At 34.6% G+C, this 70,000-nt stretch overlaps 10 protein-coding genes and 1 pseudogene across 18 annotated transcripts in view; 6 read left to right on the top strand and 5 right to left on the bottom strand.

The window, feature by feature from the left end:
• The window catches only part of LOC120147798 (tRNase Z TRZ3, mitochondrial-like), a 9,955-nt gene extending 5,648 nt beyond the window's left edge, over window positions 1–4,307 (top strand). Inside the window, exon 3 of the mRNA XM_039161095.1 lies at window positions 3,820–4,307. Within this exon, the coding sequence (XP_039017026.1) occupies window positions 3,820–4,307 (488 nt within the window). The remainder of the gene's footprint in view (window positions 1–3,819) is intronic.
• A 2,034-nt stretch (window positions 4,308–6,341) lies between these two features.
• LOC120148044 (PAP-specific phosphatase HAL2-like) lies at window positions 6,342–6,781 on the bottom strand. The gene has a single exon (XM_039161243.1). It carries the CDS (start codon window positions 6,770–6,772, stop codon window positions 6,386–6,388), a length of 387 nt encoding a protein of 128 aa, XP_039017174.1. The 5' UTR covers window positions 6,773–6,781; the 3' UTR covers window positions 6,342–6,385.
• A 6-nt stretch (window positions 6,782–6,787) lies between these two features.
• On the bottom strand, window positions 6,788–7,540 carry LOC120147788 (PAP-specific phosphatase HAL2-like). Its single transcript, XM_039161087.1, has 3 exons — window positions 7,507–7,540; window positions 6,907–7,435; window positions 6,788–6,809 (listed from the first exon to the last, which is right to left on the bottom strand). Exons 1-3 carry the CDS (start codon window positions 7,538–7,540, stop codon window positions 6,788–6,790), a joined length of 585 nt encoding a protein of 194 aa, XP_039017018.1.
• Window positions 7,541–9,613: 2,073 nt separating this feature from the next.
• Window positions 9,614–9,897, top strand: LOC120148052. Its single transcript, XM_039161249.1, has one exon. The coding sequence runs from the start codon at window positions 9,658–9,660 to the stop codon at window positions 9,862–9,864; it is 207 nt and encodes a 68-aa protein (XP_039017180.1). The 5' UTR covers window positions 9,614–9,657; the 3' UTR covers window positions 9,865–9,897.
• Window positions 9,898–12,488: 2,591 nt separating this feature from the next.
• LOC120148147 (LRR receptor-like serine/threonine-protein kinase EFR) lies at window positions 12,489–16,527 on the top strand. Its single transcript, XM_039161334.1, has 4 exons — window positions 12,489–13,408; window positions 13,515–13,586; window positions 13,887–15,881; window positions 15,984–16,527. The coding sequence occupies exons 1-4, from the start codon at window positions 12,499–12,501 to the stop codon at window positions 16,220–16,222; spliced, it is 3,216 nt and encodes a 1,071-aa protein (XP_039017265.1). The 5' UTR covers window positions 12,489–12,498; the 3' UTR covers window positions 16,223–16,527.
• Window positions 16,528–24,344: 7,817 nt separating this feature from the next.
• LOC120147773 (probable leucine-rich repeat receptor-like protein kinase At2g33170) lies at window positions 24,345–27,021 on the top strand. Its single transcript, XM_039161082.1, has 4 exons — window positions 24,345–25,236; window positions 25,358–26,133; window positions 26,282–26,391; window positions 26,451–27,021. Exons 1-4 carry the CDS (start codon window positions 24,345–24,347, stop codon window positions 27,019–27,021), a joined length of 2,349 nt encoding a protein of 782 aa, XP_039017013.1.
• Window positions 27,022–30,869: 3,848 nt separating this feature from the next.
• Window positions 30,870–34,258, top strand: LOC120148158 (receptor-like protein kinase THESEUS 1). The gene has a single exon (XM_039161337.1). It carries the CDS (start codon window positions 31,467–31,469, stop codon window positions 33,990–33,992), a length of 2,526 nt encoding a protein of 841 aa, XP_039017268.1. The 5' UTR covers window positions 30,870–31,466; the 3' UTR covers window positions 33,993–34,258.
• Window positions 34,259–34,336: 78 nt separating this feature from the next.
• LOC120147764 lies at window positions 34,337–39,143 on the bottom strand (annotated as a pseudogene).
• A 41-nt stretch (window positions 39,144–39,184) lies between these two features.
• On the top strand, window positions 39,185–40,502 carry LOC120147753. Its single transcript, XM_039161065.1, has 3 exons — window positions 39,185–39,557; window positions 39,626–39,724; window positions 39,945–40,502. Exons 1-3 carry the CDS (start codon window positions 39,185–39,187, stop codon window positions 40,328–40,330), a joined length of 858 nt encoding a protein of 285 aa, XP_039016996.1. The 3' UTR covers window positions 40,331–40,502.
• Window positions 40,503–40,900: 398 nt separating this feature from the next.
• LOC120148111 (B3 domain-containing protein Os07g0563300-like) lies at window positions 40,901–47,135 on the bottom strand. Of its 8 annotated transcripts, none has more exons than XR_005518348.1 (9): window positions 47,050–47,135; window positions 46,453–46,723; window positions 46,145–46,244; window positions 45,504–45,678; window positions 45,065–45,144; window positions 44,405–44,520; window positions 42,419–42,443; window positions 42,289–42,385; window positions 40,901–41,876 (listed from the first exon to the last, which is right to left on the bottom strand). XR_005518348.1 is itself a non-coding variant. In XM_039161302.1 (8 exons), the coding sequence occupies exons 1-7, from the start codon at window positions 47,108–47,110 to the stop codon at window positions 42,324–42,326; spliced, it is 774 nt and encodes a 257-aa protein (XP_039017233.1). In that variant the 5' UTR covers window positions 47,111–47,135; the 3' UTR covers window positions 40,901–41,891; window positions 42,289–42,323. The 8 variants fall into 8 exon arrangements, 4 of the variants coding, with proteins under 4 accessions (XP_039017233.1, XP_039017238.1, XP_039017245.1 ...); XR_005518347.1 differs by having other exon boundaries at window positions 40,901–41,891; window positions 44,451–44,520; XR_005518345.1 differs by lacking the exon at window positions 44,405–44,520 and having other exon boundaries at window positions 40,901–41,709; window positions 41,779–41,891.
• A 6,434-nt stretch (window positions 47,136–53,569) lies between these two features.
• LOC120148027 lies at window positions 53,570–54,678 on the bottom strand. 2 transcript variants are annotated; one of them, XM_039161233.1, is made up of 3 exons: window positions 54,535–54,678; window positions 54,085–54,157; window positions 53,570–53,779 (listed from the first exon to the last, which is right to left on the bottom strand). In XM_039161233.1, exons 1-3 carry the CDS (start codon window positions 54,617–54,619, stop codon window positions 53,596–53,598), a joined length of 342 nt encoding a protein of 113 aa, XP_039017164.1. In that variant the 5' UTR covers window positions 54,620–54,678; the 3' UTR covers window positions 53,570–53,595. The 2 variants fall into 2 exon arrangements, with proteins under 2 accessions (XP_039017164.1, XP_039017169.1); XM_039161238.1 differs by having other exon boundaries at window positions 54,085–54,139.
• Window positions 54,679–70,000: the final 15,322 nt, after the last annotated feature.

The following is a 70,000-nucleotide window of genomic DNA, read 5'->3' as shown; positions in this document are numbered from 1 at the left end:
GATTTTGACGTCACGATAAACCTTCACGTCTTGGGGACCAAATAAGACATAATGACCTGATGATGTTAGTTGAGCCACAGATAGCAAATTTTTCTTCATTCCTGGGACATGGTAAACATCTTGGAGTTGCACCTGGTTAGTATTATATCGAGGAGTAACTATTGTCTTACCGATGTGAGTTAACGGTAACCTTGAGTTGTCAGCTGTCACCACCACACGACCTCCATTGTACTCAGACAGGTTTTGTAACTTCTGTTTGTCACCCGTCATATGATTTGAGCAGCCAGAATCTACGATCCAATCATTCTTGTAGTCAATCCGTTCTGGTGTTGTTACCGTGAGAGCTAATTCTTTTTCCTCCGTAGCAAATAACGCTTCAGCATCCCAACCATCTTCACTATTCTCCTTCGAACAAGAAGTAGCAGTATTACTTTCAACAGGCTTTTTCTTGATCCAACAGTCTTTTGCCATGTGGCCCAACTTACCACAATTGTAACACTTGCCATCGAACTTTCTACTATTACCGCGATTCTTGGAAGCTCCCCCTGAATGAGGGCCTCCCTTTCCTTGGTAATTTTTCACCTTGTCACCATCCTTTTTAGATCCATTGCCAGTATACCGCTGAAAAGTGCCTCTGCTTTTGCTGGTGTAGAGCGCTTCCTCTTCACCCTTCAGCGAGACTCATCCCATTTGCTTGGCCATGGCTTCTTGACCTGCAAGCAAATTTTCGAACTCAACAAGCGATGGTTGTGTTGGCCATCCCTGTACAGCGGCAACAAACCCTCGATATTCGGGTCTCAAACCATGAACAATTATTCTTTTTATCATGGCTTCCCCAATAGCAGCTGTCGGATCTAATTCTGAAATTTCACAGCATATCGACTTCACCTTGTGAAAGTATTGGGCAACCGCCATGTCGCGTTGCGCCATTGATAGAAGTTCATTCTCAAGAAGTTGCAATTTTGTATCGTTCCTCTTTGAAAAGAGTGTAACAAAAGTGTCCCATGCTTCCTTTGGTGTTTTAGCATCCCGAATGTGCTCCAACATTTCTTCTTCAATTGTGGTCTTTAAAGCAAACATTGCTTTGCCTGCTTTAATTTTCCACTTTCGCAAGATTCCATTGGCATCTTCTGTCGCCGGTTGTGTAACTTCACCACCACCGACAACCTCCCAAAGGTCCTGACCTTGTAAGTATAACTCCATACATGTTGCCCACGTGTTGTAGTTTTTGTTGTTGAGCTTCTTGATTCCCCCAACTACTTGAAGATCACCCATCTTAACGGCAAGGCTTTGACTACACCGAACAAGCTTGAGTAACAAACGTGCAGAGTACTAAATTACTCTAAACACAAAGAAGCTCCACAAGGTTTGTAATAACCTCGACAATAACTCAAGAAATATTTTCTGATGTGGAATATCAGTTAAAAACTGCAGCCACAGAGCATACTCAGAATTTCAAGAGATCTTTAAAACGTGGCTCTGATACCAATTGTAGAATCAAAATAGAGTAAAAACTCTAATTGATCGAGAAAAAAAAACTCTCTTTAGAATAATCTCACAAAATTGCTAAAGGGAAGAACTCTTAAGAAAGCTTTCAAATGCTTATAATTAAGCTTTGATTGTTGGATGATAAAACTCAAATACAAGTAGGGTATTTATAGGTTACAAGAAACAATCTAAACCACTCATTAAAATAAACACTAAATAATCTAAACCATTGAAATTAAAACATGAGAAAAATACTTAATTTTCACCTAACTAAATTGATGTAAGCAATGACATCAAAACTAAATTGATGTAAGTAATGACATCAAATTAATTTAGGTATGAACATATAGGCTAATATTGAATTTTCAACACTGAGTACTCGTTAAAATGAGATAAGACCGCATTGCTGTCTTGTAGCCTTCCCAAGCTGCAAGTTATGGCACACAATCAAATTATAAAAAAGACCTATAATAATACAGGAATAAAGATTGCTACTCAAATCTAAGCTACTATTTTTGCAATCAAAATCAAGGAAAAAGCATAACAGTATATATAAGATAGTTTGCACTACATTCAATTGTAATAAATCCATAATCGTTTTGGTAGAGTACACTATTCCTGTTTTTTGTCAGGACAAAAATTTATCCACAAAACAAACATGTAAAGTGGATTCAGCTTGATACGTGACTCTTCTAAGTCATATATACTATATATATATAAACTATATAATTTATATTAATAAACTATATAATTTATACAATATATATTATTTATAATTATACATAATATATAAATATAAATTGTATAGTTTATATATAATTCATATATAATTTATATATAAACTATGTAGTTTCTATATAGTTCAATAGTTCATATATAAACTATATAGTATTATAGTTTATACATGGTATATATAGTTTATACTTTATACATAATATATATATATATATAAACTATATAGTTTATATTATATATATATCTATATTAGTTGTTTTAATTTTTTTTTCTCAACTTATTACTTATTTCTATTTATTAATTGGATCATAACTTTTTAAATGAGTATAATTTAGTACATTTTTATATTAATTTAATCTCAAAATTTAAAATTATTTCGATTTGATCTCTTTTGTGTTGTTTAATATATTTAAATTTTTATTTATTATTTCATATTTATTCAATTTAATCCTCCAAATTTTATTTGCACCTGAAATTGACCCATACTTATTACTTATTTCTATTTTTAAATTGGCCCATAACTTTTTAAATTGGTATAATTTAGTACTTTTTGTATCAATTTCAACCTCAAAATTTAAAATTATTTTGATTTGATCCCTTTTGCGTTGTTTAATATATTTAAAGTTTTATTTGTAATTTAACATTTGTTCAATTTAGTCCTCCAAATTTTATTTGCATTTGAAATTGACCCATACTTATTACTTATTTCTATTTTTAAATTGGCCCATAACTTTTTAAATGGGTACAATTTAGTACTTTTTTGTATTAATTTCAACATCACAATTTAAAATTATTTTGATTTGATCCCTCATCAATGTGTGTTGTTTAATTTATTTAAATTTTTATTTGTAATTTCATATTTGTTCAATTTAGTCCTCCAAATTTTATTTGCATATGAAATTGATCCATACTTATTACTTAATTCTATTTTTTTAATTGTCCCATAACTTTTTAAATGGGTATAATTTAGTACTTTTTTTGTATTAATGTCAACCTCACAATTTAAAATTTTTTCGTTTTGATCTCTCATCAATGTGTGTTGTTTAATTTATTTAAATTTTTATTTGCAATTTCATATTTGTTCAATTTAATTCTTAAATTTGTATTTTTCATAAAATTGAACCATGATTATTTATATTCTTAGTAATTTACTCTAAATCATATACAATTATAAATTGCAATTCAACGTTCGCGAAAAACGAAAATAATTAATCCAAAAATAAAAATTAACCCGATTTGAACTCAATCCGTATCTGATAGAGATCCGACCTGAATTTTATCTGCCAATGATGTAACCCGATCTGAATGAGATCCGCCTGAAGTCCATCCGAACCTGAATTAACCTGCTTTTTAACTGCTTCGGACCTGATCTGTTTTGACCTGAACTGGCAACGATCCGAACTGAAAATGACCTGACCTGAACCCGATCTGGATCTGGTGCCAAATCGACCTGAAAATAACCCGAACTGATTTGACATGACCTGAACCCGATCTGGATCTGGTGTCAAATTTACCTGACTTGACCTGCATCCGATTTTACCCGACCTGCCAGGATCCGACTGAAACCTGAACGATTACCTGATTTTACAACCCTAGACAAAACAATTACGTCAACTTCATGTCTCGAAGAAAGTTGTTCGCAAGGCAGTTCGAAAAGATTGAAACTCAGTGTTCCGATTGACAATGTTGCAACTTCTGCTTTAGTAAACCGTCTGAAGAAAGTTCTCAACAAAGCAGGGCTTGAAAGGCTCATCAGTTTTCCTATCGTGCACTGCCCCGAGTCATTCGGTGTCATCCTGAAAGCTGCGGATAGAGTAAACAATGTTGGGAAAGTAATACTGGGTTGGAAAGTTGTGTACTCTGGCGACACTCGACCGTGCTCGAAAACGATAGAAGCAACTCAGGGAGATACCATTCTTATGCACGAGGCAACATTTGAGGATGGCATGGCCAGGGAGGCCATAGCAAAGAATCACAGTACAACAAAGGAAGCCATCGATGTCGGAAACTCGGCAGCTGCATATCAGATCGTTCTTACAAAAAAATTACGGCTAGGAGATGATATTTTAGTCATGCTTGTCTAATTTGGTCTGAATTTAAATTAAATATGATTATTTTAGATTATATTATTGAAGAAATAATCACGAACTTCAAAAGAATTGGTCCAATAATAAAAGATAATGCCATTATTCTTAGAGATTTCAAATTCGAACAGATATTTTTACATGGTGTGTGCATTATCAATAGCTAAGAAAGACTGAATATATATTATCTTGCAATCACCCCAGATTATCAGTAAAAAATAACCATCGACATTTATTACCCCTAGTCCTCTTCGATTCATCCTTGATCCAAATTAAGTAGTATAAAAATCTATTATAAAAAAAATATGATTTTATATGTTATAATAATAGAGAAAATTGAACAAAAATTTAGTTGAACTTATTTTTATTAGCACTTATTAAATAATTGGTTAAATATAATGTACTAATTAAACCTACACATGTTCAGATTTGAATATAAATCTCTTCATATATTATAAGTCACTTTCACTTGAAAAATACACCAACTTAATCTATTAGTAAAAGGGAAAACAGTCAAAAAATATCAAAGGCAATATAAGAGATGAAAAGCTCACTAATTAATTGTCAATTGAAGTTCAAAGAAATGGCCTTTTAACTTTTAAAATTCGAATTTGTTGAAAGATTACAAATGTTAAAATTTAAAAATTAATATTTTCCCTATGGATAAAATGTCTAAAATCCTTAAATAAATTTCGGAAAGACATGCATTGTGGTCCCAAAGACTAGTTCAGTTAATTCGATCGATTACCAAATTAGTTTAGTTGAAGAACTGTTAATATTTTTTCAATATTCGGTTAACAATTAATTAAGTGAATTAACCGAAATTATTAAATACTATATATATATATATATATATATATATATATATATATATATATATATATATATATATGTTTTAAGCTCAGACCCATTAATAACTAAGATACAATTATTTTTTAATCACACTAGACTCTTTAAATTATCATTACCTAATTAAATTTTAAACTAAATAAAAAATACTTCTATTATATTCAAATTAATCTAATTAAAATATTATTAAAAAATTTTGGTTAATTCGTTAACCGATTGAAATAATAGAACTTTATTTGGTTCGGTTAATTTTTCAAAAAATAAATTAATTCGGTTAACAATTAAAAAATTCGATTAATTCAGTTAAAAAAATTCGGTTCGCGATGACCGAATTAACCGTTTGAATACCCCTAACTATATAGCCGTACCAAACCCATGCACAATAAAATTCAAAGAATCAAACCTAACATTGACTTGTGTTTATAATAATGTGAAACTTCAACCTTCATTTTTTCAAAGTCTAAACATGGATTTCAGCACACTGTTTTGTCAACAAAAAGTTATTAAAATTCGAATTTATTTGTCCATGAAATTTAGAGTTTGGAAATTACTAACGAGGATGCTTCCGATTGTAGTTGGAACAGTTCATGATTTTAGCTGTCACCGGGGAAAATGTGATCAAAAGCATTGACTGACGAGGCAGCATTCATATGCTTTTCAGATTTTCCTGGAAAATGCAGTGACACCAACAAATACAAAGAAGAAAATGCAGAATATAAATGTTCCGAATTACTTGCGAAACGTCGAAGAAAAGATATATTTCTCGGAATCGAAAATCATATATGATTATGCAATCTAAAACTTATGTATGAGTTCAGTTCCCTAAGCTTAGCATAGTATAGAAGCATCAGTTAAGCTTTCTCGTATTAGAGACATCAAAACTTTCATTAGAAAAGCTATATAGTAAGGGCGCTATCGCTGACAAAAATCGAGCACTCCGCGACAGTAAGATCAGGACTGAAGGTGAAATCGATGATCAGACCTTGGGGGATTTTCGAGAATGTATTCCAGCAGAGACTTCTCCAGTCATTTGTTAGTGGTATCGGCAGCACCATCGACATCCTTCTCGGAATATGCTTGCCCTGACATAGTTTGATGAAGACACTACAAAGAAATGAGACGAAAACGTTAGGAAACTGCTCATTACAAGTGACTAGGGTCGTAGCTTACCGTCATAAAATTAACATATAATACTCCAGTATTACTGCATTGTCATGATATAGGATGTCTCATAGATTAGAAGAATCCCAGCTCGCATATACAGCCCCAATGATTTTATCATGCAGTATCGGCCCAGAGCAAGCAATAATCCCCCGGTCAAGACCTTCTAAGTACAATCCCCGACTGAAGTCCAAGGGGCAAACTCCTGCATCCGTTACAACCCCACCAGCCTCTTCTACGATGACAACACCAGCAGCGTGATCCCATATCTTCTCTTTATACCCAGATCTTGCAAACTTTATAAAAACCTCAGCGTTTCCCCGAGCTATTGCTGCATATTTTACCATGCTATGGACTCGCATAGGTTGGTTTCTGGCATTAGAATGTACGAAAAGATACATTAGGATCAAATAAGAAGGTTGCCTCATAAAAGCTATATAATTTCTAACCAACATTCTAATTTAGTCCTCTCAGATATTAACATTTTCCGAACTTCAGAAACAGAATGAATAAGGAAATTCAGTTCATTAATGTAATAGCGAGAATGAAATTTATAAATGAAGTGGGAGAGAAAATAAAAGTAACACACTTGAGACCCATGCTGTTAGCAAGACCCGCCGTAAACAAGTGGTTTGAATTTGTCTTTTCCACGGGTTCACAAAAAGTCGCCAGAGATGGGTCATCAACAGGAGAAGCCTGTACCAACGTAGCAGAATTTGGCCATTCAAATTGTGTATCCCCTTGGATCAATGGTTGCATCCATGCCCGACCACTTCCTCTCCGTGCATATATCACACATCCTTTTTTCCAGATATCAGAAGATGGTGGAGTCTTCGGTATAGTTTGGCCGTGCTGATGATTATAATTCGACAATTCCTTTTTCATAGGGTAATTAGGACACCCAAGAACTCCGAGAACTACCTTCCCATCCTCGATCAAGGCTAGCGCTACAGCATACTGGTCACCACGTACAAATCCCAGTGTCCCGTCAACTGGGTCCAGCACCCAATGTGTTCCAGTTGGGCCCCCAGTTGAGTTGCATCGATTGATAGCCTCAAGGATTTGTGAAGTCTCGAGAGCTTTCTTTGGACACTGAAGACCATACTTTGGTGCTTCAGCTAAGCATTCATTCACAGTGTTCACAACAGCTGCAAGTAAACTTGCTGCATCCGGCTTGGAGAGTGTTTACCCTCTGACCAAACCGTGGCTCGTCCACTGCCCATGACAGAGAAAAGTGATTCTATTTCCTTTTCTTAATGTAGCTTTATTTCACGTGGGGCTGTTATGGTTTAATTTCTTTCAATTTTGGTTTTTAATGATCTTCTGGAAAAAAAAATCCTTTTAACCAACCTTGATGTGCCACGTCAGAATGTGAAGGAATGAGGACCGTCCGATGTCATGTGAATATGATGGTGGGTGTAAAGTTTTGGTATAAAATAAATTATGGTCCCGAATTCTGGTGTTTATGATGATATGATACTGGTACACTCAAGGTGCCACATTACAGTTGTAGTATAGAGAGGTCGGACGTTCTAGTAGTTGTAAAGAAAGGCTTCTAGAAGGAGGGGTTTTTAACTAAAAGTTGTTAGGCATTTAGATCCGTTGAGAAATGATCACATAATATACTGTTAAAAAAAGTGTTATCGGTTTTATTATTATTTAAATAACAAAATCGCTAAAAAAATTATCGAAAACATTATTATTTCTTCCGGTTTTGTTATTATTGGGTGTTTTATCAGTTTTGGTAAAGCGTTACCAGTTTTGTTATTTTTTCTACCGGTTTTGTTATTTTTTCTACTGATTTTGTTATTATTGGACGCTTTACAGGAAATATTAAAAAAACATTGATATTTTAGATAAAAATAATAATATTTTAAATAAATTTTTACTGATTTTATTATTTAAATAATAATAAAATCGATGACGTCTTTTTTTAACCTTATATTAAGAGTGCCACAGTATATAACTTCCCTCGTTGGATAACTGCATGGTGTGTGTAGGTTAAATAGTGGTGTACTGCTACTCTTCAATATAGATTAGCTTTACAATAAAATAAGCTTTGCACATATACTTGTTTACTGTTCAATAATTACTAAAAGGAATAAAAGTAAAAATATTACTATCGAATTTAGATATTATTATAAAAATTAATTAAAGATTAAGTTAAAAAATTATTGAACTTAAATGTTTAAAACCATTTTATTACAAAAAGTTTAATTAAAAATAATGATATCTTTTAAAGTTTAGAGAATGTTACTAAAGGGACTCACTGATATGTTGGCAATTGATTACAATTATTTTTAATCATTTCTATTTAATTATTATGGAACATTATTTCCAATTTTAGTTGTTTCATTTATAATATTAGCGTTTAAATTTACAATTATCTTCTAAAGTTCAAGAATCAATGTGCAAAAAGATGGAAAAAGAAGAAGGGTAAACTACGTATTTAGTATCTAAACTATCAGTTTTGGTCTGTTTTAGTATCTAAACTTTCAATTTTTCAAAATCGTACTTAGTGTTTATTTTTGGTCGTCAAAAGCTTAACATGTCTAGTATCTAAACTATCAGTTTTGATCTGTTTTGGTACCTAAACTTTCACCTTTTTTTTCAAAACTTAATGTTACATTTTGAACGGGGTACTAAAACGAAACAAAAACTAAAATTTTTAACGATAGGTACTAAAATGAAACAAAAACTAAACTTTAGGTATAGTTTTGAAAAATTGAAAGTTTGGGTACTAAACTGAGAGTTTAGGTACTAAACGTCTAAATTAGTCTTTAAACTTTTAAACATTCCAATTTCATCTTCAAACTATGACCCTCGTTCTAAATTAGTTCACAAACTTTTGAATCATCAAATTTCATTCTCAAATTCATCCAAATATACAATTAATTTCAAACGTCTAATGATATAGTATGGCCTAACCTGATTTTTATTAGCATCATGTAGTTTGGTATGAAACGAAAGTAATAGATTGGTAGTTTGGAATCTAAAATTAATTAATATTGATAATATTGGTACAAGTTCATTAAAACGTGGAGACATTTTAAGGTTTTGCACCATCAAGATATCAACGTCGTGCCTGCAACTTAATTACAAGCCCCCAACCGTTTCCCCAAGTAAAATCATCAAACATTATTGCCAAATGGCCAAAGATCAACATCAACACACACTTTCAAGGATTTCGTTCGTCGACGTACGTGTCACGTATCTAACGGTTGTTGATGCCAGATTTGTTGACATTTAACGTTACATTTGGTCTATATAAACCCCACATACATCCTCGTTAATGTTTGAATTTAAAGGATGGTATGATCTTTCTTTGTGCGGCCTGAAAATGGCGTGCTTTTGTTTCCTGGTGGACCAGAGGCGGAAGCTGATGAGCAGCAAGCCGGTCGCCGGGATGTGCTCTCGGTGCGGCCGAGCGGCGAGCGTCGGGGACATGAAAACGGTCACCCGATTCTGTTATGTTCCGTTTTATTGGAGGTCTTGGAAAGCTATAATCTGCACATTTTGTGGAGCTGTTCTTAAATCTTATAGGTGAAGTTGAGAGCTCGTCTCTTTTTGCCTTTCCTTTTTCGATTGTGTACATCAGCTGATACGCTAACAACAGTGTTTTTTAATTCAATAAACGAGATTAAGAAACTGAATAAGATATTTTTTCGGGATTCAAAATCTTGTCATAAATTTTAGGTTGCTGTTGAGATATTTTCATTGCTTGTTGTTACGCATTTTTTAATGGCGGGGAGGTGGAGGAGGAGGAAGCGAATTATATATATTGATTTCATGTTGATCGGATGGTTGATAATATATATAAGAGTGGTTAGGTTTTATGAATTTTGGGTTTAGGGTCGAGTTTTATGACTTTTAAAGTGATCTTGGTAAAATCTAAAATGATAAAAGCGGTATGAGACAATGAGACGAGTTCGTCGATATATCTTAAGTGATAAGAAAAGAAACCAGAGAATGATAATTGTAAAACTTTCATCTTTAAAGGAATACGATAAAATCGAAAAGGGAGAAATGATGTGGATGACACATGGATTCAATGTCAATAAAAATAGTTCATATCAAAATATATGACTGTCATATCATCCTTCCATTTATGATTTAATGCCAATGTAATCAAAATACGAACGAATTGAAAGTGTAATAAAAACTTTTAACAGTTATTTATTGGAAGCAAATAACAAGTAAAGACTTGCACTCAACTTTCGTGGTATTATTATTATTATTATTCATTTTAACTCTGCTTTGCTTTGCCACCACACTGAAGGTCAAGGTGGAATATGGCAGCCGTTAGGATCTTTACAGCCAATTGGAGGAGGTTCACTTGGAGGATCTCCTGCAAAATTAAAAGTCATACAATTCCCATGTTATACATATATATATCAATGTAACTGGGTAATGATTTAAGGACGGATACATAATTTTATGTTAAGGAAACGAATATAAACTTATAAAATTTCAAAGAACGAATTTAAACTTATAAAATTTCATAATTTTATGGAGGAGGTTCCTTGGCATTGAACACAAAGCACCCAAGCTCATTTGATTGTAATTGGACGATGCGTGTGTATATATCGCTTATAATAATATAAAGGGTATATTATAAATTTCATCACTCAATTTTTTTCTCTCTTATTTTAGCCACTAAAATTTATTTTTTTTAATTTATTCATTGAACCTCCGATTGACTCTTTCGGCCAATCTTCTGTTAAATACTTAACAGATTCGTGACTAAATATTTTTCTTTTAAAAATTATGAAATTACTCCAAAATTTTCATTTTTCGTGAAAAAAAATCCTAGTTTCAAATTTTCTTTGATTTCTCGATATGAGGCATCTTCTTCCAAATTCCAATGGTGCAAAGGTGGAGGAGGAGGAACCGAGTTGTATATCTCCATTTCAAGTTGATTGGGTGGTGGATATTATAGATCAGAGTGGTTTGAGGTTTCATGAGTTTTTTGGTGTAGGGTTGAATTTTATAAGTTTTAAAGTGATTTAAGTAAAATCTAAACTGATAGAGTTATACGATACAATGAGACGAGTTTGTTGATATCTTGAGTGATCAGAGAAGACACTAGAGAATGATAATTACAGCATTGACATGATACATATATAAAATTATAAAACTTTCATCTTTAAAGGGGAAAAAAGATGAAATCAGAAAGGGAGAAAATGACATTGAAGACAAGTGGATTCTATGTCAATAAAAAGCAGTCTACATTAGAGAATGATAATTACAGCATTGACATGATACATATATAAAATTATAAAACTTTCATCTTTAAAGGGGAAAAAAGATGAAATCAGAAAGGGAGAAAATGACATTGAAGACAAGTGGATTCTATGTCAATAAAAAGCAGTCTACATTAGCACGTATCTTTCCATTTATGATTTAACACCCAAGTGATAAAAATAGGAGCAAATCGAAAGTGTAATGAGTCAATTAATTTTTTTTAAAACTTTAGTGAGCAAAATAGGAGTGAGAAGAAAGCTGAGTGATAGAATTTATATTTTACCCTAATCTAAAAAATGATTGGAAATTAACATAAAAGTTTAAATTTGATGATCTTACTTTTCTCGAGGCTTCCTCGAGCCATGATGAAAGTGGAGATAAAGATAATGGAAACGATGAGAATTCGCAGTATAACAAATGATGCCTTCATTTTGGATATTGTTGCTGATCAGCTGGTAGTTTGGTTTAACCAACCCTTCTCCACAGCTATTTATAGACCAATATTGAATGCAAACCATACTACTTTTCAAAGATAATTCATGCAAAACCAGCAAATTTGACAAAGGACGGGCTGAAGAAATTTCCCTGGAAATTGGATTGCAATGAATGCAGGACCAATTTTTCTACAAAAAAAAGAGGAGAAAAAATCGAAATGAACCATTTTTCTGTTAATTCTATTAATCAATAGTACTTTCCCTGGATAAAAAGTCTAAATTTTTCTTCGGTAAGAAGTCCAAGTTAAATGAACCATTTTTTACGCGGCATTTGTGGTAGTGTGCTGTTGAGAGGTACTGATAGGACCGGTGGAATCTTCAACCATATTGCTTGTTCTGTGAAATTTCATGGTTTACCTTTTTTTCTATGGTCCATTCTACTGGAATGGATTGTCTGGCTATTTCAGTTGAGCCTTTCTTGGTAACTCGACAGCCAAACTCAAATGGAGAACACTTTCCTCAGCTCAGTTCTTCTCATCATCTTCCATCTTTCCATGGCTACTTTCTCAATGAATTTAACCTCCATACTCACAGACCAATCGGCTCTTCTTGCACTGAAAGACTCTGTCGCCCACGATTCCAAAAATATATTGGCAACTAATTGGTCTGCCTCCACTCCTGTCTGCAATTGGTTCGGTGTCAGCTGTGGATCCAGGCACCACAGAGTCACAACTCTAAACCTTTCAGGATTAGAACTCACAGGCACCCTTCCACCCCACATGGGAAACCTATCATTCCTTTCCTTTCTTTCCATCAAAGATAATAGCATTCATGGCGGTTTACCGGTTCAATTATCGAATTTGCACCGGCTGAAACACATAGACTTTGGTAACAACAGCTTCACCGGAGAAATTCCGTCGTGGTTCGGATCATTAACTGAACTCCAAGAACTGTATCTGCACGTTAACAACTTCAGTGGTGTCATTCCATCTTCTTTAGGCTACTTGCCGAAGCTAGAGAAGTTGAGCTTGTATGAAAACCAGATTTCGGGTTCAATACCATCCTCCATCTTCAATATGTCTTCGTTGCAGGGTATTGATCTAAGCAATAATATGCTCTCCGGTCCCATACCCTTCATTAAACTGGATTTGGTTTCGCTGGAATTCATCAATTTCAACTACAACAATCTCACTGGCCTGTTTCCAAAGGATATGTTTGATCATCTTCCTAATCTGAAAACTCTATACTTGAGTGGTAACATGCTTTTTGGTAGAATTCCAAGCAGTTTATTCAACTGCAAAAAGTTACAAACGTTATTCCTGTCGACTAACCAATTGGAGGGGAGTCTACCGGCAGTAATTGAGAATTTGAGTATGCTTCAGTCCTTGGATATTAGTCATAATCACTTTGAAGGTAACTTACACTAACATTTCTTTATGCTTCAATTTTAAGATTTTTTTTACTGCAAAAAAAAGAGTAGGAGAATTTTGAATTTGATTTGTGAATTTTATCATTGCAGGTCAAATTCCAGAACAAATTGCAAATTTAACACTTCTTAGGGAGTTTGATGGTTCCCATAACAACTTCACAGGTGAATGAATAAAACATAACTAATTTACTTTTAAATTATTTTTTAATTTCTAGCTTTTTATGCTAAATTTCAATTATTGTGTTTTTAATCACAATCAAGATGCATTAGCAAAAAAAAAGATTTCCAAGCATCATAAAAGGCGTTTCAATTGAATCATGTTTAGAATGAAAACAGTGAAAACTGTATGTAAGTTGCAGAACTTTATATTATCATCAGTTCATCACGTTGAAGTCTCTTTTTTTTTTTTTCCTTCTTCTCGCATGTTGGTCTAATGTATTTGACTGATAAAATTTGTTGCAGGTACAATCCCACAACTGATTGGCAACCTAAAGAATCTAGAATTCTTGAGTTTGGGTGTTAACAATCTTGTTGGTCCCATTCCTCCAGAGATATTCAATTCATCATCTCTGCAAGTCATTTCTTTGCTATTAAATCAGCTCTCTGGTCGTCTTCCGTCAAACATGGGGCTTTGGCTTCCAAACCTGGAATATCTCCTTCTTGGGAGTAATCAACTCAGTGGTTCTTTCCCAATGTTTATTTCCAATGCCTCTCAGCTCATTTTTCTTGACATGCCGCATAATTACTTTTCAGACTCCATTCCCGACACTCTCGGCAATCTAAGAAACTTGAAAAAACTCAACCTGGAAGTTAATAATCTAACTTCCTCTGGGTTGAGCTTTCTCTCTTCTTTGACAAACTGTAGAGGCTTGGAAGTCGTGGATTTCGGAAACAACCCATCGATCAGCGGTAAACTTCCGGGTTTGGTAGGAAATCTTTCAAACACTCTTCTGAGATTCTTCGCTGCTAGGTGCAACATCAGTGGTAGCATACCGAGTCAGTTCGGTAACTTAAGTCGCTTGATAGCCATAAAGCTAGATGACAATAAATTGACAGGAACGGTTCCTACTGCAATTGGAGGATTAAAAGAGTTGCAGAGTCTCTCTCTTTCGGGCAATAAGTTGGAAGGACCGATCCCGTCCGAGTTATGTCGTCTAAACAAGTTGGCTTTCTTGTTCTTGACCAACAACAAGTTGTCCGCACCGGTACCTACTTGTTTGGGTGATCTTGTTTCTTTGCGGCAGCTCCTCCTTGGCTCCAATATGTTTTCTGGCTCAATACCTTCAACCTTGATGGGGCTTAATGATTTGCTGATCCTGAACTTGTCTTCAAATTATCTCACTGGTCCTCTTCCAATTGATATTGGAAAGTGGAAGGTTGTGAATAGTTTGGATTTGTCGAACAATCAGTTTTCGGGTGATATCCCGATTAGAATAGCCGATCTCAAAGACCTCACTTATTTTTCTTTATCCGATAATAGAATCACAGGTTCTATTCCTGAGTCATTTGGTGAATTGTTGAGCTTGGAATCCTTGGATTTGTCAAGAAATAATCTATCCGGAGAGATTCCCAAGTCCTTGGATAAACTTCATTATCTCAAATATTTCAATGTCTCTTTCAATAGACTGCAAGGAGAAATTCCTGATGGAGGACCATTCGGAAGCTACTCGATCGAATCATTTAAGGGGAACGATGCACTGTGTGGTGCAGACCGACTTCATGTTCCAAGATGCAAAACTAAACCCCTTGGAAATTCCAAGGCAAGAACTAAGCTCATAATATATGTAGCACTACCAATTGCCTCTATAATTTTGGTGGTTGCTCTAACCATCATTATCTTGCGAAGGTCGAAGAGGAAAGGAACATCGGAAACTCCACAAGACTTGTTACCTTTAGGAATGTGGAGACAATTTTCATACCAAGAGCTTCATCAAGCCACAGATGGATTTAGTAAGAGCAAATTGCTTGGCACTGGGAGTTATGGTTCAGTATATCGAGGCACTCTTCTAGATGGAATTACATTTGCGATAAAGGTCTTCAAGTTAGAGTTAAAAGGAGCCTTTAAGAGCTTTGACGTTGAATGTGAAGTTCTCCGCAACATCCGTCACCGGAATTTAACCAAAATCATCAGTATGTGCTCCAATAATCTCGATTTTGGAGCCTTGATACTCGAGTTAATGCCTAATGGGAGTCTTGACAAATGGTTGTATTCCAACAACCATTTTCTGGATATCCTACAAAGATTGAACATACTGATAGATGTTGCATCTGCTTTGGAACATCTCCATCATCATCATACAACACCAGTGGTTCATTGCGATCTAAAGCCCAGCAACATTCTACTAGACGAAAATATGGTTGCACATTTGAGTGATTTTGGAATCGCAAAACTCTTATGTGAAGAGGATTCAATGATCCAAACCATGACCCTTGCAACGATTGGATATATGGCACCAGGTGGTCATCCTAATTTTACTCCTCTAGTTTGTAACTTTTCTTTTCATTGTCACACAACATCATTGAACACTGATATCTATTTCTCGGTAAATTCATATGCAGAGTATGGATCAGAAGGAATTGTTTCTACAAAAGGTGATGTGTATAGCTTTGGCATTCTTACGATGGAAACGATCACGAGAAAGAAGCCTACAGATGAAATGTTTGCTGCAGAAATGAGCTTGAGGAGTTATGTGAAAGAGTCGTTACCATCTATGGTACATCAAGTTGGAGACACCGAATCGGGGAGGAAACATTTAGCAGACAACAATTGTGCATCATCAATTTGCAGGTTGCCTTAGAATGCTCAACAAATATACCGGATGAAAGGCTTGATATGAAACAAGTTGTCACAAAGCTGGAAATGATTAAAGTCAACTTCTTGAAGGATATTGAATTAGGTCGATAACAAGGCTTTTGTTTCCTGGTGGACCAGAGGCGGAAGCTGACGAGCAGCAAGCCGGTAGCCAGGAGCGAGCTTCGGGGACATGAAAACGGTCACCCAACTCTGTTATGTTCCATTTAATCGGAGGTCTTGGAAAGCTGTAATCTGCACATTTTGTGAAGCTGTTCTTAAATCTTACGGATGATGTTGAAAGCTTTTCTCTTTTCCATTTGCACTGTACACACTAGCTAAAATTAAAACCATACTACTTTTCAAACATAACTGATACCATACTTTTCCGTATTATGTTTGGGATTCAGAATTCAATTATTCAAATTCGTAAAACTTGTAAAATAGACAATGGGAGGTTTCTTGAAATTTCCATGGAAGGCAATCCATTTTTCTACACCCCACCAAAGAAAATGGAGAAGAAAACTAAGTATAGCTCTCGTCTCTTTCTTTACTTTCTTTTTCTTGGAAAAATTAAAATTAAGGGAGTAATTTTTTTTCTAATAGTACGAGGTGATTATAAGATAGTATATGTTCATAATTTTTTTTAGTCATCGTACACACCCTACAAAGACATCTATTCGAATATAAGATCTCAAAGGAAAACAATTCTCTTTTTAACCACTATGATCACTCAATAGGTTCAACCCATCAATTTTTCTTCAAATGCATATAATCGAACTAAGTTAAAAAATTCATGAGCATAATTCAATAAATATCAAAATTTTATATACGATTTAACCATATCAAAATTAATATATAACATTATACGTTGAGTTAAAGTTCATATATATAAATATATTTACGGAATGGCGCACGTTTGTGGTTTTCTCTGGGTGCATGTTAGCAGGGCTAATGGAATATGAGAATCTCGTCGTGTCTCCGATAGTTTCGTCTGCCCTAACTTCCGATAGTTAGTTCAGTTACTTTTCTTTCCTCTTTAGTGTTTAATCGATCGTCTGATGGATTGGAGAAAGTTGTTTGGGTGCTCATCAGGACAAGACCTAGAGTACTTTCCTCCAAAGCTTCGAAACGGGATTCCGACAATCCTTCCTCCTCCTGAGATCTTTGAAGTCGGAATCTCTGAATGGAAGTTATCTCTATTGGGGCAATTCCTTGGTGTAGCTCCTAATTTCTCCTCATTGCAAAGGACCGTTGACAACCTGTGGATTAAGGCATTGTCGGGTTCCCGAGTGCATGTGAGTTCGACTGGTAACAATCTCTTCATTTTTTTTCTTTTAACTCTGAATCTGCTAGAGATTTGGTATTAGAAAACGGTCCATAGTACATTCAAAACAAACCTCTGATTCATAGGAAATGGGAGCCAAACATGAAAAGACTCAATTTTAACTTGTCAAAAATTTCAGTTTGGGTTCATCTTTACAACATGCCTCTAGAACTCTTTTCCCGAGCTGGATTAATTTATATAGCTAGTTCCATAGGTGTTTCCCTTTCAATGGATACAATTACAGCTTCTAAATCTATACTTGAATATACTAAAAACTGTGTTGAAATTGTGGTGAACGATGAAATTCCCAAGTATGTTGATGTTGTTCTGAAAGATGGGTAAGCTACTTCGATTTATGTTGAAATACCATAGTTCCCACTGTATTGTAAAAAATGTAATGTTTTTGGGCATAATGAGAAAAAAATGTTTGCAGAAATCTATTTCAGCTCCGACTGTTTCTCAAGTATGGAAAAATAAGGGAGAAACAAAATCAAATACATTTCCCACAATAGTTGGAGGAATTGAAGCCTTGCAGGAACCGGAGAATCCTGGTCCTAAGACTAATGAAGAGCAAAATATGAATGTTGCTAAAGTGGATCTTGAACTAGATTGCATTGAGAATTTAACAGTTCATAAAGCTACTGAAGAACAGAGTGAGCAAACTGCTACTGATCCTTCAATATTAGTTCCTAATGACTATGCTTTTGAGAGTGATCATTCGCCTAAAGAACCTTCTGTTTCTATTGATAATGGTAAAGCAATTATTCAATCAACTGCCCTTAAACGGGGTAGAGGCAAGCCTGTTAAGGATACATCAAAAGCATCATTAGCAAGATCAAAAAATAGATTTGAAGTTATTTATTCGGTTGATGAGAATCCTCCAAACCCAGAAAGCCAACCAAGGAAAATTCGATCTGCTTCTTTGGGAGTTGCAGGATTGGTGAATGAGCTTAAATCGAAAAAGAATGATCATTTAGACAAAGCTAAAACTCAAACAGTAGGTGATAATGGGGGTACTTTGGGCTCACATTCTCAATAATTATAACCTTTTGGAATGTTAGAGGATTAAACAGTCCTTTAAAGAAAGATATAGTATTGCACAGAGCCAACAAAAACAAAATTAATGTTTTATGTTTATTGGAGACTAGAGTTAAAGTTGATAAGTCAGTGGGTATTTTCAAGACTAAATTTGTAAACTGAATGTATGCTCAAATTATGAAATAGCTTTAAATGGGATCTATCTTGGTGTTCCTCTGTTTATTACTACAATTTATGGTAGCAATTATGGCATTGTTCGAAGACAGCTATGGTAGTAGTTATGTGACTTGGATAGAAATATTGGCCAATTCCCGTGGATACTAGGAGGGGACTTTAATGTTATTCTGCATTCAAACGAAAGCTCGGACCATGAGTTTTTTGCTCATTACCTTACTTCTAATATGAAAGATTTTCAAGACATCACTCAGGAACTGGATCTTAAAGATCATCCCTATTTTAGGCCTTCCTTCACATGGAGCAACAAGCAGCACGAATCTTTTCTAGCAAGGAAACTTGACAGGGTTTTGATTAACCCCAAGTGGCCAAATTCTTTAAATCAATCTTTTGTTGAATTCCTTGCTCCATGAATCTCTTACCATTGCATGGCCCTTGTCTGGCTTTCCAAAGAGGTTCCAGCTAATAGATCTATGCCATTCAAATTCTTCAATTTCTGGACCCTTCACCCGAACTTCATGAATGAGGTGATGTAATCTTGGCTAAGTATTGTTCAAGGCAACCCAATGAAAGTTCTCTTTATTAAGTTAAAGCGACTCAAAGCCAGCCTAAAGAACTTAAATAAAATTAGTTATAATGATCTCTCAGCTCGGGTAAGGCAAAAGAGGAGTGAGTTGGAACAACAACAACTTCTTACCTCAAGAGGAGAGGATGGTATCGAAAAGGAGCTAAACTTACAAATGATTTAAAAATTATTGAAGATGCAGAGGCAATGTTCCTTAAACAAAAAGCCAAAGTGCAGTGGCTAAAGGAATTAGATAAATGTTCTAAATTATTCCATTTTATTGTTGCAATTAAAAACAAAAGGGAAACTATCCGAGTGCTTGTTGATGAACAAGGAAACATACTTTAATCATTTGATGCTATGGCTACTGAAGTGAAAGATTTCTTCTCAAACCTTATTAGTACTGTTGATCCCAGGGTAAAAGAAAGTGATCATAATCTTCTGAAAGAATTGCTTCTATATTCTTTGCCTTTAGAAGCTTCTTCAAGCCTTGTCAATGAAGTTACAAGAGAGGAGATTCAGGATGCCATATTCTGCCAAGGTAATAACAAAGCTCCTGGTCCTGATGGCTTCACCCCTTACTTTTTCAAGAAAACCTGGTCTATTGTGGGTGATGATGTGGTGGCTGCTGTGAAACATTTCTTCCAAAATTCCTTCCTCCTTCCAGCTTTCAATGCAACTATCATTGCACTGGTTCCTAAAGTTCCTAATCCAAGTTCGGTTAAAGACTTTCGGCCAATCTCCTGTTCTTCAGTAGTCTACAAGACTATTACCAAGATTTTGGTTAAAAGACTGACTAATCTTCTTCCTGAGATGATAACTTTAAATCAGACTTTTTTATTAAAGGAAGAAGTATTGTTGACAACACTCTTCTTGCTTAGGAAATGGTAAAAGGTTATGGAAGGAAATCAATCTCTCCAAGATGTTCCTTGAAAATTGATCTCCATAAGGCTTTTGATTCCCTTCATTGGGGGTTCATTATAGTTATTCTAAAGGCTCTTAACCTTCCAAGGAGTTTTATAGGTTGGATTGAAGCTTGTATTTTAGAAGGTAGATACTCCATATCATTTAATGGGAGTTTAATTGGCTATTTCAAGGGAGCTATAGGAATTAGACAGGGAGACCCTCTGTCCCCCTTCTTATTTGTACTTTCAATGAATGTGTTCTCTAGAATTCTCAACTTGGCGACTACTAGGGGTTTATTTGGTTATCACCCTAAATGCAAGAAGATAAGTCTTACTCACTTAACCTTTGCTGATGATTTTTTGCAAAGGTAATGTTGAATCTATTGTTGGAGTCATAAGTGTCTTAGATCACTTCTATTAAATGTCTGGCCTCAAACACAAAGCTGCTAAATGTGAGATTTTTACTGTTGGAATCTCTTTTTGTATTATCAAGGATATTAAACAGATTATGGAATTCAATCATGGTTGTTTGCTTGTGAGATACTTAGAAGTCCCTTTAGTCACTCGAAAACTCTCTGAAAAGGATTGTGAGTTCTTATTGATAAAATCAAAGCAAGGCTCCATCATTGGTCTGGAAAGAATCTAAGTTATGCAGGCAGACTCGAACTCATACGATCTGTTTTGTTCAGTGTTGCTAAATATTGGTGTAGGCAGTTAATTCTACCCCAATCTATCATCAACAAGATTGAACAACTATGTTCCTGGTTTTTCTGAAAAGGGGCAGATAAAGTTGTTGCTAGAGCCAGAGTAAGCTAGGAGAAAATTTGTCAATCAAAATATGAAGGAGGGCTAGGATTGAAGAACATAAAATCCTGGAACAAAGCTTGTTTAATGAATCTTATCAGAAAAATCCTTGCGGGTGAAGGTTATTTATGGGTAGCTTGGCTTGATCGCTACGTTCTTAAGGAGAATGACTTCTGGTATTTGGAAGTCAGAGCTAGTGTAAGCTGGTGCTTAAAAAGAATAATGAAACTAAGGACTGAAGCTCATCCTATCCTTTCTACTGGAGCAAAGCAAATCAAGGAAATTTGGGAAGAGGTACGGGTGAAAGGGGAAAAAGTACCATGACATAAACTGATTTGATTTCCTCTACACATTCCAAAACATAGCATGATTGCTTGGATGGCTCTCTTGGATAGACTCCCAACAAGGGATAGACTTCAAAGAATGGGGATTATAACTGATGGTAATTGTGTTATCTGCAACAACACACTGGAGACAAGGGACCACTTGTTCTTTCACTGCCCCTTGGTTGTTTCTTTATGGGATTCCAGTTTGCTCCTTAACGGGTTGAAGAGTACCACTTTGACATAGGAGGAAATGTTATCATGGGCATGTTGTGCTTGGAAAGGTAAGTCCCTCCTCACAACTATTTTGAAGCTTGCTTGGTGTGCATATATCTATACCCTGTGGGAGGTAAGAAACCGAAGAATGTTCCAAGGCTATGATGAGTGTTCAAAATCGTTAATCTTTGCTCGTTATTTCTTCGATTTTGTGGAATTATTGCTGCTGAATTGGTCGTGTTATACTTGTTTATGTACAGGTCCTTACTTTCCTGAATTTGTGACAAAACGGGCGAATTCTGCATTTTTATTATTATTTGGTCACGGCTGGAGACATGGGCATGACTCTAGGCACGACGCAGTGTGACATGGCAGTTTCTAGAAGGTCCAGTCAGCGACGGCTTCTAGAAGACTGTCTCTGTACGCCTTCTGGAAGATGGACGAGCATAATTGCATTAGGAGACTAGTTTAAGTTTGAATTTAAATTTGAAAAACAATTATCTTAGGATTATTTTATTTATTTTCATTGTTTATCCCTTAGGCTTTGAGAGGCTATAAATACCCACTTGGGGTAAGCCTAAACTCATCATTCAAATTACATTCTTTTTTTCTCTCTAGTTTTTATAAAAGTTTTCTCTTTTTACTTTTCAAGTTCTTTTCATTTTTTCTTTTATTTTTCAAGCTTTGTTTTCAAAATGCTAAGTATGACTTTTGTCATGATTAGCTAAACTTTTCATAAGCTAAGAGCTGTCGCGATAACTCAATTCCATCGGGAGAATTGAAACAGACCCTTAATATCTTCGGAATATCTCTCTCAATCTCTGCGCTTATTTTTTTTCAAAATCAAAACAGTTTTCAAAATCAAAGATTGACTTTGGTCAAGAGGTTGTTGCGATTAAATGTGTGAGAGGAAGATTCGGCTTATAGAAAGCAATTCGACTTCCTGGGAACACACTTGGTGAGATAGCTTCGCCAAGAGGGAATTGAGATCGGAATTGACGGTTATCGAAGCAACAATCCGAGTCGGACGCCATGAACTTAAACGGTAATTGATCTACGACAATTGATGTTGTTAGAATCAATTACCGAAGCCGGAATCAAAGATTACCTTGGGTATTTGGTATACAAGATAGAGTCACGGGGATAGCCCTTGTAGACAAAGTAACCGACGTGAATCCCGAAGAGAAAACTTTATTCGATGATCATAAGGAAATTGAGTCAAAGCGAAGCTTGAGGCTACTTTTATCGTATTTATTCACAATCTTCATCTTCTTATTATTACTTTAATTGCTTTTACTTATTTAATCGCTTTTATTATTTTAATATTTTATTACCAAAATTCCCCCATTTTTACTGTTTCACGCCTGCATAAATAAATCAGACAGAAATTTATAATTTTCTAAGTCCCTGTGGAATCGACCCTTACTTCTCTTTACTACGTATTTCCTTTTTTATTTATTGAGAATAAGGAATTTATTTTGACATCCAAAACGACAGTTGTCAGGCTGCTTCAGAATAGTTGAAGAGATTCTTAAGGTTGTTAAGGATATTGTAGGTATTCAATTAAGGGGGAAATATTAATAGACTTGATAGTGTTAATATTAATCTTTATAATTTGTGGGTATAGTCTAACCGATCATTTGATTTTGTAAGTAGGTTGTTCATATGGGTTTCGGTTGGTGATTGGTTTTGTAGCAGAACTCTGCTTCCTTGGGTAATAAAATTTGAATTATCCAAAAATAAAAGTTCATATATAAATTAATATAAAGAGAAGTTCATATATAAGCTTAATATTTACATCTTTAGTTAAACCTAATTATAATTTTGATATATTACGCATAAAACCAAATCTAATCTATACTCGATAAGTATAAAGAGATTGACAAGTTATGTGATCAAACTCCCTACTTCGGGAGTTCAAATTTAAGATTTTTGAACTGAAAAATATCTTGAATTTTATTAACCAATAATTTCTGAAAATAATAGTCTAAATTATTTTTTAAGTCATGCCGTATAAGATATCTAGTAAAATGCACCTTCTTTTAGAGCAAACCTACTTATTTTTATGGTGGCGTGTAGTCGAGAGATGGTGATATTTCAACCTCATCGCAGCACGGTCTAAGAATTTTCAGGGTCTAGTTTGAATTTTCTGGTCATGCTATTGACAATGAATTCCATCCAATTTGCTTTCTTTAGAATACAACAGTTTAGGCTACAATAATCTCACTGGTCATCTCTCAGAAGATATGTTCGATCATCTTCCGAATTTGACAGATTCCCAAGTCCATGGAGAAACTTGGCAATATCAATTATTTCAATGTCTCAGTACACCTGAAGAAGAGATTCTTGAGTATTACTTTCCCTAAAAATCTCGGGTTCAAGCAGTTATGTATTTCCAATGGGGATTCAGAAATCAATTATTCAAAATTATAAAACCTGTAAAATAGACAAAGGGGCAGTTGAAGAAATTTCCATGGAAGACAATCCATTTTTCTACACCCACCAAAGAAAATGGAGAGGAAAATCAATATGACTCTCGTCTCTTTCTTTACTTTATATTCTCACTTGGAAAAATATCAAATATAGATAAATACCATGTCAAGGGATGAAATTATTGAAAGACAACCGACAATCACAAATCAGAGTCGAGCGTCATGAGACTACTATCTCTGAACGACAAATGTTTATATAAAGAGTGGATCATCTAGCTATCTAGCTCGTGTCTTCGTTAGTAGCTTTACAAACTCCATTTTCATCTACTCAGCACCCAAAATCAGATGGGGAACACTTTCCTCAACTTAGCTCTTCTTATCATCTTCCATTTTTCTGTGGCTACTTTCTCCATGAAGTTAACCAATATAGTTACAGACCAGTCGGCTCTTCTTGCATTGAAAGATCATGTTACTCACGATCCTGAAAATGTCTTAGCGAATTGGTCAGCTTCCACCCCTGTTTGCAATTGGCTTGGTGTGAGTTGCGGATCCAAGCACCGTAGGGTCACAGTCCTAGACCTTATCGGGTTGGGACTCGCAGGCACCCTTCCACCCCACCTAGGAAATATGTCATTTCTTTCTCTTCTGTACATCACATACAACAGTTTTCATGGCAGATTACCTGCTCAATTATCCAACTTGCAACGCCTGAAATATTTGAACTTCGGTAACAACAACTTCTGTGGAGAAATCCCATCGTGGTTGGGATCATTAACTCAACTTCGGGAATTGTCTCTGTACCATAACAACTTCAGTGGTATCATTCCATTATCCTTAGGCAATTTGTCAAAGCTAGAGGAGTTGCGCTTGTTTGAAAACCAGATTTCAGGCCCAATACCTTCCATCGTCTTCAATATATCTTCGTTGCAAATGATTGCTCTAGGCAATAATATGCTCTCTGGTCCTCTACCCTCTTTTCCACGCAATTTGCCTTCTTTAGAATACATCAATTTTGCCTACAATAATCTCACTGGTCATATACCAAAAGATATGTTTGATCATCTTCCGAATTTGAAAGATCTGATTTTAAATGTTAACATGCTTTCCGGTAGAATTCCAGCCAATTTATTCAAATGCAAAAAGTTGGAAATGATATACTTAACAAGAAACCAATTGGAGGGGAGTCTACCGGCAGAAGTCGGAAATCTGAGCATGCTTCAATACTTCTTCATGAGCCGTAACAAGTTTCAAGCTAATTTACACCAACCACTTTTTAAATATTTACATTTTTGTTTTCTTCTTCTTTTCAAGGCTTTTTAAGTATTTACAATATATATTCCTTTTTTAATCATTGACAGGTATGATTCCACGACAGATTGGCAACCTACAGAATCTACAATATTTGAGTTTGAGAGTTAACAATCTTGTTGGTCCAATTCCTCCTGCAATATTCAATATATCAACTCTGCGTCTCATTTTTCTGTCATTAAATCAGCTCTCTGGCAGTCTTCCATCAAACATGGGGATTTGGCTTCCAAACCTTGCGGGATTATATCTCGACAGTAATCAACTCGTTGGTTCGTTCCCAATGTATATTTCCAATGCCTCTCGGCTTACTGGTCTCAATATGTCACATAATTACATTTCAGGTTATATTCCTCACATTGTTTCCGGTCTAAGAAACTTAGAGATACTCTACCTGGATTTGTCGAACAACCAGTTCTCGGGTTATATCCCAATCGGAATAGCAGATCTCAAAGACCTCACTTATCTTTCCTTATCCAACAATAGAATCACAGGTTCTATTCCCGAGTCATTTGGTGATTTGTTGAACTTGGAAACTTTGGATTTGTCCAGAAATAGTATATCCGGTGAGATTCCTAAGTCCATGGAGAAACTTCGCAATCTCGAATATTTCAATGTCTCTTTCAATACACTTCAAGGAGAAATTCTTGATGGAGGGTCTTTAGGAAACTGGAATGATGCCCAAAATTTGGATTTTTCCGGAAATAATCTTTCAGGTGCAATCCCATATAGAATCTGTGATCTAAACAGTGATTTGAGATATCTTGCCCTCAACGGCAATCAACTGGAAGGGGCACTGCCACTATCTTTGATCAATTGCAGTGAGCTGGTAATTCTGAATGTTGCGAACAACAAGTGACACCTTCCCTCATTGGCTGGGCACACTTCCAAAGCTTCGAGTTCTAGTTCTGAGATCCAATAGATTCCATGGTCCCATTCAAGATTCCGTACCCACATCTTCCTTCACCAAATTGCAGATGATTGGTCTCTCTCGTAACGACTTCACTGGCATATTGCCAACCAAGTTGTTCCAAAATCTCAAGGCTCTGAAAGAAGCAACTGGATACGGAAATGATGATGATTACAGGTATTCCGTCAATTGGAGCTAGAGTTTAGAATAACAGTATACATACCCATTTTCACAAGCATAGATTTATCGATCAACGGATTCCATGGAGAAATCCCTGACGCAATTGGAGAGCTTAGGTTGCTTCTAGCACTCAATCTCTCGCATAACACCCTAACCGGCCCTATACCGCCATCATTCGGGAATTTGACAGCACTTGAATCGTTAGATCTCTCGTTCAACAAGCTGAGTGGCAAAATCCCTTCCCGGTTGACGAATCTGACATTTCTTGCAGTGTTGAGGTTCCAGAACAACAATCTCGTCGGAGCCATTCCCCGTGGCAAGCAATTTGAAACATTCGAGAACGATTCGTATACAGGGAACTTGGGTTTGTGTGGATTCCCATTATCGGAGGAATGTAGCAATGATGAGACACCAGAACCAGCAGCAGGAGATGAACGAGGTAACGGTAAAGGGATAGCCTTTATTTGGAAAGTTGTAATGATGGGGTACGGGAGCGGAATGGTATTGGGAATTAGCACTGCATACGTTGTATTCACAACAGGAAGACCATGGTGGTTGGTCAGAATGATTGAAAGAGATTTGAAAGAGAAGATTGCGAGCTGGATTCGGAAGAAAAATAGAAACTAGTCTTATGTCCGGGTAATTTATATGAATGTTTCTATTCAATGTACCAATTAGACATGTCAGTGGGCTAGCCCATATACAATCAAAACTCATACAATCTACTCCTTGAATTATTGTCAAAAAATTCAACTCGGATACAACTAAAGCCCATGCAATTAAAACTCCCCCAAATATATATATATATCCTAACTCGTGACCCATAAATTTATTAAGCCACCTCAGTGGTGAATAAGAGTATTGTTTTTCCTAAAAATCTCGAGTTCAAGTAGTTACTTCTGTATAGTGTATGTGTGTGTTGTGACAAAAAAAATTATAAACAAATACTACTATGTGATCACCTCAAAGTATTAAAAAAAACTCGTGAAGCGAAATGGACATCTAGAATCAGTTGGGCCTATATGGCTTTCGGGCCGATAATTTCAACCCAATCAGCCCAAAAGTAAACTCTAGTTCTACGCTCCGTCTATCCAAACCGCAGCCACCATATTTATATCCAGAAAGACTAAGCCTGTAAACGAACCGAACGAATACGAACTGGGATATGCTCATGTTTGTTCGTTTAAGTTTAACTGAGCAAATGAACGAACACAAACATAAACGAACAAAAAAATTCTTGTTCGTGTTCGTTCGTTAAGGAAAGTAGTTTGTTTGTGTTTGTTCATTTAAATGATAAACGAATATAGATGAACGAAAATGAACAAATGAATGTAAACGAACACAATAAACAAACATAAACAAACATAAATGAAAATATTTTTCCTTTCCTAACAATTTTAGGATTATATTTTATTTAATTGTTTTGGGATTTTTTTATTTGTATTTAAAATTAATTAAATTTTAAAATATTTATGTGAATCAGATTAAAATTTATTGAACTTTAATATTTTAAATGGATTTAAAGATATTAGGCTAAACATAAACGAAAGCACATAAACGAACATAAACGAACGAATATAAATAAACATAAATGAACGAACTTCCCGCCAAAAGATTCACGGACAGTTCGGTGAATGTTCGAATCGTTTACATGCCTAAGAAAAGCCTATAACATTACAAACATTATTACGAATTTATGGTATAATCTAATATTAGTATTGATGAAGATAATAAAGATTGTTAACCGAGTGACGATTAAGCACGTATCAAATACTAATATGTTATTGGTGGTTTGACTTTGAAAAAAAAAGACAGTTAAACATGATAATCACTGCTTGAAACAAAAATCTTTCAATCCAAACAACGCTGTCCTTGCTTCACGGCCTCAACGTGATTGACGGCGTCCCCCTTTTCTCAACCCTTTGTTATTTTATTATATTCACACCCTTAATTGCCTTATCTTATTATCCCACTTGGATATTGAATATATATCATATTAAATATTTTTCTTATACCATATATGTCAAACGAAATTTGTTTTTTAATCTATTTGAGTTATTGATAAAATAAAATATGACAATTTTAATAATTAATTTTAAAACTTCGATGCCTGAGCTCAATTTTTTTTTAATTAAGAAAAATACATTTTGTGAGTAATAGTATATATTTTGTCATATATATATATGGGGGCATGATTCAATTATATAGTGTAAAATTCTTTTAGTTTTATATATTTTTATGACTACTGGATAAGATAAATTAAATATTAAGATTAACGGAAGAAAACTATGAGATATTTACTTGAAAAAATGAACAAAGAGTCAATCTCAACCTTTGATTTCCCTCAATTCAACGATCCTAAAAAGGTGTATAACTAAAAAGATGGATCTTAACTAAAGATGGTAATTTAACTCGAATCTGATGGGTTTCGACCAGATAGGGTCGGATTTTTTAAGGAGTGAGGTCAGGTTCAGGTGGAGGGTGAAAAAATTTCGATCCGGGGATAATAATGTAATTTTCTTTTTTTTTTTAATTTTTTAATTAAATCCTTATTTTATATCGGGACAGATAGGATTTATACTCTAAAAATTTAAATCAGATCGGAGCCGAGTGGAAAGTATATTTTTTTGGTCGAGTCGGATCAAATTTATAGATATTCTAATTATTTGAATATTCATTTATTTTATAGAATTTATATTCATAGCGGGTTTATATTCCCATTTGGCATTTATTTCAAATCTAGCAAATATGTTATGTAATATGCATAAGAAATTTGATTTGGAAAATTGTCAAAATATGAATCATTGTCACTTGAAAATATAATAAATATTCGTTAGGGAAAGCAATGTATCTGACTCGTAACAAAAGTCCAAACTCTCTTTTTTTTTCCCTGTGAAAAAGCATTTTTATTTTAAAAAAATATTTCACATTTGGTTTCAAAGAGTAGACTTTAATCAGACAGACACTTCCAGCTTAAAAGTTATAGAAAACTTGCAAAAAGGAATAATTTTAAATCGACAAATAATGTTTTTATTTTAAACAAAATTTAAATAAATAACAATTCTTATCAGTTATGCTTGAGAAAAATGGAATTTATTTATTTATTTTAAATTTAAAAAATGGAGCAGATGGGGACGCCAGTGGCAGTGGCCATGTGCGCGATGCGGCGGATGTTAAACATAAATAATCGGACCCTTTTCACGCTAAACTTAACGGCCGTTTAGGGTTATATTCCGTTCATAAAATGTAGTTGGCGTCGTTAAACTAATAAAAAAAATGAACTTTTCCATGTTTTTAAATATCTTATTATTTTAGGGTAATTGTACCTTTTGATAATTAACGTTTAAATATTTTATAATTACGATATTCAAATATGAAACATATAGATATAATAATCATCATTTTAACTATTTTTGCGAATTAAACATATGGTACAATTCAAATCTTAATGCTTACATCGAGTATTTAACAAACTAAACCAACTTGTATAATATTCATTAGTGTTTATATCTTAAACTTTGGTACTAGATATCAATACAAATTTTTAAAAAATATATATTAGATCTAAATCAGTATTTAAGTTTATAATAATGACTAGATCGATAAAATAATTTAATTGAGAATTGAACTAAAATTTAACGGTTAATTTAATTTAATATTAAACTTATAATTTGGTGACGTATGAGAAATCATTCTTGCTTTTCAGACAGACATAATCATGTTCAAAGTACTTTCATAACATTCAGTATATCCCCCTTGAATTAAGTTAAACACGTCAAACGGTACCTTGAGTTTCACTTGTAGACAAAACACCGTAACGTTAACCGCCGTCAACTCCGTCCTCTCCAAAGCCGCGTGAAAAGTGGGTCCCTTTCATCGTTTGGTCCCAACCCATCAACCGTACCATTCCAGTTCCGTCTAATTTATCATTAAAATTTGTTTTCTTATACCTTCCCCCCCCCCTTTTTCAAAATTAGGCATCATTTAATGTTGTCTTGCTTACAGTAATAGTTTCATTTCCAGACTAATTTATCTTAATATCACTAAAAAGAATTACATAAGAAAATATTTTTATTATTATTTATCAAAATAACGTATATTTTCTTACGTAACATTGAAAAAATATTGAAGAACCAAAATAGATAAAATGTGTCCAAGAGAACCATGTGTGTTCGTACTGGTATTTTTTTTATTGAATTCGTATTAATGATTAACATTAAACGTTCATATTCTTTATATTTAAACTCGGTTCCTCAAATATTCTAATTATTATTTTTTACCGTGGTAGTCACTTGTTTCATATAAATATTATTTAATATTTTTAAGCTGCTATTTGGATAAAGTAGCCTCACTTCCAGGACTTTTATGAAGCTTTCTGATATTAAAAGGGCAGAAGCTTATGAAAAGCATAGTAAAAAAAATACCGAGTTTGAGAGAGATAAACAGCTGTATTTTCATGGGAAGTGATAAATTCCCAGGCGTCTTCAAATACATTGAGAATTTACCGTATCTTATTTTTCTTTCTTTCTTTCTTCTAAAATTAGTAGTGGGGTCCTCTTAGTTCTCTCTGTAATGACAGCCTAATCAACAGCCTGGAAAAGTTGGGTTATATGCACTGCCAAAGCAGCTTGCACTTTCGTTTTTCTTAAAGGGTTCTTAATATTTTCTTGGTGGCATTCACATTTTCTCAGCTGAGAATTCTTTGTCGAGAAAACCCAAAAGCACTTCGAACTCAAAAAACTCATTCCAGGGAATAGTTGCTTGTTTCCCATTTGTGAGGTAAGGGCATTGATGAAGTTTTGATCTTTGAAGTAAAGTTTATGTATTTACATTGTGTTGTAATGTTAATTAGATCTGAGTCTTGGGAAGACATGAACTTTGAGGGGTTGGAATTGAATCACTGGGATTTTTAGGATTTCTTTTTTTTTTTGCGTTAATTCTTTTGTAGTTTTGTGGGGTTTTCTTTTGAATCTTAGTTTACTTGGTTTCAAGCAGTGTTTTGATTATTTGTCGAGTTGGGAGCTTGGGAATTGAAATTGTATTAGGCATTTGAATTATTGTAAAAGTTGAAGATGAAAATAGGGTATTTGGTGCCTCTGGTTTTAGCTGTTGTGTTGTTCGAGTTTCCGGATTATCGAATACAGGCCGCATTCGCGCCTGCCGATAACTACTTGATTGTTTGTGGTTCTTCAAAAGATGTCACATTCCAAGGTAGAACTTATGTTCCTGATTCAGGCCATTCTTCTCTTTCCTTGAAGAGTGGAAGTTCTTTTGTTGCTGGTTCTAATGCCAGTGTTCCGTCTCCGATATATCAATCTGCTCGAATCTTCTCAGGCATTGCTTCTTACAAGTTCGATATCAAGAAAGAAGGCCGGCATTGGGTCCGGCTCTACTTTCATCCTCTTTTGAAATCTGGCCAGGACTTGACATCTGCTCCGATAACGGTTGTCACTGACGATATTGTGCTCTTGAACAACTTCACTTTCAAGAACTATAACGGTTCTTTTTTGTTCAAGGAGTACGCAATCAATGTGACTTCAGATACCTTGACTCTTACCTTCATTCCTTTGAACAATTCGGTTTCGTTCGTTAATGCGATCGAAGTTGTCTCCATCCCGGATGCAGTCCTGCCTGACCAGGCATTAGCTTTGAATCCATCTGCTCCTGTTAGTGGTATTTCGGAATTCGCCATGGAGACTGTTTATCGGTTAAACATGGGAGGGCCATTGATCACTTCTCAGAATGATACGCTCGGAAGAACATGGGAGAATGATGTGAAATATCTCCACGTAAACAGTTCTGCTCTGAATGTTTCAGTCAATCCAGCTTCTATCAAATATACGGCTTCCGTTACTCCGGAAACGGCACCAAATTGGGTCTATGCCACGGCTGAAGTCATGGGTGATGCAAATGTTCCCAGCATGACCTTCAATGTAACTTGGGTCTTCCAGGTTGATCCCAACTTCAGGTATTTGGTTCGGGTCCATTTTTGTGATATCACAAGTTCATCACTCAACACTTTGGTTTTCAACCTATACATAAATGACGACAATGCTCTTGCAAGTCTCGATCTATCCACATTGACTGGTGACCTAAAAGTGCCGTACTTTAGGGACTTTATCTTCAATTCTTCGGTGGAATCTGATACTTTGACTGTTAGTATCGGTCCAGATACTATGGCGGACATCACTAATGCGACTATGAACGGATTGGAGATCATGAAAATCAGCAATGATGCTGGAAGCCTGGATGGGATTTCTTCTGTTAAGAATCTACTTCCTAAATCATCCTCGAAGAAAAACAAGATAGGGATAATAATCGGTTGTCTTGTTGGAGCGGTAGCTGCAGTGGCATTAATCGGATTTTGCTATTGTTGTCTGGTTGCAAGGAAATCGAAAGCTACTGAACAAGGACATTCATGGTTACCTTTGCCCTTATACGGAAACTCTCTGACCATGACCAAAAATTCCACTACATCGCAGAAGAGTGGAACAGCAAGCTGCATCTCGTTGGCTTCCACGAATCTGGGGCGGTTGTTCTCCTTCCAAGAAATCCTTGATGCTACCAACAAGTTTGACGAGAGCCTACTTCTTGGAGTCGGTGGTTTCGGAAGGGTCTACACCGGAACCCTTGAAGATGGGACTACAGTTGCTGTCAAAAGAGGTAATCCCAGATCTGAACAAGGTCTTGCTGAATTCCGCACTGAAATTGAAATGCTTTCTAAACTTCGCCACCGCCACCTTGTCTCACTTATTGGGTATTGTGACGAAAGATCGGAAATGATTCTTGTTTACGAGTATATGGCTAATGGACCGCTTAGAAGTCATCTTTACGGAACAAATCTACCTCCTCTATCGTGGAAGCAACGGCTTGAAATATGCATTGGGGCTGCTAGGGGACTTCATTATCTCCACACCGGTGCAGCCCAAAGCATTATTCACCGTGATGTGAAGACGACAAACATTCTCTTGGATGAGAATTTTGTAGCCAAAGTGGCGGATTTCGGTCTTTCGAAAACCGGTCCAGCTTTAGATCAGACACATGTGAGTACCGCTGTTAAGGGTAGCTTTGGTTACCTTGATCCAGAATATTTCCGAAGGCAGCAGCTCACGGAGAAGTCCGATGTGTATTCGTTTGGAGTGGTTTTGATGGAAGTTCTCTGCACTAGGCCGGCTTTAAATCCTGTTCTCCCAAGAGAACAAGTTAATATCGCGGAATGGGCAATGACTTGGCAGAAGAAAGGCATGTTGGATCAAATCATGGACTCTAACCTGTCGGGGAAAGTCAATCCAGCTTCCCTCAAAAAGTACGGAGAGACAGCTGAAAAGTGCCTAGCCGAGTATGGTGTTGACAGGCCATCAATGGGAGATGTATTATGGAACCTCGAATATGCTCTTCAGCTGGAGGAGACTTCATCAGAGCTGATGGAACCCGATGATAACAGTACGAACCATATACCTGCCATTCAGTTGACACCACTTGAGCCATTCGATAACAGTGTAAGCATGCTTGATGGTAATTCCGGCACTGATGATGATGCTGAAGATGCTGCCACCAGTGCAGTATTTTCACAACTCGTAAATCCTCGGGGAAGATAGATGACAATCAGTCCTTGGTGATTTTAGTACGATGGACATCCTGCTAAAAAACAATACTTGGAATTCCAAGAGATTGAACTAAGGTTTTTTTTTTCCGCCATACAATTATTCTGTTTTTTTTCCTGAAACTTTTATCCATGATAAATTTAGTTTGTAATATAGTTGAGTGATGGCTACCAACTAATCCATCCAAAACTCCTATGCAATGTACCATAAATATTCCATCATTGTTGATTTATTCAGGTTATGATTACATAGTTACCTAATAATGAATATCTTATTTGTCGGTTGTTCGTTGCATGAGTTAACTTTGCTTGATGAACTACTACACTTGGATTTGATCATTTTCAGAGGAATGCAAAATGGAACATATCATTAGACTGCAAGGAAACTTGCCATTGTCATTTCTTAAGAACAAGAACTAAGTCGTTTTTTGAGCATATCACAGACCATGATTTATCTCCTACAAACTATTCCACTCCCACTAGAGGCTCCACTGGTGCAGTCTAGAGTGCCAAAGTCAATCGGTGATGAATCTCTGTGGTCGGATGCTCCGGCTTGAGAGAATATACAGGAATAACAATTTGCAGCAAGGAGTGAAGAGGTTCGGTATTTGTCTTCCCCTCCGACCACTGGCATTGCGATGCCTGACTTTGTAGGGTTCACAAAATCTGGCTGATAAGTCCTGCCAAGTACCCCTTCAACTTTAGAAGATAAACCATAGAATTTGAATTGCAGCTCCAAGTGAGCAAAACAGTTGTCGGAGGGTATTTGGTAATAATGGATCCCATCATCTTCCCTGGTCATGGGCACCGCATTGACTGAAATCTCAGCAACATCAGGTAAAGTCACTAAGACGCTATTTCTGTCAGATGTTCTCTCTACTGTAAGGTCACTTTCTGGGGATTGCCACGACGATAGATGGCCTTCTGGTAGAACAATATCGTTACCATTGTATGAGAACTTGAGATGATCAGATTCCTCATCCCAAGTTGCTGCATGTTTGGCCTCAAGAGAGAAGGTTTCGGAGCCGAAGAGGAGACCAATTGCTTGAATCCAAGTATAGTCTCTGCTTCGGCCTGCCGGCCTAAGTCTAATGAACCTGGCATTGATTTGGAGATTGGGATCCGATACCAAACTGAAATGCTCGTTGCTCTTCCCATGGAAATAAAATACGACGACGTCGCCACCGATGAATCTGGGGTCAAAGCATGCTGCACCTGGGGCATGGCAGTTCGGCTTCTTATCTGTCAACGTGAAATGATTAGAGTGATTCTGTTTCTAACTTTTGCATTCAGCTTTGCATATGGGGGAGTCACAGTTAACATTAGCAAACTTTGGCCTTCAGATGTGATGGATTCGACGACGGGCATTGAGGAGGGCATTTCATGATCTTGAGAAAGCAAGGACTGCGACGCAAAAAGCAACTCTTACGTTCTGCAGCCGCGTGATTCTGCAGCAGGGCTGATATGAAGAACAGAAAACAATCAATGAGGAAGTATTGCCAAAGATCTTCATTTTGTGTTAAATGAGGCCTATGCTCCAACTTCAAGAGATTTATGATCTCTTCTGTGAATCTTTACTTATTGAAGAATTTAACAACTTCTGAAGGAAGAACAAGGCCTCATTGGAGTAATGCTTCGGAATTCGTGTTTGTGATTTAAAATTTGGCTGCTAACGATCTCCTAGATTGCTCTATGATGAGTTCACTGTTAAGTGATCTTAGATCAAGTTTTTGGTCAAACGTCAGCCCAAAGGTAAAATAAGATAATGACTAGTTGCTCTTGGTGGAGTGAGAATAGGATTCCCCAGTGCTTGAATTCAAATGAAGTCCCGGGCTCGGCCAGCGGGCGGTGGTCGATGCAGCCGTTGGTTCGTAGACAGATATCATAAACCAAGTTGAAATGTTCATTGCTTTCTCCATGGAAGTATAAACTTATAATACATTGTGATTCTGGCAGATGAATAGAGGATTATATAGCATGCTGATCCAGACCAAGTTGATATACTTTGGTTGGGAGACCGAGTTGAATTGAACCAATTTAAAAGCTGAAAACATAGTTGATTTTTTTTTTTTATAAATAGGCATAATGGCAATTCGAGCCCTCAAATTTACACTTTTTATCAATATAGTCCTTATTCTTTTCTTTAGATAAATTTGGGTCTGGCTCTTTTTTTAAAAGTCAACTTGGTGAGATTTTAATGAAAATGATAACTGGGTCGTTAAATTTTCATGACAAATTAAAATGAAAAAAAAATCCTCCACCAGTTGTATTATAATGCGTCATATCATCCCATAGCTTCCAAAACAATCGTCAAATCCATATATTTGAAAGTTGATAACCGTAATCTATGCTTGCCAGATAATATCACCACACTTACAAGGACACGTGCATTTCAAGCAAGCAACTTGTTCATCATCTCACTGTACATGTGGAGACGGAATTAATGTTAAATATCAGATAGAGCCGACATATAATCATGCTTATCTTAACGTCGTTTCTTACTTAAGGTTTAAGATTTTGGGGTTTAGGGTTTTAAAATTTTGATAATAAAATAACACATATATCGTGGAAGAACATAAGGTTTTTAATCTTGAGGTCGTGGGATCGAGTCTTACGGAGGACATTTCATAATTCGGAGGTCTTCTACGGAAGTTGCTCTCAACCTGATGTTGGGGGTAACCTACTATCTTATCTCTCCCTTACCTCATTATATATGGGAACAAGGGACAGCTATATAAACTGGGAAGATGTAGATGGCAATCCTTGAACGGAACAAACATATGAACATTTAGTAAGTTAAAGTCAAGGGTGCTCTCATTGCATGTGAGAAAAAAAAATTGTTTGCTTCCGTATCTTCCCAGTTAAGCATATTTTTTGTTATTTAAGATAAATATCATTTACTTTAAATTAATTAATTAAGCTTAATATCTTCAAAATTTTAAATCCCGAGTATCGAAACGTCTGAGTTGATTGAAGACGTGTTAAATATAATATTCTGAATATTATTTATTTGTTGTTTTTTTGTAAAACTAAAAATATTACAAATATAATAATATTAATTAAAATGCCAGCTCACGATTAGTGGATCCTAATGGGTAAACGATGTAGGTATGAAAAGAGAAAAACAAAATAAGACAAGCACGCGTTAACTGTTAAATGTTAATGTCGGGGAGACGTACACTACTCCACCGTTCAATATTTTAATTCTTTATACATAATTATTCTGTTAAATTAATTTTTATAAATATATTTTTACCTAAAATATTTTACATTTATATTATAATGTTATAAATGTGGAAAATTTAATATCAAAGGATCATTAGACGGATCTATTCGTTACTCGTTGAAACTGTTAAAACTGTCCAATTAAATTACTTATTTTACTATATATATATATGAGATGTTAAATTTTGTACTATGTATGAACCAAAGTACTTCAACAGTTAAAAGGATTGTTATTTTGTTGTCTCCCTCGACTATTAAAAGTTACAAGATGGTAACTTAATTATTCATTATGTAAACACGTCCTTTTTCGTTAAACAAATTGAAGGTCATATGAGCTAAACGTTAATATGATGACTGAAATATGATAGTTTTTTGAGATTTTGGGATAATATTTTATCATATCACAGTTAATAGTCGGGTGATCATTTTGTAACTTTTAATAATTGAAAAACTCAACAAAGCAACACTCCATAGTCAAATGATCAATTTATAATTTTTAATAATTGAATGACTTGATAAAATAATATCTTACAGTCGGTGACCATTTGTATACTATACCCTAAAAAACTTGTAAGTATCAAGGTGAAAACATGGTCGGCAAAAGGATCGCACCTCACAAAATGAAACCGCACATGATGGTAGTCCCATTTCCCCAGTTGACCCACCATCCAAAACTGCCGAAAACTATAGGATCCCATCCTTTCTAATTATTGATTAATCCTCACTAATCCTAATTTAACCATTAAATATATTATTTTGTTTCGAAAACGGAACTCCTTGTCTTGCTTCGGCAGATTATCTCGAGTAAAGCCTTGATTCAATGATTTGTTTCAAGATAAGGATGGATTGGGTGGCACCTTCTATTGTTGGGCAATTCTGGGCATACAAATTGGGAAATATGAAACTGCAACATATGTTTGGTTTCTGTTGGATTCTTTTACAACCCAAACTGGTTTTTGAGACACTTTTGTGTTTAGTTTACCCAATTTGATGTTTGCAATTTCAAGTTTGTCGTTCACGTTTGATGTCGATGCTTTTGGCTTTATTATTTTATTGGCTCCATGCTTATTAACTAAAATATCGGGTCTAATGAATCCGTTTATTCAAAATATTTTAATTATTTTATCGACAATTAGCTTATTTAATGAGACAATATCTGAATCTTTTAAACAATGTCAAAATTCGAATCATTACGATTACGAATAGAGTAAAATGAGTTGGGAGGATCACCTTTACCTCTACAGTATCTGATTCAAATTAGTTAATTGTACAATTATAATAATTTAAATTCTTCTTATATAAACTTGAAAAGATAAAAAGATCAAATTTAAAATTGAAGTAGGGTACTTGATGGGACGATAGTCCTCTTAAAATTTTAAGTTTTAACATATATTTAAATATTTTTTTAAATTTTTGTCTTCATAAACTTCTAAAATTTTATAAATTTATCTCTAAATATACCACCCTTCGTCAATCCCTATTTGTATTAATATAATTCATTTAACCTAAATTCATATCTTAATTGAAATTTTAAATTAACCTATATAAATTATTTTTAAGAGAAGAGAATAAATTATGTATTACAGACGGAATTTATGTACTACGATAAAATTGATTGAAATAAAAACGAAAAAAATGCATAAATAGAGAAAGAAAAAATAACAAATATAACAAATACGTCGATTGTAAGCTAAATGTGTACAGTGCCACGTTGAAAATAATGCCCATGTCACCGCCTGCCAACGTGTCGCCTCTCACAACCGTAATTCCTCGTCCCCGCAACAACCCCAATCCGACGGCCAATATTCCATCACGAAATCTTAACCGGTTCCGTTTCTCCTGTATAAATACCTTCCACCACCTTTAAATTTCAATCTCCTTCACTTCTTCCAAAATTGTTAGTATTATTTTCTCACCTCATTTTCCCGAGAAAAAAAAGAGTCAGTTTTGCTTTTCTAGCTAATGGCAAATATAATGCTCTCTCTCAAAACAGCGGTGATATCAACCGGAATCATATCGTTAGCCGTTTTGTTTAAAGTTTCAGCTCCGTTCGTGACGGAGGTTGTAACGTCTGGTATTCCTTCAACTTACGGTTTAATACTTTCTTTTCTTCGGCCTCCGTACCTTTACCTTCTTATCAACTGCATCATCATCACCATCGTCGCTTCTTCCAAGCTCCAGAGGCGGAAACCCGAGTCTTCTCAACCCAATCCTTTACCGGATATAGTTTCTCCGGCGTTCAAGGTTTCGAGTGAAGTTTTTAGTAATGAGTTCAGTTATGGAAACGCTGCAGCAAGAATCTTGGTGGAGAAGGATTCGGAGGCGGCGGAGGAGAGTAAGCGAACGATTGAGGAGGAGCAGGTTAAGGTGGTGGCGGCGGAGGCAGCACCACTGAGGAGTGAGTCTATGGAGCTTGTGAGTTTGTTGGAGGGGGATCGGCTGAGAAGCCGCCGCTGGTGAAAAGATTCGGTCAGCGGAAAGCTGTGAAAGCGGCGCCGGAAGGTAAACCGCTCAAAATCTCTCAAACTTCTATAGCATGAGATTTCAAAATCAAACTATAAAGCACATACGTGAAAAGCCAAAATTATCAAGCAAAGTATAAATGCTTTTCCAAAAGCTTAATGCAATTTTTTTCAAAAAATAAGAAGTGCAAATTTTTTGTTACACTATTAATGTGTGAGGACAGAACAGTAAATTTGATGATCGTTCAAAATTTTTGCAGGTAAAGCTTTGAGAGTGTCAAAGCCAAAACGGCACGATACATTGGAGTCGACGTGGAAGACGATAACGGAGGGCCGTCCGATGCCATTAACACGTCACCTGAAGAAATTCGACACGTGGGAACGTGCTCAAAAGGACTTCAATACCCCTCCCCCTCCTCTCCCCAACGCCATGAAGAAATCCGATACCTTCAACGAACACACCAAGGAACCGCCACTGACTCGATCTTCTGTATCGGGAAAACTCAAGAGAGACCCCTCGCTGAGTCAAGACGAGTTGAACCGCCGAGTGGAAGCGTTCATTAAGAAGTTCAACGACGAAATGAGGTTGCAGAGGCAGGAGTCTCTTAATCAGTGTCAGGAAATGCTTAGCAGAGGGGCACAGTAGAGAATTCAGTACTCTCTCGAGGGTTAAAAAGTAAAATTACCTTTTTTCCAGTGAGGTATATAACTCCTGCTTTGTAAAAATATTTCCTCCTCCATTGGAATTCCTTGATTTTGTATAACGGCTAGAGCATGGCATATGCAGATATAGAATACACATGGATATCCATTTTGCATATTGAGTTAGCCAAAATTTATGAAAATTTAATATCTTAAACATGATTATAATATTTTAAAAATATATGAACACAATGCAAATATTTTTTATTGCACGTATGAACTTCATGCTGTAAAATTTGGTAATAGTTTTGTTTTGAACCGTCATCATTCGACCGGAGGACGACGATATCGCTACAATTTGCATGGAGCCGGCAGCATTCACTTCATTGCTGTTCGATAATGTCGTACAAAATTCTCTGGGAGGCAAAGACGGTAACAATCTGATCAAATCCAGCAAGGCTCAAGTTACAATCTTTAACAGATTAAACGACGATCGGAGAAGAAAAACGAACACCTGGCCTGAGTTTTTAAACGTTGCCGGACAGGAGAAGAAAAACGTACATCTGGCCCGAATTCTTAAAAGTTGCTGTACAGGATGCCGGAATTCCAGAACTGTCCTATGACACCGTGCCAGGAATCGTAAACTTGTCCTTTCACCTAATGTAAAATGAACACATGTACAACAACAAATGTAGCTATAAACATGCTAAATAAAAGACACAGAAAAAGACTCCATTAATAGAACAAAGATGGTAAATTAATCTCTGTAAACAAATTACCATATACGATACCAGACACTCAATTGCACAAGACATATAAGGAACTCGGTTATGTTCCCAGACAAAGGTCATTCATTTAACGCAGTGTGAAGTTTATTACTAAACATAGCTTACCGTGTTAATGGCAGAGTTGTGACATTTAAGTACAATAGTTGTTAAACTTGATGGCATTACTGATTGTAGATTAGAATGTCCGGCCACAACAATTGAAAGGGGGAAATTTCGTATTTAGATCATTCACAAGTAACATATCAGTTTGAACTTGCTTCAATGAAGGTTTCCTTCATCTAAAAGCATATAAGCTTTTTGTCTTCTTATTATTCATACCAATCGCTCGCATCCTCCGCAAATATGCGGCATGATGAAGTCGGCATTAATGTAAGTCTTAGCAAAAACTATTTGTTCAGAATTTTTTTAGCCTATTGACAACGTGCGCACTCTCTCTGCAGACATAGTTATTCAGACTCGGATCCTATAGGGAGAACAACATTTCATTTTACCAATAACGCCACTCAATGGGTTACTATACAACAACAATCCCCTGCATATTTGAAGGAAAGACGGTGTAGTATAAACTTCTCTTTGAAGGAAAGACGGTAACAAGCTGGAAATTCATTAAGGATCATCTTTAAAAGATTAGAATAAATAGTGAAAAAGAAATTATACATCTGACCTGAATTCCGAAATGTTCCCAGACAGGACGACAGAAATCTAGAACGGATCAAGCAAGGTAGCCAATGCATATTTACGTCGGTAGCTACTGAATCCCCCCTATGATACCAGAAGCTGAGCAAGATTAACATCAGTGCCACTAATCGTCAAGTTGTCGTTTCCCCTTTAAAACCATATTTTCAGCACTTATGCCTTATAACTCGAAAACACAATAAAAATAACTGATGGTATTACTGCAAACATTCCATGATCGTAAGAACTGTGGTAGGATACAAGATACCAGCCAGAAATAAGAAATTCATGTGGATGTATTCATATAAACTGCAGAATACAAGATACTGGCCGGAAATAAGAAATTCACGAGAATGTATTCATATAGACTGCAGAATACTATTTCTCTATCTCGGATTTAATAAACATGAAAAAGAAAATGTATATATAACAAAATAATTTCGGTTTTCAGGGAATAGATGGAATGCAGTGTGGGAAGGAATCATAGTTGAAATCTTACCAGACAACTGTCAATCAGTCGGAGAGCTCTACTTATTATGTCCAAGTGGAAACGTATCCAATTTTTGGCATGCCACCGATACTCTCTTTTTGTCCATATTAAGAAGTCAAAACATCTTTCATCTGTCCATGGATCCTTCTCTGACACCAATGTAACTGCCATATAAGAATCCACATTAAATCAACAAATGGCACAAAGGGAGAGTTCCTGGAAAAGCTATTTGTAACTTACACAAAATGTAAAAATTATTTTGATCTATATATGACTTCTTGGATTTTTCCTAGCTATAGAGTTCCAACCAAAGGCTTTTGAAACAGAAAACATGATCCTCAAACCCGATAAACATACAAAGTAATAAACATGCAGGCCCGATAAACAATCAATGGGTTTGATATTTAAGAACAGCTCTTCCCCCACAATTTTCCAGTAAAAGAATATCAAAGACTCCGTTCCTTTGTTCAGTTTGTGTTTTCTTTAGTTTTACATTAAGCTCATATGCTCAAATATTAAGAATTTACAAGATAGATTACGGTGAACACAAGAACAATTATATGAGTAGCTAGAAAACAAGGTAACTTAACCTCCTGCTGCTAAATAACAGATAAATAGAGAAAAAGACTCCATTAATAGAATAAAGACGGTAAATTTAATATCTGTTAACAAATTACCATATTTGATATTAGATATATAAATTGCATAGACTGAAGGAACACAGTTATGTTTTCAGACAAGGGTCATTCAATTAATGCAGTGTGAAATTTATTACTAAACTTAGCTAACTGAATTAACTGCAGAATAAATTCGAGTTGTGACATTTAAGTACTAATAATGGTTAAACTTGATGGAATTAGTAATTATAAATTAGAATCAAAAGTCGCCAACTCAACCACAGAATGTCCAACTACTAAGCTTCGAGGGAAATTTTTCTTATAAGCTCGTTTAATTACCAAAGTGACTGTTTTGAATGCCGATAATTAAGGTTTCCATTACCATACTGACAGAATATAAGCTTTTTGTCTTCTTACCATAACCATCACTTGCATATTAGTCCTAAAAATCTTAATTCACAATACTAGGTCGGCGATTCTTGTGGTCCTAACTAGTCTAAATCGATCCTCCTTTTGTTTCATTAACTGCTTACAGACTAAAAATAGTGAAAAGTTTTGAAATCTAAATGTTGTATTTCTACCATTTTTACCCGAACCCTTGATGATTCTAACACTTAAGATTTTAGATTTTATGCTAGACCAATATTAAACATCAGCTATCAATTCTTTTACCAACAGCAATCATCTCACTTCAAGAACATATTGTTTAAAAACATATACTGTAGGGTTGGGAGGTTTCAAGCTTGGCACTGATTTTCTTTTCTTTTTTTCCCTAAAAGTTTACAAGACTAAGAATTGAAGGATATACTCTGCTTTCCTCACAACAATTGCCTATGCTACTTTTATTCGGGTGCAAGTGTCGGGCACAGGTATGTGTCCGGCACAGGTATGATTAGAAATTTCTATGTTTTTCCATATATTTGGAGGATCTTTGGGGGTCATATCCCCATATCCAAGTGTCGGCCATGAGTGTCAGACACAAGTACTTAGTGAAAAATGAAGAGTCCAAGCAACATAGATTACGTCACAAAATAAGAAGAAATATTCTTCATAGTTTTATCAGTAATATTTATCAATGAATTGTTCCCATCTTTGATAATAACACCTAAGGTTTAAAAATTAAAATCGTCTTTCCCATATAAGAACAACAAAGCTCAAAAACTTTTGAAGAACCATTGCATAAATATAGTTTTTTTGGGCCAAATTGCATAAATAAAATTGAGAGCGTCCATCAGTGAACCTACTTATTAGTACTTATCAGGGTTGAGTCACATGCATTTCAAGTTCATGGAAGATTATTATGATTTCAGGACAAAGATTAACATAGGTACTATGGTTTGATTTTCCAACTTATACCCAAATTGTATGTAAACATTCCTAGGGTACTGCAAAGTAGCATAGCAAGTTTACCAGAACAGGCACTTTGAGAGTTTAACTGATAACAGAAAAACGATAATTAGAAGTTTTCCATCCAAAAAGGAACAGGCTTCTTTGGCTTATTAACATACTAGTTCGCCGACGGACAACAGCATGTATAAAAGGAACTTCCAACACCTTAGATGAAAAGCACAAGGTTCACAATGGCCTTTGAAAGCTAAAGTCAGTTTCAAGCATCAGTTGATCTCTGGAAAAGAAAGTGTGAAATCTTAGGATGATAAACAACAGTTTCTAGACCAAAGATAAAATCCACAAACACATCAGGAAACAAGATTATGTAATCTTTCATTATACCATCAACTGAGAAACCACTAATCCCCATGTCTGTTAGAAATCGTTCGTATAATGAGAGAATACAATCCATTCTACTGAGTTGAAAGATTAAGGTTTACCTTGACAACATTATATGCATCAAAATTATACTCAAAATACTAAATCTGCCAACACTAAGTAATGTTTTATACCATATCGTTACGGAAACAAGAATTATGATTATTATGATGTTACTATTATTACCATTGGTATCATTGGTATCATATGATAATCCTATATGCAGCCTTATCCTAGCATATGGCCGACCTTTACATGAAATGCATCAACCATTGGACCACAGACATATTACATAGATTTGAAGCAGATTTTTCATGAATCACTAAATTAAGGACTACAGACATCAGCAAATGTTATCTGACACGGACTCTCTAAATAGATAACTTTATCAGCACACATACCTTCAGAACAACATTTGGAGCCTGATACTTTTTGAATCCCATGAACAATTTTCCATCTTCTTCTCGTTTATAAAATGTAACTGAAAATTTCATCACTCGGTCACTAGCTATTAAAATCGTAAATCTTGGGTGAAAAAAAATAAATCTCGAAACTTCTGAAAATATTTCAGATAAATTAAATCACAACTGGATATATTATCTTCTAAGTGCATGAACTGTCATTACTAGATTTAAAACATATTTTTCAAATACTTCCAATGATATTGATGTATCCGAGATGTCAAGCACAGCTAAGCTCAAATTTGCTAAAGGATTGGGACAATATGGTAGGATAGAAAGGAGAAAAGTAAAATATATGATTCAATTGCCAGATCCACCGAAAAGGAAAACTCATCTTGTTAAAAAGGGAATAGAATCAATAGAAACTTATATCAATTACCTGTATCACCTACTTCCCATTTCATCAGGACCATGTAGTCTTTAAGCCCTTCCAAAAGATACATTTTTCCATTACTATTTGACCAGTAATGGAAGTAAAGTTCCCAGTCATTTCCTTTTGTGTCTTGCACCATGAGGAAGATTCCTTGTTGGCCCGAAATATTTGGGAAATACACCTGCGGTAGTCTCTTTCAATACAAGAAATATATACTGGAGCTCAAACATATATATGAAGAGCGGCTATGCAGCTTCTTTTTTTGATAAGAATAGGAGGCCTCGTTAAGACCCCCTTCTTAACTGTCCATTCCCCAAAAGGAAAACAAACAATCAGTGGAAGGAGGAAAAGAGTGACTCAAGTTTTATTATAATAAGGGTTTAAATACCCAACATTACAACCAGAAACATTGCTAACCCCGTTACAAAGATAAAACCCCTCTCTCAAGTATCCCTATCCTCAAACAGTTAAGCGTAAGTCGTGCAAAGAAAATATGTAAAATATTAATAGAATCTTAAATTAACATAAATGTAAATGATGCATTTAAAAAACTGTTAAACCACAACAGTAATCAAGAAACTTAATTTTCTTCCAGTTCGTACAAAATTAAGAAATTAATACATATGTATCTATATGCAAAAACTTACCTCCGCACACCTCTTTGGTAACACTAGACGCCCATTCCTCATGTCAGCATCACTAACAGTCAATTCTTTCGAAAACAAAGGAACAAGACTTGATTTTGACCTAAAAAATAGTTAAGGATTCAAAATTTCAAAGACATCAGGTTGAAAATGAACCAGGATAATGCATTTAAGCTATAGTAAGATAAAATGTCAAAATAACAACAATAATAGACGTTAGACTAAATCTAATATCATATGGTACGCAACCACATAATCCTTCAAAAAAAGGTAAACAGCACATTAGATATAAACTGAAGGTTAGTGGATACTCTCTGCATATTTCCCTTAGCTCCGCTGGAGTTGTCTTTGGCGCGTACCTATATTGTACTTGAGTCTGGTTATGGGTACGTTTACGACGCTTGCCACCATTCTTCCGACGAGACCTTTTGGTCTCAGCAGGTGAATTCACAGAGTCTTCTTCTTCAATTTCTTCTAGAGGAGATTGAGCTTGAGGTTCAAATCCAGGAGTAGTTGGAATGGATACCTCATTAGGTGAGACATTGCGTACAACACATCCAGGTGGTTTAATTGGATAGACCCCTAATTTAGTTCCAGCAACAATAGATCAAGAATTAGTTTTCCTTCCTAGTGGAAACCATATAAATTACAAGCTATTGCTATGAGTGCTGAAGAAGAGTAGTAAGATAAAATTATGCAACTTCTGCTTGCATTCCTTATCTGTTTATCGATGAAAAGAATAAAAAAATACTCTTTCTATCCAAAACACCTCCCACAATCACTTGGACATCAACTCTAAGACGGATTAAGCTCATCATTTTAGCCTATATTACATTTTTTTAACATGAACAATATTTCTTTTCTAATTTTAGGTAGGTCCAAAAGGTACATTATATTAAAACTTTTACCCGTTATCGTTTTCTCCGGGTCAGCAGATGGTACTTGAGGAGAGTCCGTTGCTTGCAGCATATGCTGAAGGGGCCCGATTTCTGGTGAGCATGCCTGAAATAGAAAATGTTCATTTAAACTTAGAAAAGTTTATATTTAGATCAAGAAGGAATAAGAAGAATTCAACAAAATATACTTTCATTTGAAGTTTGGAACACTTACTTCAGGATGATGGCATTATATATATATTATGAAATTCGGTATAAAATGTTAGCTACAGGTGAAAAGGGCATGAAAATATAAAAGATAGAATGGCCAGATAGTTGACTCCTACCCAAGCTTCATTTACGGCACAATTCAGACATTGCACACCTCCGAAGTCCAAAATTGTAAACGTTTGGGATGCCATAATACATCCACAATGAACTCGCTACAACAAATGGAAGAAAAATCAAGCATTAGAGAATAAATTTTGCAGTCTCGAAAATAATATTGGGGATAAATAACCTAATAGAAATGCTACACAATCACCTATATACCTGGAAAAAGAAAAAGCAAAATCGATAAGAATTTCATGTTACCTTCCTACAATAAGTACACTCTCTCCAACCAGTGGCGTCAGGGTGAAAAGTATGACAGAATCTTCCATCTCTATAAGTGGTTCTGAATTTGCAAAAAGCTGAGTCAGTTTCTTTATGACACCAAGGAGAAAAAGAAACACAAAGGATTCTAAAATAAGGATGCTATCATCAATTGAAACTTAGGATACAGAAATTTCTACGAACCACATCGGTGCATGCTCCAAAACTTGAACATTGAATTCATGATGTCAAAAGCAAAGTTTAAGAAAATGTTTTCATATTGTGAAAATACAAACAAACACAAGTAAATCAATACATGAAAAGAAACAAACTGTGCCAGCCAAAAATGAAAAGCAGCAATTAAGCGTTAGATGACTGCAACAGTCCAAGTAAACATTAACAATCAGTTCCAGGAAATAGACAATTCCATGCCATCATTAGTATGCAAATAATTCAGCCTGAGAAATTCGAGACAATATTAATATATTTGATACCTTCATAAATGATGCATTTTACTTTATTAAAGGCTAGTGCATGTGCGAACAACCAATTAATAAGTTTCTAAAGCGACAGTTGAATGCATTGTCACTAAAGTAGAACAAATACAACCCCGTTTAATCATCTGATGCCCGTATGACTACGCACTATAACTCTAACCGCAGTTGATTTTTTATAACAAACCAAGAGGCAGTTAGAGTAAGGGAGGAAGGGCAAGTAAGGAAAAACAACCAATTAATAAATAACTTCTAGAGTGACAAATGTATGCAATGTTACTAAAAGTAGAACAAATACGACGTCGTTTTATCATCTGATGCCCGCCTGACTACTCATTTTAGCTTTATCCACTAGTTTTTAACGACACACCAAAAGATTTCAAAAAGCATGCCGAAAAGGACTTTTTCTTGGTTTTTCTACTAGATAAAATTAAGCCAGCTATGATGTGCAACTCATCATTTTTTTCCGAAAATGCCATAGTTTTGGACCAACTTTGATAAAGGTTTTAGAACATCCATACTCAAGTGATACATAGATTTGAATACATCGAACACAAAAATAGAAAATATAGATCGCTCTTTCCTTCCTAAAACTTGTGAACATGTAATATTCATGTCTCCCAAAATTTTCTCTCTAATCCAAGGAAAAAGGAAATTGAACATCAAAGGCCCAATACCTTGGAATATGTTCTTCCTCTTCCATCAATGACAAGTCCAATTACTCCAACCAAACCAAGACTTTTGATTGCTTATGTTGAATGTGTAAATTAGTACAAAGAGGATAGAGGAAGAACAAAAGGCTATGACCCCCAAGTATGCTAATAAGCATTTGACTATCTTTAAATCAAATGCTAAATTGTACTCATAAAAAGCATGTCTCTCTTCAATATGATCTTGTTAGGCTATTTCTTTCGAAACGGGTCCGGCCATCAAACTTGTCAACAATGAAGCCAAAATAACAATTTCAAGTAGATATAACTTGATAAAGGAAAGAATATCTGCCCAACACCCAATTATGATTTGCTACAATGGTATATCAAGGTATGTACTCTCTCATGATGAGACTTATCTGTTAGGTCCCTTAGAGTATACTCAATACATGTGAAATGGTTATTGTTTCCTTGAAATCGTTTTTTAATGAACGCCAACACAACCCATAATTTGAAAAGCTATTTTAAGTTGTGTTGATACAAAAAAGATTGGATGGCAGTGATAGGCGGTTCACCTAGTTTAGTACAAAGTGGAGATCTATTGGGAAAGGTGGCGGGAGTAGAGGGAAGAGAGAGAGAGAAGGTGTGGATTGATAAGCTGCGAAGAAGATGGTCACTTGGACCCTCTCTCTCCAATTCTCGAGTCTTATATAGTTGGGGGCCTCTACCTCGAGGTGTCAAGTGGAGAAAAATCATTGGGATTGGAGGCACGTGGGATGATGTGATTGGCCTAGGTAGCTTGGCACCATGATGCAGTTTTGGTCCATTGGTTCTTATTGGAATTGATGCAGAAGTCGATGTGTAGCACCTGCATGGCAAAGCAAGTTGTAGCGGAGCCGGAGGTGCCTCTCTGGTGGAGTGTCTCCAGAGGGTTCTTCATTGTGCCTTCCGAGGGGGTATTTAATGTAGCTTTATGGCGGAGTCTAAACTAAATTCTACATTTTTAACGCCATAAAAGATACATTTCTATTATGAAATGTATTATTACAAGAAATAAACTTTCCTAGATAATCATATGGTTAGTAGCTACCTATTACTCATAAAGGAAAGAGCTCGATAAAGAACATTCTTTTAAAATCTTGATACAGAATTACCAAAGATGTCTGGTGCCTCTTAGCAATTCAACTTACAAAATCAAGTTTTAACTGACGACACCTAAAGAAATTCCTAATCCAAACAGCCCTAGAATCAGAATTGCAATTCATAGTCAGACTAGCCATTTCTATTAAACCTTTTAACAGGTTTAAAAAAAGCCTCCATATAAAATGATCTCTTTCACAATATGATTAAGTTTTAACATACATATATAAACTATATGAAAGAAGCTTCTCAGGATATGAAAGATAGTCTTATTTATCCAATTAGTTGGTGAAATAAGGTAGATTATCATGAATAAAGTGAATTATCATCATGATTTTGTGCTTGATGTCCCATATTTTATGAAAAAGGCCTCAATGTATATTCAAATTTATGAAGAAATAATTTAAAATAACAGAAATTATAGTAAGATCTTTTATTGTTTCCAGAAATGCTTGTTGCAAACCTTCTGTTAACAAATTTCTCAAACAAATAAACAAGCATGTAAATGAAATAAGAGTGGTTCACTCCACCGGAAGGGAATAGAAGCGATGGAAGTTGTCAACGAGAATAGCGTATCATATAATTGGATGAATGGGGTGCCTAGGACAAACATAAAAGCAACAATGGCAATAGAAACAGAGCTTACTCCATCAGTTTGCCACGTGATATCCTATTTACAACTAAATCTAGAATCTCTAGTTACGTTCATTGGTAACTGTATCACCAACTCATCTTGATCACCAACAGTTTGTGTGTGAAGACTGAGAATAGCAGCAAACACCAGGATTTCTTGGCCATTTTTCTTCATCTTGATCTCCGAACATACTCCGTAGAAGGAAAAAAGAAAAGGCAGAATAGAAAAAATGGAGAGTAAAACCCTCCATAAAACAATACATTGACTCGAGATAAGTACTAAAATATGGCAAGTACTTGCTCTTGTCATAGAATTTAGATTAACAAAAAGAACAGAAGAAAAAACACTAACAGAATCCATGTCAAAAGAAAGGATAGCATATTAGCATGTATAACAAATATGCCTAAACAGCCTAAAACAAAAAAGATATCAGTGAAGAAATTGCTCAATCCAAGTGGGATACACTTTACAAGCAGGTGAAGAAATAACCTTCCTGTGTGTGTGTAGAGTTCTTAAAAAACAAAACTATACTTAAACTCAAAGCAATCCATATCAGAAAGCAGTTTGTCTTACTACTACTCTTCTGATAAACCAAAGTTTAAGTGGCCAACCATTATCAAACCACAAATCAACATGAAAATTAGCAAACAACAAACTTATTTCATCCCAAAATTAACATTAAGCTTCATTACTTCCGGTGGCGGATCCATAAATTTAAGAATGGGGTCCAAAATTTTAATATTCTTTTCTTAAAAATAACGGGTAAGCAAAATTTTTTATTTTTTCTATTTTCCCTTAACATATTAAACTAAATTTCACCTTTTGTTCCTAAATAATGGGATGCACTTGGCCCCTAGGGGGCTTAATGTATCCGCCACTGATTACTTCGAATTGAGTCAAAACACAACAATTCCAGCTCTTTTTTCCTCATTTTACCCTCTCACTAACACAACAGCATTTTATTCTTGGGGACAAACATGGAAAAAGAAAACTAATTATCCCACTTTTCCTAATATGTGTTTGAGGTCTCAAACTTCTTAAATGAATTCAAACTAATTATCATTGTCTTTAACTTCACTACAGACATTTCCATTGGAATTTCCAATCAAACAAAACAGAAATTGAGACGAACCCAATTTTGATTCAACAGGTTTGATTGGGAATCTGTATAAACTGGTTTATTGAAGCTAAAGACAACGGTTAAATAAAAAACCCAACTTTATCATATCTAAATACAAAATATAAAAACCCAACACAAAACAAAGAAAAACAACATGCATTGGAAGAGAAGTGAGATTTGCAGTGAAAGAGAGCGTAAAAAGAAAAGCTTACCCACAGATACGACAGAGCATAGCGTAACCGCCTTTACGAAGTTTCCAACCGGAGATGAGCCTGTCACTGTCAGTCAGAGCATTGCAGTAAAAGCATCGGTGGCTCATTGAAGAAGGAGAAGCCATTTTCCTCGATAAACAGTGAAGGAGAAAACAGAGGGGGAGCTTTGAGTTGCTGTTTTGCTTCTCTTTGAAAATGATAGTGACAGTGAAAAGAGTGAAGAGCAAAGCAAAGGGGTATCTGAGAAAATGACGGTTTTTTAAGATTTTGGAAATATTTGTCAGAATTCTAGTCGTGCTGACATCGACATAGCCCTGCCCCAGCTAAGCTATACTAGTGTGCTGTTCTTCGTAGCCTTATTCAGAGACTCTTCATTGTTTCTAGACCGTTGGCTTTGATCTAACGGTTGAGAAGTAGTTATGATTTTGGCTTTTCTTTAATAATAATTATTAGTAATATTATTTTTTTATTAATTTGGGATAAATACAATACAATATATATTAAAAGATAAACTCCCAACCTTTTGATATTAAAGTCTCACGCCCCTAACATATATGGTGCTCGAACCCGGATCCTTCAAAAATAACAACAATTTATTTACTACGAAAGTCACTTGGTTCGTGCTAGTAGTATTAGTTTTATTAACTTGAGTAATTTTAGTATGTAATTAAATAATTGTTGTCTCACTTATTTAAACTTAGTATAGAATTAAAAGATCTAACAACTTTTCAAATTTGATTTTTAAATTATTTTTTAATTGAATTAGTTTACCCTATTTTCGGAAAAACCCAAGTTGTGTAGTAATTAATAAAAACTAGGGTAAACTACTTATTTAGTTACTTGTCTTTAACTGTGTTTCTATTTTCGTCATTCGATTAATTTCCCCTTCAAAATCATACCTAATATTACGTTTCATTTCTATTTTGGTCACCTTTTCGTTATGGATAGTCACGGGTCGGGTTTCAACCCACCTGAACCCGACCCGAATAATAAACCACTCAACCAATGCTACTTCACCAATTTCATTAAGTCTATGATCAAACCTAACGACACGTGATCGAAACAGAAGCATTATGTATAATCTTAAAAAAAATGTAGTTAGATGACCAAAACAGAAGCACAACAATACTTATGTGACTAGATGGGCAATTTACGTTAAGATTTATTATTTTATAAAATAGTATAGAAATTTAAAAGTACATAGATATAGAAACAGATGCATGTCATGTAAATTTAAAAGGTGTAGACAGGCAAGTTTGTAGAGGATTGCAACTTATGGTGATATCGAAGCTGTTCGAGAGATTAAATGAGACAGATTCCTTTCCCTCCTTACAACAGGTGTGGCTGTGTTCCCTCACCGGTTACATGCAAAAGATGCTTCTCACGTTTCAGCTTCATCAAGCTCTGCATATGGAAACTTTCATTATAACTAAAAAAATGTCTTCGTAAAGGATTAAGGCACCCTTTGGATCTAACTGATCTCACGGCCCAGTGCGTTTGATGCATTTTGTTACATGAACTCGACCAAACTCGAATCAACTCGAACGAACGAGTATGACGGAAACTCTATTTCAGAACATTCTTCTATTGCAATGGAATACCCTCAATCTTCAAAAATAATTTCAGCACATCCCGATTGTAACTGCAAAATTTGTAACTGTTGTACAAGAACCTAATCTTAGCTAAATTTATAAAAGTTCAACAGGATCGGATTAGAAAAGACGGCAAACCAAGATCATTTGGCAGTAAAACTCTTAAAAATACTTAACAGTAGTTTAGCTGATTGAACTCTTGATTTCTTGTTCTCGACCTTGGAGTTTTTCTCGGCATACTTCTCGTTCTTAGCAATAGCCTTTTCCACAGACTTCGCCTTACGAACATTTTTCGATCTCTTCATGTGTCTTCCCTTTTTTGTCTTTCTGTTTTGAGATAGGTATATTTACCCGTAAATCACACTATCCCCAAGAATGCAATCAGATCAAACTGATAGAACATTAACAATAATGAGCTTTCCAAATGCTATTATATCCCCAGAACTTCAAGCTAAATACAACTAAAAGACTCCACCTAGAATGCCAACCTAACATATACACAAACATGTATCTACTATCTATATGCGTCTGCCAAACAAAAGATTTTAACCATTGATTGATTAATTCCTTCTTAAGTTCTTTAGTTTTTTGTCAAAACTAACAGAAAATGGAGTAGACAAAGTAACACCTACAGTTTTGGAGTTGCAGAACCAGGCTTTTGAACTCCAGTCTCTGAAGTGTCCATTGCTGTAAATAAGCCAAAAATTGCATTAAAATGTGGAGTTTTTCCATGAGGCCAGTGGCGGATGCATTCATGCCCGGGAATTCGGATTTTCATCGATTAGTTATCTGTTTTATTGATGGTGTCTACTATGAAATTTTATTGTGTCCACCCTGAAATCTAAATTTTCTTCGATTAGTGACTCATTTTATTGATAGTTTTTATCCTAAAATTTTATTTATGTTTACCTCATTCAAAAAATTTATACCGTTAACATATATGTGCCCATACTCAAAAATATTTTTAAATCTACAAGTTGCAATAAGAAGAAATGTTAAATTATGAATTGAAGTTATTTTTGTTTCTTTATTATCCTTTAAAGATTGGATTTTAACATGAAAAAATAAAAGATGAAAGCTGCCTTGAGGAAGCTCAAGAACAGTTCCTTCGTTGACGTCCATTGAAGCGACACCGTTTCTCTTCTTCTTGTTCCTGTTTTTCGCCATGTCTATGCGATTTCATAGATCACTGATCAGACAACTGAAAAAAAAGTTTAATATTAAAATAAATTATTTTTTAATATATATATATATATATATATTTGTGTTGATTCATATCGAATCAGACATAAATGTATCTCAAAATTTGAGTTAAAATTTAAATCAGGTCAGGTCGACTAAAAATCTGACCTAATTCAACTTGTTACTATTCGTAGGCCCAGTAGTCACTAAGAAATGGTTGTTAAAGCAAAAACATCTATCAACTAGTTGTTAATTTATCCGAATGAGATGCTAGACTTATTAAATAATGTTTGAAATTTGAATATTGGTGCTAGAAATAGAATAAATTGAATCGGAAAAATTATTTCGTAATAAATTTCATATTATACTTAAATTGAATTAATCGAACGGTAGTAAGGATGTGAAATTAGGTAATTGTTCAGGTTTCAATCGGATCCTGTCAAGTTAGGTCAAATCGGATACAGGTTGTGTCAGTCAATTTAATGGTTCGACTCGGATCAAGTCGAGTCCATGTCATTTTCAGGTTGATTTGAAATCAGATTCAGTTCGATTTTGGGTCGGGTTAATTTCGGTTCGGATCGATGTTAATTTAGGTCAAAACGGTTCAGGTCCAATCAGTTAAATATCGAGTTAATTCAAGTTTGGATGGACTTTATGTCATATCTCGTTCAGATCGGGAAACATCGTTGAAAGACAAAAATTAAGTTGGGTCTTACCGGGTACGAATTAACTTCGAGACGGGTCATTTTTGGGTTAATTATTTTTTCGCCTTTCATGAACGTCAAGTTGTAATTTGTAATCGTATATGATTTGGAGTAAATTACAAAAAAGTTATGCATCAATTTTGATAAAAAATCATTTTAAGGACTACATTGAACAAACGTGAAATTACAAGCTGAAATTTCAATAATTTAAACAACATACATAGATGATGGATCAAATCGAAATAATTATAAAATGTGAAGTTGAAATTCATATAAAATGGACTAAATTATGTCACATTCATAGACAAAAATGGATTAAATTACATCTATTTAAAAAAGTTGGTTAACAAAAATTTATAGGGTTAGGAGGTTAATATATAATATATAGAGTTTGAAATGAAGTTTACTATGTGATTTATAGAGTTTTAAGTAAATTACGAAAATATAAATAAGTATGGGTCAATTTCATATGCAAATGTAATTTTAAGGACTAAATCGAACAAATATGAAATTACAAATTAAAATTTAAATAAATTAAACTACACGCAAGGATTAAATCGAAATAATTTTAAAATATAAAGCTAAAATTAATATAAAATGAACTGAATTGCTTTCATTTTAAAAGTTGGGAACAAAAGTTTATAAGGTTTTGAATATTATAATATAATTTTAAAGACTAAATTGAACAAATATGAAATTACAAACTATAATTTAAATAAATTAATCAACATGCAAATATATATATATATACACTTATGCATATATAAGTGCATATACACTACATATCATTCATCAGTGGCAGAGTTATATGCTCTTTAGGGCGAGTACTAAAATTTAAAATTAGTTTATTAAGTATTTAATTTTTATATATGTGCTCACCCTAAAATTAATTTGTGTCTACTCTAAATTTTTTTTGCCCATTTTAAATTTATTTATACTCAAAAGATAACTAAAAAGCTTATTATAAATATTATTTTTGTTTGGGTTTAAAAATCCATTCATCAAGCCCGAATAAAATAAAACAAAATATATATTTAGTTAAAACTCAAATCCAATATGCAACCTAAATTTAATATACAATCAAAATCCAATATCCTCAATCCCAATAGCAACGGGTTAACCAACCCCTCCAAATTCAAATTGCATCCAATACCAAAAAACGACAATATCATTACATTTTCTCAGATTTCAGCATGATTGATCTAGAAAAACTCCAATACTATAATAAGTGTAATACTCATAACCCGTATACATCTCGAAATATGAGTCAAAGATGTCACATCAACTTGACAGATATTCACTTAGCATAAATGCTTAAAATTTTGTTTCGTTTTTAAAAACATTCCTATTCCAACTTTAAAATTATTTTCTTAATCACATAAAATCATAAATTAATATTTAGACATTCAAAACAAACTTATTTTCGGGCAACGATTAGACAATTTAGTGATGTTTCGCAAACTAGTTAAAATTACCTAACTTCTACTAAATTTTCAAACCACTTAAAAACACAATATATTTATATATTCATAAATACTGATAAAACTAAACTGGCCACAATAAAATAGTCCTATTTAACTATTATAGACCATTTAGAAACAAATTCGATAATTAGACCTGTTGACATAATTATACATGCCACTAAAAGCCAAAAGTAACATCATATATATCTTATTGATACTGATAATAAGTATGACTTCCAAAAAGATGCTCAGAAGGCTCCTCACTTCTTGTCCTTATTTATATCAGAACCTACGCATGAAAATTATCACGTGCTAAATATAACTTAGTGATGCAGTAATAAGCTAAGGTGAGATAGAACATGAAAATATCATAAATATAAACAAAATAATTTAAATAAAACATTAAAAAAATTGCAAACCGACTTATTCAATTCGATTTCTTCATCGTAACCTGAAATTCATCTGAATTCATGATTTCATAAAAATCATAATAAATAATATCAGTTAAAATAATCATATTATACTTTATGTTTGTCGGGATTCATTGAAGCTCAAATTAATCAACCGAATAATTTGCCAAGAGGGTGTGAATTGTTTTTTTTTAGTTTAGGGAGTAATGAGTATAAAGATGAAACAATTAGCACAAGAATTTATAATGGTTCGACTTCTCAACCAAGTCTACATCCACTACCTAAGCTCCTCACTTAAGATTTTCTAACAAATTCACTAATTTGTTCTTTCTTTTTCCAGGATAAAGAGATAACATTTACAACTCCCTAGCTTTTCAAAGGCTAAGCTAGAACCAAACCCCTTTTTCAAAAGGTTAAAAGAATTAAATAAGAAAACCTCTCAAAGGTAGGGTGTTTACAAGAATTAAGTTCACAAGAAAACAATTAAAAGATTTGCAATGATCTCAAAACACTAATATTTACAAGAAAAAGGAAAAAATAAGAATGAAAAGCTATTCTCTTGTGTTTGATTGCTTGGATAGGTGTTGTAACCTTCTTCAAGTGTCCTCAACTTGTTTTTATATGTTATAATGAGTTTGTGGTCGTTACTAGCCGTTGGGGATTATTTTTCTGCAAAATAAAACTGCCCAAAACATGGAGTATCGATACTCCTTTAATGAGTGTCGGTACTACCTTTTAATATTTAAATAAACTAGTCGTTGAAGATCATTGGGCTTGACCAGTATCGATACTATGCTTCATGGTATCGATACCACTGTGTAAAGTAGTATCAGTACCCCTTGAGTATCAGTACCTAATTTGCATTATGGAATTTGAGCAATTTGAAAAACAATTGGTAGTATCGATACTAACTAGAGAGTATCGATACTTCTCTTACCTTTGGTATCGGTACCACATAAACAATATCGATATTGCTCATGTAGTATCGATACTGTAAGAACAGTATCGATACTAAGTACCCAGAAAAACAGTTTTGAGCTCATATTTTAGTTTAATGGACTTTGAATTATTTTTGTAAACTTTGAACAAATTCAATCCAGTCCAAAAACATTTTGCCTTAATTTGTTATATCAAAATATTATAAAACATGTTTCAACACTGTTAACTTGATGTAATTCATAACTTCCATACTCATTTTCATAGCCCAATGTATATTTATGAGAAAACAAGGTACATGAGTAGAAGATAAGGTGCGCACTAGGCACATCACTGTGCCAATCATAGCGTATCATAAGATACACTTCAAGTGCAAATCATATCATGTGGACTCATGGTGAAAATACATAATATACAAGAATGTACCATAACTTGAATTTACTCAACTTAATGACATGTCAAATGTACCTATAACTCTCAATGCAATATACAATGTGCTTTTAAACATAATATATTTACACTTATTAATTAATCAGCGTCTAAAAATCATAAACACTTAAAAATTCGTCATCATAAAAATTGTACTTGGGCAGTTCATACACTAAATCGTTTATAAAACTAGATGAAAATTGTAACAACCCAATTATCGGGTCAGTGAAAAAATGTAAGAACTTCTAAACTCAATGGTTGAATTAGAATAATTTGATAATTCAATGATTTATGGTGGAATTTTCTATTGATGGAAAATTGTTATATTAGAGAGGGCAAAATGGTCTTTACATAGTAAGGGATAAGTATCTCCTTTATTAAGTATTGGCACATGGATTTTGGGAGTATCTGGAAACTCCTTCCTTGCACTTTCTTCTTTTACTACGTGAGTTCCATTCCACAATGTAAGAATATGAATCTTGGTTGTTCCTTTAATTTTTGGTTTGGTAATGGAAGTAGGGGTGTTATATAAGCTTAAGTAAAGCTTATATAAGATTAAAACAACAAAATAAGTGAATTTGAAAGGATTTTGTAAACTAGGTTTAGAAATGAAATTTTGTTATGGAGTAGTTTTGAAGTTTTAATGAGATATTTGACTTGTCAATAGGCTAATTAAAGGGTTAGGAGTGTTAGAATTTGTTAATAACATGTTTGAAATCAGGGTATGATTTTAAAATTCAAGTGTTCAACGGGAATTTGGATAATTAAGAGTGGTAAATGAATACTAATTGGTGTGGAAATATCAAGGTGAGTTCAAAGGCTTAAGTTATGTGTATATGAGAGAGTTGGGAGGATTTTTTTGGTGATTTTCGGGGGTGAAAATGACCATTCTAGGCTTCGAGTGTCAGTACCCTTATGAACAATAACAATACTTCCTGGGTTAAATATGAATATGTTGTAAGGGTAGTATCGATACCTGTTGAAGAGGTATCGATACCTGTTGAAGATGTATCGATATTGTAAGGGTAGTATCGATACCTGAAGGATGGTATCGATACCCTTAAAACATCGAATGCCTGATTGGTATCGGTACCTTGAGGAGGTATCGATACCCTTGAAACATCGAATGTTATATCGGTATCGATACCATGAGGAGGTATCGATACCCTTGAAGGGAAGTATCAGTACTGTTAGGGTAGAATCTATACTTCTAAACATGAAATGAAATTGTAGGGTTTCTTGCATTCTAAGTTATTAGTATTTGATATAATCGATTCGAAGAATGATATTGATCTTCGATTATTTGTATAGTGATTGATCGTATTCAATTTTCGACAACTCGACATATTAAGTGTCAAATCGAAAGGTGTTAAAGATTTGGATTAGAACTTCTGTGAGGCAAAGGTGAATGTAATTTCTCGGTTTTGTAACAGTATTGAGGAAGGCTTGGGATAAGCCAACCTCCGTATTTTCGATCGAAAACTTTATATTTATTTTTTGTTATATTTCAATGTTTTATTCCATTTACATTATACTAGTTATGTTTTATGATCATATGAATATGAAAATGTGAACTTTGAATCAGTGAATGTGAACTCCAAATCAGTGAATGTGAACAGACTCTGTGAGAGAGAAACTATGAATAAAAAACACTTTCAATAATGATTGAACAATATTATATGATTAATAGCCCAAAGTATATGTATGAGGATTAGAGGTATAGTTGGTATGCCAAGAGTCAAGGGTTTTATGTGGTCATTCGAAATAAATATGTGGCACTTCAGTTCAAACCTTCGGTGCAAATTATGTGGTCATTTGGAACAATTATGTGGCACTTCGGTGCAAATTACGAGCTGTGGTGACAACATTAGTGCACAACCTCATAGTACTCAAATACCTAGCGTTCTCAGTAGTATACTTGGGCATATGGACCAAAGACATACTAAGTGAAACTATTCATAAGTATACTTTGATACGAAAAATAATAAAAACTCTTTCTAAAATATTTTGAATAAAACAAATAAGATTTTGTTTACTAGTTAGCACTGTTAGTTTTGCCTTACTAAGTAATCGATTTAGCGTGTGATTTTCTCACGCGTAGGTTTGAAGAAAACAGATGACTGAGTTGTGGAGGATAGCATATCACCAGAAGATCAGATCAAGACAAATTAAATGTAGGTTTTTGTGTTAATGTTGTAAACTATTGGCATGCATTATACTTTTAAATTTGAAATGATCTGATCGATTTTGTAAACTCTTATATTTTGGTAATTATGTAAATTATTAACATTTTATTTTTTAATGATTATTTTATTAAAATGGTTTATATCTTGTTATTTCGATTAGAAAAGTAAATTTTAATTTGTTCTTATTTTGTGAATTTTGTATGTTTTGAAAAGTCAATGTGACACATCGGATTCGTATCCTGGTCGGGTACGGATTAGGGGTGTTACAAAAATATTATAGAAATAATCCACAATTAAAATCATACTTTAAAAATAATATGAGGTTGACTCATCACAAGTACTCTTCCTCGATCAAAATAATTAAATAAATAAATTACACTCACATTTGTCTCACTATCGAACTTTTATATAATACTCCTTACTCTTGTGCTTGTTCTTTCCTTTCAGATTGCTCGGATCGCTAGTGTTGAGTTAATCGAATGACGAAATTGGCCAAGAGGGGGGTGAATTGGCAATAAAAATTTTGTGGAAGCTTTTGCAGAAAATTGAAAATAATTGCACAGCGATTTACAGTGGTTCGACTTTCTCAAACAAAGTCTACGTCAACTACCTTAGCTATCCACACTAAGGATTTTCCAACAAATTCACTAATTTGTTCTTTCTTTTGAGGCCAAAGAGATAACCTTACAATTCCCTCAAGAGTATACCCCAACTCTTGAGAACACTATTTTCTCAAAGAGAAGATTACAAATTTGCAAACTTACAAGAAAACCTCACAAGGTAAGATGTTTGCACAATTCTAGAACAAAGAAAAGAACACTCAAAGATGAATACAATTGAGCACAAAAAGTGTTCTTGAAAGCAAAATGAATATTGAATGAAAATGGGCTTTGAAATGCTCAAACTTGAGGTTTGATGCTTTCTCTTTGATTCTCTCTTGATTCTAGTTGCTTGATATTTCTTGTTGTTGATCAATGGCTTCTAAGCTTGCTTAAATACACCTTGGATCACTTCTGAATGTTGGGGATAATTAGAGAAGATATTATAGCCGTTTTAGTGTGAAAACATTTAATAAAACAGCTTGGAGCGTGGGGGGAATCGGTTCCCTCTCATAGGGAATCGGTTCCCTAAGTGTAAATTCAAATATTTCGACCGTTGAACAGGGGGAATCGGTACCCCCTTGGGGGGAATCGGTTCCCTCCGAGCATTCTGGAAATCTCGGAGCCAAACCATTCAGGGGGAATCGGTTCCTCCTATGGGGGAATCGGTTCCCTCTGAGCAATCTGGAATTTTTGGCTTTGAATTGGTTCGAAATACTTTGTAAAATTATTTTGAAATTGTTTTATGATTAAAACTTAATTTTACACTTAAGTAAGGATTAAAAATGATTTTTGAAATATTTGGAGTAATGTTTTGATATTCGAATAGTTATATCGAATATACTTAGAAAATCATTTGGAAAAATCTTAAAATCCATTTAACTTAATTTGTTATATCGAAATATTAAAATGTTTCAACAATCTCCCCCTTTTTGATATAACAAAACATTTTAGTAATTTTAAGATTTTTGAAATCAAGTTTTGAAATTACTCCCCCTTACTTTAATACTTCTTCAATTTATCATGTAAAACATTTAACACTTATTCTTCTCCCCCTTTTTGTTAAATCAAAAAGATATTGTAAAACAAGGTTTTGAAAATCATTTAGCCAATTGATTTATTAATTATAAGCTTAAGCTGCTAAGATCACAATCAAAAGAGAGGTTAGCCAATAGTTTCATAAATCAATATTCATAAATAATGTGATATGGCAAAATTGGTCATATTGCTAATGATAATGTAAATGATGCAAAAATGAATAAAACACTAAACATATAAGTTCACACCATTCATAAATCTAAAATCCAACAATCCACAAAATCAAACAATTCAAAATGTTGAAACAATATTCATTTTCTTCAAAGTTTTAAAGCTAAACATAAAATCAAGCATCCGGATCGGTAGGAGGAAAACGGGCTCGCATAGCAGCCATTTCATGAGTTAGTTCATTGATACGAGCGTTGGTTGATTCATTGTTTGCACGCATCTCCCGAAGAATCTCTAATTGTTGAGCTCCCATTGTGGATAAATGAGACTCTATAGAGGAAAAGCGCGAGTCCATGGTAGCGTATCGGAAATCGAATGTCTCCATAAAGGATTGAAAATATGGAGGCATTTGATGCGTTTGTTGTGCTTGCTCCTCGGGCTGCTCTTCGGGCTGATCAGGCTCATCTTCGGCTTCATCGATATCTTGCATTAATTGCTCAAGCTCGGGATCTTCGTCAGCTTCGGGTGGAGCTTGTGAAGAACTAGCTCCCGGAGTAGAAGATCGAACCCATTCACCGGTTTCTTTGTCCTTTACCCATCCCGCTCTCGTTAAGGAAAGAAGATTTATTTGTTTCTTAAGAGGAAAAACGGCATCTAGACCGACTCTAAGCCCAGCTTTGGAAAACAGATTACTCAAAAAGCAACCGTAACTAGAGATGAACAGCGTTTCTTGTTAGGAACAAGATTTACGGTTTCAACAATTTCAGCAAAAATAATCTGAGGTAGGTTAATTTTAATACGGTTTTCGAAACAATGTAACCACCAAAGATCCAAAGCTCTAAGAGTAGAATAACGACCTCCGGATGGTCGAAACCACCAAGAAATCATTAGATGAAGAAAACGCTCATGTAGGTCTAATACACTCGCACTATCTCTTCTTTTATAACGAGAACCTAAAATTTGTTTTTCATTCGAATACCATCATTATCTAATCCAAATGTATTGGCTATATGCCGGGTCAATATATAAGAATTATCCTAGGAGGTAGGAACGAATTCCTATGGTTTCGGTTTCAGCTTGGTTTTTAACACATACGGCATTAGAGTAGAATATACGAACAAGTTGATGGTAAACGATGGGTTCAAGATCAAATAGTTTATCAAATTTCCATTCTTGTAAAATGGGAAGATATTTAAAATCGATAGCTAACATAGCTTGACGAGAAGGAATACGTTCTTCCCGGATTTTGTAAGAATCGAAATATTGATAATACCAAAATCGGTGGTTTCTAGACCCAGGATGATTAAAACACGAATTTTGAATAGTCAAGTTAGGATCAGTGGGATTGGGATTAGAAATTGGAATAGAAGGAGGATTTGGAGGTGGATTTGGTTGACGACTAGAACGACTAGATGAAGACCTAGGACGTTTAGGATTTGACATGGTGAAGGAAATCGGAATAGATAGGATAATCTGTAATTTTTAAAACAAATGTATGCAACTCAATTAATCCCAAAACTCAAATGAGTCCTCAATATTTCAAGATTCTCTAAATCAATCCTAATGGGCAAAGTTTTTGAAAAACTTTTGAAAAATATGGTTTTGAGAACAATATGTATAGTTTTTCATAACAACAACATAATTTAATCAAAACACAATAATTTGAAAAATAACATTTTTTTTATTTCTAAAATTTAAAAATTTTTGAAAAATTCTTGTGTTTTTGATGAAATTAGTTGTAACATCTAGTTTCTAATCCCTAAATAAGCAATGCCCGATCACTATTTCAACCTAGAACTAATTACAACTAATCCTATGTTCAAAAATAATGAAATAGAGAGTTTAGAAAAATTACCTTGAAAGATGAAGATTGAGGGGATTTAGATGTTGTTTGCACGACTTTAATGATTTCAACAGGTTTAGAAGATGATATTTGAAGTAAATTCCGATTAATATCGTCGATTTGAGACAAAATGGAGATTTGAGGGTGTAGGAGGTGAAAAATGGCGGAAGAGAGGAGAGAAGAGGGTTTTTGGGATTTTGGGGTGTTCGCCCGATTTTAACAGAACCCCAGGGGAGTATCGATTCCCCTGTGGGGGAATCGGTTCCCCTTCAAAGGGGGAATCGGTTCCCTCAGGGGGGGATCGATTCCCTCTGCACCAAAATGCTAAAATCCGATTTTTTAAGCACAAAATGCTAAATTAATCTTTTCTAGTGGTATTGGCAACTCATATATCAAACATTAATTATGTTCAATAATTAAATTAATCTTTAATTGATTTTGAACATAAAATTAATTTTCATTAAGAATCACAAACTCCCCCTAACTAATAGCAAGAATGCAATCAAAATTATTATTATAAGCATTTTTCAAGATTTATTAAAAGTGCTAAAATTATTTTAAACACTAAGTGAAGATAGGTTGGTCAACCTAATTCTCTCCTAAGTGTCCAAAATCTTTCCTTGTCTAAGGGTTTTGTAAAGATATCCGCTAATTGGTGCAAGTATCAACAAATTCTAGAACTACATCTTCCTTAGTGACATGGTCTCTAATGAAGTGATGTCTTATTTCAATGTGCTTAGTTCTAGAGTGTTGGATGGGATTTTTAGTGAGACAAATAGCACTAGTATTTTCACACTTGATAGGAATAGTACCTACTTCATTCCATAATCAAAAAGTTGTTGTTTCATCCATAAAACTTGTGCACAACAACTACCAGCTGAAATGTATTCGGCTTCAGTGGTAGATAATGCAACACAATTTTGTTTCTTTGAAAACCAAGAAATCAGCATATTTCCAAGGAATTGGCAAGTACCGGAGGTGCTTTTCCTATCTAATTTGCATCCACCATAATCCGCATCAGAAAAATCATGCAAGCTAAAGCTAGAGTCTCTAGGATACCAAAGTCCTAAACTAGGAGTGTCCTTAAGGTATCTAAAGATTCTCTTACAGCTAGTAAATGTGATTCCTTAGGACATGATTGAAATCTAGCACATAAGCAAACACTAAACATAATGTCCGGTCTACTTGCAGTTAGATAAAGCAAAGAGCCAATCATTGACCTATATAATTAACATCTACACATTTACCTCCTTCATCTAAGTCAAGCTTTGTTGAAGAGCTCATTGGAGTGTTATGAGGTTTCCCATTTTCCAGTCCAAACTTCTTGAGCATATCTTTGACGTACTTAGCTTGATTAATGAAGATGTCATCTTTTCTTTGCTTGATTTGGAGTCCCAAGAAAAATGAGAGCTCCCCCATCATGCTCATCTCAAACTCACTTTGCATTAGCTTAGAAAATTCTTGGCAAAGAACATCATTAGTAGAACCAAACATTATATCATCAACATAATTTGAACTACTATAATCTTTACCTTTCTCTTTAAAACAATGTAGTGTCAACCTTTCCTTTTAAAAAATCTTTTTCAATTAAAAAATTTGACAATCTTTCATACCAAGATCTAGGAGCTTGTTTTAAACCATAAAGAGCTTTTGTCAATTTTAAAACATGATCCGGAAATTTTGAATCTTCAAAACCTGGAGGTTGTTCCACGTACACTTCTTCTTTATAAAACCATTTAAAAATGCACTTTTAACATCCATTTGATATAATTTAAATTCATTGAAACATGCAAATGCTAATAACATTCTAATTGCTTCCATCCTAGCTACGGGAGCGTATGTTTCATCATAGTCTATGCCTTCTTCTTGAGTATAGCCTTGAGCAACAAGTCTAGTCTTGTCCTCACATATTACCACTTTCATCAAGTTTATTTCTAAAAACCATCTAGTACCTACAGTAGATTTATTACTAGGCCTTTCAACTAATGTCCATACTTTACTTCTCTCAAATTGATTTAATTCATCTTGCATAGCCTAATCCAATGTTCACTTTTAATGCTTCTTTGATGTTCTTGGGCTCTATGCATGAAATAAATGCAACAATTACAGATATTTCTAAGAGAAGATCGAGTAGTTTACCCCTTTTGATGGATCACCAATATTTCACCATCCTTGACATAGTTGTACTCTCTTGGAAAAGATACTTCCATTTCTTCAATGGTTGGATTCTCGAGGGGATCATGAGTTTCCTCATCTTTTGTTTCTTCCTTTGATGATGATTCTCCAACGTCAGTCTACGTCATTTGCTTGTACAATACCTACATCATCATTAACAGAAGAATCCTCCTCGGAAAGGGATTATCATCGAAAACAACATGTATAGACTCTTCTACAACTAAAGTTCTTTTATTAAATACACGATAAGCTTTAGAATTTAAGGAATAACCCAGAAAAATTCCTTCATCACTTTAGCATCAAATTTACCAAGATTTTCTTTACCGTTGTTTAAAACAAACATTTACATCCAAAAGGATGAAAATAGCTAATGTTAGGCTTTTTATTTTTGAGAATTTCATATGGAGTTTTCTTAAAATTGGCCTAATCATTACTCGATTTACAACATAACAAGCGGTATTTGTGGCTTCCGCCCAAAAATATTTTGGCAAATTATTTTTTCAAAGCATGGTTCTAGCCATTTCTTCTAAAGTTCGATTTTTCCTCTCAATAACTCCATTTTGTTGAGGGGTTCTAGGTGCTGAAAAATTGTGGCTAATACCATTAGAGTTACAAAACTCAATAAATCCAAGATTTTCAAATTCAGTTCCATGATCACTTCTAACACTAGTGATAGAGTAACCTTTTTCATTTGGATTATTTTGAAAATGTGATGAAATTTTCTAATGCTTCATCTTTAGTACTTAAGAATAGAACCCAAGTGTATCTAGAATAGTCATCTACCAAGACAAATGCATATTGTTTTCCTCCAAGCTAGTAGTTCTAGTTGGCCCAAAAAGATCTAAATGGATCAATTGTAATACTCTACTAGTTGATACATCATTAATAGATTTAAAAGAAACTCGTTTTTGTTTTCCTTTAGCACAAGCATCACAGATTTTATCATAATCAAATTTAAGCTTAGGCAACCTCTTACTAAGTCTCCTTGAATTAACCGTTGCAAAACATCATACTAGCATGACCTAGTCTCATATGCCATAACCAACTATCATGCTCATCCTTAGCAACTAGGCATAAATTATCATCAATAGAATCTAAATGCACCATGTAAATGTTTCCTATTCTATGACCAACAAGCATAATCCGATTAGATGCAATGTCAATGACTTTACAACCATTAATTTAAATAAGACATTGAATCCCTTATCGCATAATGACTAATACTCAATAGATTATGCTTTAATCCATTCACATATAAAACATTTTTAATTTGTATGGAAGAGGTATTACCTATTGTACCAATACCTTCAATGTGACCTTTTGAATTATCACCAAAGTCCTTCTCCTCCATTTTTGACGTTAAGCTCTATGAACCGGCTTTTGTCTCCGGTCATGTGTCTTGAGCATCCACTACAAGGTACCATGAATTTGAATTTGTTTCTCGTGCCTTGTAGCAATGCTCCTTTCCCTACAAACATAGATTAATTTTTGATTTTTGGTACCCAAATTCTTTTGGGTCCATATTCATTAGTTTCCAAAATCCTAGTCCCCTTAGGTATCCATTTGTGTAGGATATCTTTATCTTTAGTAGTATGAGTCCTTTAGGAACCCATATACTTTTAAAGATTTTACCATTTAGGTTCGTTGAGGATTTCTATGATTGAGTTTCTAAAATCTTTTCTAACAAAGTTGGATTTTGAATTTTCTCCTTTTTCAAAATGTTTTGTTCCAACTTTATCAAAAGAAGTTTTATGATCATCAATTTTCTTTTGATGATCATCATTGACCTTGAAAGTAAATTTTGCAAATCTAAATTTTTCTTTTCAAACTCTTCTAGTTTGATTTGCAAATCTTTGATTTTACTTTCAAGATCATTGTTGGTTTTGGATATGAGTTTATTTTCATTTTTCAACTTTGAAACATCATTTTATATTTTAAAATAATTTCTCATAGTCCGAAGCCAACCCATTATATTCCTCTAATAGCTCATCATAAGATAAATCATCAAAATCGTTAGATCTTCCCCGAATGCCATCAAGCACAAGTTTGCTACTTCTTGTTCCTCTTCATCGGAACCTTCTTCATCGCTCCATGTAGCCATGAGCCTTGTGCTTATTCTTTGATTGACCCTTTTTCTTCAATTGTGGGCAATCATATTTGACATGCCCCGGCTTTTTGCATTCATAGCAAATGATTGGGTCCTTCTCTTTTGGTTCATTTTGAGGCCTTCGTTTCGTTTGAATTTTCTTCCTTGGTAAGGTCTCATCATTTTTCTGAACCGTTTGGCAAACAATGCCATTTCTCGTCATCATCATCATCATTAGAATCACTCTCATCTTTATGGATTTGAGAGCAACTCCAAGTTTTTCTTCTTCTCCTTCTCCTTTGGTGTCTCTTCAACTTTATCAAGGTCCACCTCATCTTCAGCATCATCTCATGAGTGAGGAGTGAACCGATAAGTTCTTCAAGGGTTAAGGACGATAGGTCCTTAGACTCGATGATTGCCGTCTTCTTTGATTGCCATGATTTGGGAGGGAGTAGACTAACTTCCTCACAAGCTTTCATTTGAGATGATCTCTCCATATGATTTGAGACCATTGACAATCGTTGAAAATCTATCCGTCATAGCTTTGATGTCTTCATTTGGTTTCATCCTGAAATTTCATAGCTAGCGTTAGAAACTAATTTTTGATTTCTTTACCTCATCGGTGCCTTCTATGTGACTTGAAGCTTGTCCCATATTTCTTTGGCGGTTGTACACGATGAAACTCTTCCGTATCATCTGGTCCAAGAGCACAAAAGATAATATGGATGGCTTTGGAGTTGAGCTGGAACAGTTGTATCTCCTTCACTCCACAACCTTGGATGAGTGATAGGCTTAATGTATCCTCTTCTACGGCATTCCATGCTCCCATATCACTTGCTTGAATGAAGTACATCATTCTATTCTTCCAATAGGCGTAGTTAGCTCATGAAGAAAGGAGGCTTGTTGACGGGCATCGAATCGAGACCGGAGTCGAAGTTTGAAGTGGAGGCCATTGATGACTTTGTAATCGATGTAACTCTTCCCGGATCGACTCAAGAGGCGATTAAACCTTCAAATGAGTTAGGCTCTGATACCAATTGTTGAGTTAATCGAATGACGAAATTGGCCAAGAGGGGGGGTGAATTGCCAATAAAAATTTGTGGAAGCTTTTGCAGAAAATTGAAAATAATTGCACAGCGATTTACAGTGGTTCGACTTTCTCAAACAAAGTCTACGTCCACTACCTTAGCTATCCACACTAAGGATTTTCCAACAAATTCATAATTTGTTCTTTCTTTTGAGGCCAAAGAGATAACCTTACAATTCCCTCAAGAGTATACCCCAACTCTTGAGAACACTCTTTTCTCAAAGAGAAGATTACAAATTTGC

The sequence above is a fragment of the Hibiscus syriacus genome, unplaced genomic scaffold (genome assembly GCF_006381635.1).
Source record: "Hibiscus syriacus cultivar Baekdansim isolate YM2019G1 unplaced genomic scaffold, ASM638163v2 tig00002655_pilon, whole genome shotgun sequence".
NCBI classification, from domain to species: Eukaryota; Viridiplantae; Streptophyta; class Magnoliopsida; order Malvales; family Malvaceae; genus Hibiscus; species Hibiscus syriacus.
Note: the sequence above shows the minus strand (reverse complement) of the source record. Positions and strands in the feature narration are given on the sequence as shown.

Bases quoted from the DNA above. Each gene is read 5' to 3' on its own strand.
- LOC120148044 (XM_039161243.1), bottom strand. From the start codon at position 6,772: ATGTTGGTTAGAAATTATATAGCTTTTATGAGGCAACCTTCTTATTTG.
- LOC120147788 (XM_039161087.1), bottom strand. From the start codon at position 7,540: ATGGGCAGTGGACGAGCCACGGTTTGGTCAGAGG. The intron at 7,436-7,506 runs GTAAACACTCTC...ATGAATGCTTAG, and splicing joins AGCCACGGTTTGGTCAGAGG to CTGAAGCACCAAAGTATGGT. The intron at 6,810-6,906 runs GTGTGTTACTTT...CTGTTTCTGAAG, and splicing joins GCTAACAGCATGGGTCTCAA to TTCGGAAAATGTTAATATCT.
- LOC120148052 (XM_039161249.1), top strand. From the start codon at position 9,658: ATGGCGTGCTTTTGTTTCCTGGTGGACCAGAGGCGGAAGCTGATGAGC.
- LOC120148147 (XM_039161334.1), top strand. From the start codon at position 12,499: ATGGAGAACACTTTCCTCAGCTCAGTTCTTCTCATCATCTTCCATCTT. The intron at 13,409-13,514 runs GTAACTTACACT...TTATCATTGCAG, and splicing joins TAGTCATAATCACTTTGAAG to GTCAAATTCCAGAACAAATT. The intron at 13,587-13,886 runs GTGAATGAATAA...AATTTGTTGCAG, and splicing joins TTCCCATAACAACTTCACAG to GTACAATCCCACAACTGATT.
- LOC120147773 (XM_039161082.1), top strand. From the start codon at position 24,345: ATGGGGAACACTTTCCTCAACTTAGCTCTTCTTATCATCTTCCATTTT. The intron at 25,237-25,357 runs GTAACAAGTTTC...AATCATTGACAG, and splicing joins TCAATACTTCTTCATGAGCC to GTATGATTCCACGACAGATT. The intron at 26,134-26,281 runs GTAATTCTGAAT...ACCAAATTGCAG, and splicing joins TGATCAATTGCAGTGAGCTG to ATGATTGGTCTCTCTCGTAA.
- LOC120148158 (XM_039161337.1), top strand. From the start codon at position 31,467: ATGAAAATAGGGTATTTGGTGCCTCTGGTTTTAGCTGTTGTGTTGTTC.
- LOC120147753 (XM_039161065.1), top strand. From the start codon at position 39,185: ATGGCAAATATAATGCTCTCTCTCAAAACAGCGGTGATATCAACCGGA. The intron at 39,558-39,625 runs GTAAGCGAACGA...CTGAGGAGTGAG, and splicing joins TTCGGAGGCGGCGGAGGAGA to TCTATGGAGCTTGTGAGTTT. The intron at 39,725-39,944 runs GTAAACCGCTCA...AAATTTTTGCAG, and splicing joins TGTGAAAGCGGCGCCGGAAG to GTAAAGCTTTGAGAGTGTCA.
- LOC120148111 (XM_039161302.1), bottom strand. From the start codon at position 47,110: ATGCTGCAAGCAACGGACTCTCCTCAAGTACCATCTGCTGACCCGGAG. The intron at 46,724-47,049 runs GTAAAAGTTTTA...GAACTAAATTAG, and splicing joins CCCGGAGAAAACGATAACGG to GGGTCTATCCAATTAAACCA. The intron at 45,679-46,144 runs GTAAGTTTTTGC...AGACTACCGCAG, and splicing joins TACCAAAGAGGTGTGCGGAG to GTGTATTTCCCAAATATTTC.
- LOC120148027 (XM_039161233.1), bottom strand. From the start codon at position 54,619: ATGGCGAAAAACAGGAACAAGAAGAAGAGAAACGGTGTCGCTTCAATG. The intron at 54,158-54,534 runs GCAGCTTTCATC...ATTTTAATGCAA, and splicing joins TGTTCTTGAGCTTCCTCAAG to TTTTTGGCTTATTTACAGCA. The intron at 53,780-54,084 runs GTAGGTGTTACT...ATCTCAAAACAG, and splicing joins GGTTCTGCAACTCCAAAACT to AAAGACAAAAAAGGGAAGAC.